The 72089-nt window shown below is 40.5% G+C and overlaps 3 protein-coding genes across 10 annotated transcripts in view; 2 read left to right on the top strand and 1 right to left on the bottom strand.

The window, feature by feature from the left end:
* The window catches only part of plxnb2a.1 (plexin b2a, tandem duplicate 1), a 118655-nt gene extending 115379 nt beyond the window's left edge, over positions 1-3276 (bottom strand). For all 4 annotated transcript variants that reach the window (XM_053688440.1, XM_053688441.1, XM_053688439.1 and 1 more), the window contains exon 1: positions 3139-3276. The gene's annotated coding sequence lies outside the window, so the exon portion shown is untranslated. The remainder of the gene's footprint in view (positions 1-3138) is intronic.
* Positions 3277-18123: 14847 nt separating this feature from the next.
* On the top strand, positions 18124-63439 carry abcc9 (ATP-binding cassette, sub-family C (CFTR/MRP), member 9). Of its 5 annotated transcripts, XM_017494749.3 has the most exons (42): positions 18124-18278; positions 18706-18935; positions 23689-23855; positions 28311-28452; positions 28612-28733; positions 28895-29061; positions 29581-29823; positions 30583-30777; positions 34125-34295; positions 35463-35618; positions 36998-37132; positions 37242-37404; positions 37501-37541; positions 37670-37818; positions 38497-38605; positions 41183-41290; positions 42187-42259; positions 42625-42730; positions 44488-44526; positions 44835-44870; positions 48653-48754; positions 48969-49053; positions 49257-49337; positions 50372-50509; positions 50805-50930; positions 51090-51189; positions 51312-51598; positions 51763-51914; positions 52178-52247; positions 52496-52653; positions 52750-52842; positions 53325-53427; positions 53531-53641; positions 54930-55050; positions 56115-56245; positions 56822-56900; positions 57956-58064; positions 58965-59068; positions 59341-59474; positions 59739-59801; positions 60359-60538; positions 60885-61024. In XM_017494749.3, exons 3-41 carry the CDS (start codon positions 23711-23713, stop codon positions 60494-60496), a joined length of 4785 nt encoding a protein of 1594 aa, XP_017350238.1. In that variant the 5' UTR covers positions 18124-18278; positions 18706-18935; positions 23689-23710; the 3' UTR covers positions 60497-60538; positions 60885-61024. The 5 variants fall into 5 exon arrangements, with proteins under 5 accessions (XP_017350238.1, XP_017350237.1, XP_053544419.1 ...); XM_017494748.3 differs by lacking the exon at positions 60359-60538 and having other exon boundaries at positions 60885-63439; XM_053688444.1 differs by lacking the exon at positions 44488-44526.
* Positions 63440-65522: 2083 nt separating this feature from the next.
* Positions 65523-69828, top strand: kcnj8 (potassium inwardly rectifying channel subfamily J member 8). Its single transcript, XM_017494662.3, has 2 exons — positions 65523-66607; positions 67557-69828. Exons 1-2 carry the CDS (start codon positions 66258-66260, stop codon positions 68455-68457), a joined length of 1251 nt encoding a protein of 416 aa, XP_017350151.1. The 5' UTR covers positions 65523-66257; the 3' UTR covers positions 68458-69828.
* Positions 69829-72089: the final 2261 nt, after the last annotated feature.

Here is a 72089-nt window from a genome sequence, read left to right as displayed (position 1 = left end):
CGCAAAAAGCACTGAATGAAACTACAGTCCTAAATGAATAATATATATTCGGGTGTGTGTACTAATCACTGTTTTGAGACGGCAATCATCAACGTTGGAGTCTCAGTCGGTTGTTAAGATACTTGTTACTGTCTTCTGTTGTGCTGCAATTTCAGTCCAAAATGTTGCACGAATGTTTAACATTCTCTATGCTAGAACAGAACAAATAGCCACTCAAACCCATAACTGTAAAATGCAGTAGCTTTTTATGACTTTCATGGAGGCATCCATGTTTGTTTTTCCCCGACTTTGCGTGCCCAACATCCTGAGGTGGAAAATATCATTACCATTGACAAGGTATCATGAAGGTAGCACAACACCCTCCCGTCCAAAATTACTTCAAACCTAAAAAGAACGAAGGTTGGTGCATGCTTTAGTTCCAAGAATGTAGTTAACCTGTTAACATTATTTGGCTCCACCTAAGCAAATGACAAATATGCAAATATTGTATAAGTAAGCATTAGAGGAACTCACAGATAGCAATCTTTCTGTATTGGCAGGAATTTTGTAGGAACACGATAACAAAACATACCAGAAATAAGATAAGAAGCCACATGAAGATATTTTCTAGGCCTTCTCTCGTGTGGTACTCTCGTGTGGTACTCTCGTGTGGTACTCTCGTGTGGTACTCTCGTGTGGTACTCTCGTGTGGTACGCCCCCCCCCCCCCCTTTCCTAATTTACTCATAATATTTGAGCTTGTTTGGCATAAAATGGAAATCCACCGTTGTTGATTAACACATTCAGTTCAAATATAAGGATGATAATGAGTAAGCCGGATGTTTTCCCTCAGCTCACCGTCTTTATTGATTACTTTTATCTAATTAACAGAGTTGGCGAAATGTAAATTGAGTTTAACACAGCCCTCAAAATCGCACAACGTAGCGTTCACTTCCATCAATGGTTAATCATTATCTCAGCCATATATAACAATTATATACCACTATGACGGGTTATATAATATGACTGTAGGACGATGGTGCAAAGTATGACAAAACGGAGGCTCTGTAAGCAGGACTACATGATACAACCTCCGAGTATTCTCCGAGATGTCGGTGCTTTCCTCCAGTGTAACACATGCATGCCTATGCACGCATGATTAGAAATGGTTTCTAGTTCCTTTCACCCAGTAGAAAGCCATATGATGTGCATTTTCAACCACGCACCATTAAGATGTACCTTACCCCTTACCCACAGCATAGTGCTCAAGGTGACTGGAACCACGTTAGGCAGTTTTATTACTTTGTAAAGGCCAGTGTATACGAGGGCACTAAAGAGAAAGGCATGGATCACATAAAAACTTTACATTTTGGAGGCAGAGCTAATAAAATCGCGCTAATCAGTCCGTACAGGATTTCGCTGAGGTTTTTTTTTGTTGTTGTTGTAATTTTGGTGGCCAAAAATGCTTGATTTTGCTGCTGCTTTTTTCCTTCAAAATTTGTGATGCAACTTGCAACTGAGTTTTTTGGGTTGTTTTTTTTTATTATTTTTTTTTTTTACAGAAACTACTTCAGTTGGTGAAATTGCAATTGCACAGTCTTTCACAGTGATGTTTATTGGCAAACGAGACCTTTTAGCTGTACTCACTTTCAGCAGACGTGAATCGAAGAGGGCTTTGGGTGAATGCGCTTTGTGATGACGTCACATGACGCGTCTTGGCCCAAATCTGCGGAAAATCTGCCGCAATTTCCAAAAGTTGCAAGCTCCTCCGAATATCGCGGCGTATCCGATCGCAAACTCACAAAATCCTGGAGGGACTGGCTATTACAGCGAATGGGAGAAATACCACAAGTGGAGATTTTGAGTGTGTAGTCTACATTTCCTTCTTGTTCTAATGGCGGTTTTCCCCAGATCAACTTCTTTACTGATTACTTTAGGCACATTAATTAAATGTAAATTGAGTAACTTGTGTACACTAAGCAGGGAGCGGAGGGGGCACAGTGGCTTAGTGGTTAGCAAGTTCGCACCTCCAGGGTTTGGGGTTTGAACCCCCGCCTCCACCCTGTGTGCACTGACCTTGCGTGTTCTCCTCATGCTTCACGGGTTTTCTCCGGGTACTCTAGTGCCTTCCCCCAGTCCAAAGGCACCACTGGCATTTCCAAATTTCCCATAGTGTGCAAATGGGTGTGTGAGTGTCTGTGGGATTGTGCCCTGTGATGGGTTGTATTGGGTTGGCACCCCCTCCAGGGTGTCCTCAACCTTGTGTGCAGATTTTCCTGGGATAGGCTCCAGGCTCCCAGAAACCCTATGTAGTATAAGCAGTATGGAAAATGGATGGATGGAGTATACAAAGTGCAGCCTATAATCCTTATGGAAGAAATGTGAATGGATGAAACAAAAATAATAAGAATAATAATAAGCAAGTTTTAGATGCAGAAATGGGGGGGGGGGGGGGGGGGGATTGTGCTTTCTGTAGATTGCTCTGTAGCACCACCTTCTTTCAGGAATTTACACAAACATCGAAAAACAGACATTTTCAAGGCAAAATGTTTCTTCTCTTTAAACGTGGAGAATGTCAGAAACATATTTAAAATGTTAACCCGTGTTCTTTTGTTTGTTTTTGCCTAGAGAGAAAACTAGAAACTATGTTTCTTCACAAAGTCTTACCTCAGTGTTGGCTTAAACCAGCCTGGTCCAGTTAGCAAAACTTATCAACACTGTAGCTTGTAGAACAGGCTGTAGTTTACTTCAAAGGAGTTAGCACTTTTATTTGAAATGAATTCACACAGAACCTGAAACTACGTCATGTTTTAGACTACAAATAATACTCCTAATCAAGTTCAGCTCCAGAAAACAGCGTTTTAACAGTCCTAGTTTCACATCTCTTCAAAATGTAGTCTAATCAATCAGTGCTGAATACAGTCAGGAAACTTGGTTATGGAAGACATGAAACCTGAACAAACAAACAAACATGTTTATTTATTTTTCTTTTCTTTTGGAGGGGGGGGTCGAATAAAGTGTGAAAATACAAAAAAAAGTGATTAGGATAGATATCAAACGCTTTTCCGTGCGTTTAAAGCTTCGTACTGGTAATGAAAACGCTACGTCCAACACTACAGTAAATAAACAAACAAACAAACAAAGTAACGCGCGTGCTCACCTTTGAAGTTCACGCGACACGCAGTGGGTCTTCAGAAACCGTAGCCCAATCCTACGCTCAAAACTGCTTCATATTATCCTTGAAAAACATTTAAATGTCCTTTTTTTTGTTCCTGGAAACACCGGGAGGAGAGGAATACAGCGCTACACGACTCCGCAGATGTAAATCCGTGGACTCTGTCTCTCTCTGAAAAACTGCCGAAGTACACCGGGGCTTTTCCGAGATCACATGACCTGGGTAACAGGTAGGGAGAAGTGACGCGGATGTGCACTGCACCTGAAAAGCTAACAAACAACAGCTTTCTCCCCAAACTGGTTTATCTGCAGCTGCAGCATCTGTAGGAGAACAGCAGCAGGGTAAGAAAACTCGCCTCTCCCCCGAGCACGGCTCTGATAGGCTGCTGAGCAGGACCGAGCTCGTTCGTGTCGGAATACAAACGCAAAACACCGAATAACGCAAATTAGCGACTGAGGACCAGCGAAAGAAAACACAAACAGACCAACAAAAAGTTAGGACTGGTTAAGAGTGAGTGGGCGTGGCTATCGGATCACTTCATTGAGTGTATAATCAAACGGAAATGACGAGTGGCTTGTTAGAATTCCTACGAGTTTTCCCATAGGGGAAGAGAAGGAAAAAACGTGTACTTCTCTCTCTCTCTCTCTCTCTCTCTCTCTCTCTCTCTCTCAAAAGCAACCCATTCCCTTCCCTTGCCTTCCTTAAGCTCATGATCACTGTTTTTGCGTCAGATTAATCCATGTTTAAAACCCTGAGGTTTTCTCAAATCTTCCTCAAGTGGCCATCATGTGTCTGAGTTAAACGAGCTGTTAAATTTGTGGTGATGTGTGTGTGTGTGTGTGTGTGTGTGTGTGTGTGTGTGTGTCTGCGTCTGTGTCTGTCATTGTCACTGTCATTGTGGGCATGCTTTTATGTCTAGATAGCTTGGCAGGAACCAAATGTCCCCACAAGGATACCAATACCTGACGGGTTGGACCTTGTGGGGACATTTGGTCGGTGTGTGTGTGTGTGTGTGTGTGTGTGTGTGTGTGAGTGAGTGAGTGAGTGAGACAGTGGGCATGTTTTTACATCTTGATAGCTTGCTGGGGACCACATGTCCCCACAAGAATACCAATATCTGACAGGTTTGATTTGGTGTGTGTGAGTGTGTGTGTGTGTGAGTGAGTGAGTGAGTGAGTGAGAGAGAGAGAGACAATGGGCAAGCTTTTATATCTTGACAGCTTGGTAGGAACCAAATGTCCCCAAAAGGATTCCTGAATACCTGACATGTTTGACCTTTGGTTAGTACCCACATGGAAAATGGCTTACTTAAAAAAATAAAAACAAAGTAAAAAACTAAGGTTCCCAAAAGACAAGGTTCACTTGGACTGTAGGTGTTAGCTTAGCATTAATTAGCTTCAGTAATGGAAGGGGGTGGTGGGGGGGATTTTTGGATAGGGGATAGCTAAAGGATTTTTGAGGGGCGAAAGTATTGTCCTTGCCCCATGGACTTACAGATGCTCTTTTTTATTTCTCTCCCCTCATTTGTTTCTCTCTATGCAGCTAGCATTTCCAACACACACGACGCACACCCATATGTGCATACGCTGTCCTTCTCAAAGCCTTCTCATTTTCTATAAAGACATGAGCAGAGGGGGGTGGCTGAAGAATAATGATGGCTGTCATGGAAAGTGAAACAGGTCTGTGCCTGTACGCTTTACATGCTGAGTATTCCATAATTGGAGCCCTTTGTTCGGGTGGAACAGCAATAATCCAGCACTTCTGTCATTCTCAATGGAGCTGTCACACTCCTATTCACCAAATCCTGAAAAATGGCTGGATGAAAGAAGACCGAACTCAACAGCTCGAACTGTTTTATATAACATGCAGGTGAAATCAATATTAATTTTCAGTTTTACAGAATATTGTTAGTCCATCAGTGATGTACTGAAAAACTGGAGAAAAAAATAATAAAAAGTAAGAAAAGAAGTAAACATGGATGTCATTGAGTGAATGGAAGGGCTAGATTTAAATTGTTTAATGTTGCCCTCTACTGTCTAAAAATATAACAACACCTAGAGTAAATAAAGTACATTAACACAAACCTCTTTGTATATTGTACTGTATATTGACCACATTTACAGTTGTACTGGTCATTGTTTTCACTATTTGCTCGTGCATGTTGTGTCCTGAGCTGGTGCCCAATGCTCACAGTGAGCCATGAGGTGAACCAGATGCACAGTCAAGAAGCACAGAGAGACGCTATGTTACGAGGCAGCAGATAAAAGGAAAAGAGGGAGGAGAAGGCTGTGAGAGGAAAATAAAGGGGCTATTTTTAGACGTGCATAATGAGCCGATTTTCTTTCTCTTTCTTTCAATGGCGAGCTAACTGGATGCTGTCAGTATGATATATTGCAGAAGATCTTTTACCTGTGCAGAAAATCATTACAGCCCTGGTTTATAAGTCTAAAAAAGTATTTTAAAAAACAAAACAAAGCCTCAGACCAGGGATACTTACGTTTTTCTGGGGTGTTAAGTTATTTTAGGGTGCATAGACGGTGCCATTTCTTTTGGCCTGGAAGTCTATGGTTCTCCAAATCAGCAGGGCTCTATGGAAAACTCTACTGTGGATACTAAACTAGCAATTAAGTTGTGAGTGTGGCTTTTTTTTTATTCTGATCCAGTCTGAAAGGGGTTTTGGTTAGTGGGCCAACAAAATTGCTGGTTTATTCTGAATGGTCGGTTTGCTGTTCAGAAGCATATAATGCCGGGGCTTTGCTGTCTGTAGTGAAAAGAGTCTTTGTCTGATACAACACTGCTGTCCACAAGTATTGGGTCAACGAGGGGCAAGGCTGATATTCTTTTGTATACTCTACAGAAAGCTCTATGGCTTGTAAAATGATGGGATCATGTCGTTTTAAGCATGTGAGATTTGTCTTTTGAATTTCTAGCAACGGTCCAGTCAAACACTGTACATAAGAAGAATATGAAGACCGGTACCCTAAGAGCACAGCATGATTTCTCTTCATTAGTGTCCTGATTTTAAGAGCTAGAAGATGAGGGATAACTGATTAACGTGCTAATCAGCAACAGAAAAAAAAATAATAATGATGTTCTAATGTTGTGGGAAAACCTGTATGACTTGTTTAAAACCTATTAAACATTTTGAGCGTGATCCGAATACAATTATTCACTTCTAAGTTCGTAGATTTGTAATAAATTCGTAATAAATTCATAAATGCTTCGGATAAAAGCGTCTGCTACATGAATAAATGTAATTTCGTGGATTTTGATAAATTGTGTTATGAAAGCATTGTCCCAGTGATCTCTCTCTCTCTCTCTCTCTCTCTCTCTCTCTCTCTCTTGTTCTCAAGGTTTGACTGTTTAAAGGATTGGATTTTTAAATGAGATTTTGTAATCTATTAAATCACAGTACGCTTACATTAGAGTTATTCCACTGAGTGGCTGAGTTTTTATAGCTGGTTGACACCAAATAATAGACTCTGTGAAGCAGAAAAAAAAATCCAATAAAAATGTTATGAATCTTTCATCAGTGTGAATATTGTCTTTTAGCTAACCTTTAGGGTCAGAATAACAGGCTACATTTCTTCATACTGAACCAATATCAAACTTTTTATATGAGCTATTAAGACTTGATACAATATTTATTATTTAGAATTAAACCCAAGCAAGTTAATATACAGTATCTCACAAAAGTGAGTACACCCCTCACATTTGTGTAAATATTTGATGATATGTTTTCATGTCATCAAACACTGAAGAAATGACACTTTGCTACAATGTAAAGTAGTGAGTGTACAGCTTGTGTAACAGTGTAAATTTGCTGTCCCCTCAAAATAACTCAACACACAGCCATTAATGTCTAAACCGCTGACAACAAAAGTGAGTACACCCCTAAGTGAAAATGTCCAAATTGGGCCCAAAGTGTCAATATTTTGTGTGGCACCATTATTTTCCAGCACTGCCTTAACCCTCTTGGGCATGGAGTTCACCAGAGCTTCACAGGTTCCACTGGAGTCCTCTTCCACTCCTCCATGACGACATCACGGAGCTGGTGGATGTTAGAGACCTTGTGCTCCTCCACCTTCCGTTTGAGGATGTCCCACAGATGCTCAATAGGCTTTAGGTCTGGAGACATGCTTGGCCAGTCCATCACCTTCACCCTCAGCTTCTTTAGCAAGGCAGTGGTGGTCTTGGAGGTGTGTTTGGGGTCGTTATCATGCTGGAATAATGCATACTGATCATGCTCTGCTTCAGTATGTCACAGTACATGTTGGCATTCATGGTTCCCTCAATGAACCGTAGCTCCCCAGTGCCTGCAGCACTCATGCAGCCCCAGAGCATGACACTCCCACCACCATGCTTGACTGTAGGCAAGACACACTTGTCTTTGTACTCCTCACCTGGTTGCCGCCACACACGCTTGACACCATCTGAACCAAATAAGTTTATCTTGGTCTCATCAGACCACAGGACATGGTTCCAGTAATCCATGTCCTTAGTCTGCTTGTCTTCAGCAAACTGTTTGCGGGCTTTCTTGTGTATCATCTTTAGAAGAGGCTTTTGGGACGACAGCCCTGCAGACCAATTTGATGCAGTGTGCGGCGTATGGTCTGAGCACTGACAGGCTGACCCCCCACCCCTTCAACCTCTGCAGCAATGCTGGCAGCACTCATACATCTATTTCCCAAAGACAACCTCTGGATATGACGCTGAGCACGTGCACTCAACTTCTTTGGTCGACCATGGCGAGGCCTGTTCTGAGTGGAACCTGTCCTGTTAAACCGCTGTATGGTCTTGGCCCCCGTGCTGCAGCTCAGTGTCAGGGTCTTGGCAATCTTCTTATAGCCTAGGCCATCTTTATGTAGAGCAACAACTCTTTTTTCAGATCCTCAGAGAGTTCTTTACCATGAGGTGTCATGTTGAACTTCCAGTGACCAGTATGAGGGAGTGTGAGAGCGATGACACCAAATTTAACACACACCTGCTCCCCGTTCACACCTGAGACCTTGTAACACTAACAAGTCACATGACACCGGGGGGAGAAAATGGCTAATTGGGCCCAATTTGGACATTTTCACTTTAAAAAAAAATGTGAGGTGTGTACTCACTTTTGTGAGATACTGTGTATATATATATATATATATATATATATATATATATATATAAATATATTAATTCATTCTACACATACACTGGCAATGGGTAGTACATCCCCTTTGCTCCGTTCTTCACTGTGTGGATTCCACAAGATGTTGGAAACATTCCTTTGAGATTTTTAATCCATGTTCACACGATTGCATCACATAATTGGTGCAGATTTTGCTCAGCTGTACATTCATTCTGCGAATTCTATTGGAATTCTATTGGATTTAGGTCTGGTGACTGGGGAGGCCATTAATGTACACTGAACTCGTTACACTTAAAGTACACTTAATGATGTGTGTTTTGTGACATGCCGCATTATCATGCTATATGTAGCCATTATAAGATGATAAATTGTGGCCATGAAGGGATGCTCAGAGAGCGCAACAGTACTCAGGCTGTGGCGTACAAACAATGTTCATTTGGTATTAATGTGCCCAGTGTGTGACGTGAAAACTTTCCCCACACCATTATACCACCTCCACCATGCTGGACTGTTGACAAAAGGCAGGTTGAATCTATGGATTCACGCAGTTAATGCAAGATTCTGACCCTACCATCTGCATGACAACATATATCAAGATAAATCGGACCAGGTGATGTTGTTCCAGTCAGTGCTCACCTTAGATTCCTTGGAACCTGATGATCTTCTGTAGCCCTCGACCTGTATCTGAATGATTTATTTATTTAATTTTTTTGCATTGTGCCTCTTCCACATGTTTGGATAATTGCATCAATGAGCAGGTGTACGGCTGAGGCTATATATCATCATACAAAATTCAGTTCCATGACAACACATTTCCCAGACCTTGAAGGCCCAGTGTCTTACACTGGACCATTCACTGTATTCACATTAACACTATACAGTATTTCACTGCTATTGCCTGCCAGGACATACTGACCAGAGGCCTGAGTCTATATTCCAAGAGAAGTTAGGAGTGCTCCGAGTCTTACATCAACATGTGAATGTGTGTGTGCCCTACAATGGACAGGTATCCCATCCAGGTTTTATTCCTGAGATATGCTGTAAATCCATGATGACTCTGACCAGGATAGTTATTGACGATGAATGCATATATACATATATAAATATAATTCAGTGCTATAATAGTACATCTATAATACCACTTGTATGTCATTAGAGTAATCTAATAGCTTTTGTTAAGCTGTAGGGTTTCAGTCTGGCACTGCTTCTATATAGAGATCTTGCTGACTAGTGATGAATATTCATTACATGAACATGGATTAGAGACTTATAGACTTATAGCCAGGGTATAATGATGCACAATACATTTGTTTTGAGTGCTCAATTACAAAATGACAATATGTGCAGTTGTAAGAGATTGATATCCATCCATCCAGTTTCCATAATGCTTATCCTACACAGGGTCGCAGGGGAGCCTGGAGCCTATCTCAGGGATAGCAAGTCACAAGGTGGACACCATAGACAGGGTGCCAACCCATTGCACACTACGGACAATTTGGAAATGCCAGTCAGCCTACAGCGCATGTCTTTGGACTGAGGTAGGAAACTGGAATACCTGGGGGAAACCCCCGAAGCTCAGGGAGAACATGCAAACCCTGCACACACAGGGCGGAAGCGGGATTCGAACCCCCATCCCTGGAGTATTACATTCTGATCGCAGTGGTGGGTTTTGAAAGTAGTGTTGCAGGTTTGGGTTTCGTATGTTAAATTGACACAGATACATATTTGCTTTCATGTTTATTATTTTAGCAGATGCTTTTATCTAAATCCAATTACAACTGAAAGTTTATACCAATCCAAGCATGTAACTGAGCAGCTGAGGGTTATGGGTTGTTGCCCAAGAGATCAGAAGTGGCTTTCTGGCAATCCAGGGACTTCTGGTATTTCAGTTTCTAATCTTAGCATCACTATTTCAGAACCGTACAGTGAGCACGAAAGTTTGCATAACCTTAGGACAAAATGAAGAGGACAACGAAATGCCATTTATGTCAACAAGAAATTTAGCGTGTTAGGTTTCCTTCTTTATCAGATAACAAAAAATGTTCAATAGTGTAATTTAGGATATTAGGACATTAATTGTGAAAGTCAATCTTTTTCGTATCTTCTTAATCCTCTGAGTTGTAGTATTTATGATATTGATAGACAGGTACAGTGGTACCTTTGATCAAAAGGTTGTGTTACTGTCTGTGTGGAGTTTTGTATGATCTCCCTGTGGGTTTTCTTCAGGTCCGCTGGTTTCCTCCCAAGACACAGAATCATGCCAGTAGGTGGATTGATGACTCTAAATTTGTCCTGCGTCCCATCCAGGGAGTATTCCCACCTCATGCCCAGTGTTCCGGGATAAGCTCTGGATCCACCATGACCCTGAAAATGAGGTTAGTGGTTAGCACGTTTGCCTCGCACCTCCGGGGTTGGGGTTCAGTTCCCACCATGTGCTTCAGTAGTTTCCTCTGCAGGTCCAAAGACATGCAGTGTAGGCTGATTGGCATCTCTAAATTGTTCGTAGTGTGTGAATGTGTGCACGATTGTGCCCTACAATGGGTTGGCACCCCATCCAGGCTTTCCCCCACCTTCTGCCCTGAGTCCCCTGGGATAGTCTCCATGCTCTCCACAAACATGCGTAGGATAAGCGGTAGGGAAAATGGATTGATGGCAGGAATCTTCTAGACAGCATTTAGAGTCCTTCTTTCACTTCATATTCCTCGCCACTAGATGTCGCTACAGCTGAGCATTTCGTTTTCTCACAGGTCCTCACAAATCAGTTTTCCTTGAGCAATGGGCTATTTTTTCCTGATGTAACCCGCCTGACCAAACTTATGGATGACTTGCTAATGAATTAAGTAGAAGTACAATGTGTTTAGGCAGAAAAATGTTCAATACACAGACTTTCCAGAACAGGGCCTGAGAACCGCTGCTACCTGATCCAGTAGTGCAGTTAAAGTGTGACTCTATATCTAACCCTGACATTTGTGCTATAAATCTGTTCCATAAAACTGTTCATCTCATGACAGCAGTGTGTGTGTGTGAGTGTGTGTGTGTGTGTGTGTATGTGTGTGTGTGTGTGTGTGTGTGTGTGTGTGAGCACACAGTAAATGTGTGCAGTCTGTGTTTATATAGAATGGTGACGCTGAATGTTTCCACATATGGTATTGATAGTGCATTCCTTGCTGTTTAATGAACTTTCATTCCTTCTTGTTTGACAGGAAGTCCAAACATTTTCCTTTTTTCTTTTCTTTTTTTTTACTTTTCCATCTCTCCTTTCTTCCATCATTCTCATTAGCTGCCTCACATTTATTATTTGACTCAAAGTCTTAGTACCTACACAGACATGTTAATAAATTAAAAGGCAGGCAGTATGTATATTCACATTTGAGGTACTGTACAAACAATGAGATCTTAGTTATCATTAGTTAATGTTGTAAGTAAATTACTTACGCTAGACGTATCATCATCTAGCCACAATTCCCCATTCTCACCTGTTTGGCAAATCAGGGGCCTCTTCTATACAAGGCTAGTTTGAGGTATTTTGGGGATTACAGTATTACATCTCACATGTTTTGTTGCCAGTCACAGCATGGTTTTGAAGCAGAATCGTTTAATAACCTTTGCTATTATACAGGTTCAGTCAGTGAAAAAATGTATATAAACACTGGAACTCAGAATAAGACTACAGAAATACAAAATTTGTATTCATTGATTATAGCTCAGTGAATATATCTTACTTAGTGGTGTTACAGAGAGGTCAGTGTGTCCCAGACTGAAACAGACTGCGTGTTTAGTGATGAACGTGGCACATGAGAGCTGCGTCTAGTTTACACAGAGACAGGAAAGCACTTTCATGTACGTGGGCACTTCACCTGGTTCGCAAAGCTTAGCACAGCCACATCAACTCATCAGAGGACTGTTTTGAATGTTTGCTGTCTGGGACATAAATACTGCTAGAACCCATTAACTGAAGACGTGTGGTCATTAATAATACATTTAGAAGAGAGCCCAGTCATTGTCTGGAACATCAGAGCTGGGTTATTTCCCACTTCTACTGGCAAAACACAAACATGTGTCCAGCACCTCTTCCGTAACTCTCAAAGAACACTCGGGCTTGTGATTCAGTGTTATATACATTCTCTAGGAGCAATAAGGTAAGGTTTCTTTAACAACATAATGACTGAGAAATTGTTGTATTTTTTTTATTAATGTTTAGAAATTTACATGTGGTTAGGATTTTTGGGACAATCCTACACTATATATACAAAGGTTTGTGGACCTGACTATCACACATATATGTGCTTGTTGAACATCCCATTCCAGATTTATTCCCCCTTTGCTGTTATAATGCGCTCCACTCTTCTGTGAAGGCTTTCCACTAGATTTTGGAGTGTGACTGTGGGGATTTGTGATCATTCAGCTACAAGAGTATTAGTGAGATCAGGTACTGAGGAGGTCTGGGGTGCAGTCGGCGTTCCAGTTCATCCCAAAGGTGTTCAATGGGGTTGAGGTCAGGGATCTGTGCAGTACACTCCAGTCTTTCTACACCAACCTTGGCACACTATGTCTTCATAGACCTCCCTTTGTGCACAGGAGCATTGTTATGCTGGATCAGATTTGGGCCATTTAGTTCCAGTGAAGGGAAACTGTATTGCTACAGCATGCAAATACATGCTATACAATTTTGTGCTTCTAACTTTGCGGCAGCAGTTCGGAGAAGAATCTCATATGGGTGCGATGGTCAAGTGTCCATATAATGTAGAAACTGTATATATACAGTTTATATATATATGCAGTGGTGGCTTGGTGGTTAAGGCTCTGGGTTACTGATCGGAAAGTCGGGGGTTCAAGCCCCAGCACTGCCAAGCTGCCACTGTTAGGCCCTTGAGCAAGGCCCTTAACCCTCTCTGCTCCAGGGGTGAAAGGGAAATATTCAAATTGAAAGCATTCAAATTGGCCTGGATCAGAAAAAGGTCAATCCAGATTAAATAACAGATCTGATTTAATGCCAGGAATAATGGAATGCTTTAAGATATAACTCATAAGTGTAACTAATGTAATACGGGGTATCCCGAAAGTCTCCATACTTGGGGGAAATTAACACTTGTTAGCAAAATGTAACTTTAGATACCAAACACCATCTACATTTCTTTGTAAACACACTGAGTCATCTCTCCCAACTTTTGCTCCCAGTTTGGCAGCAGTGTTGTGTGTGATGCGCTCGCCATGTTTCCTGTTAAAGTCCATCGCAACATCGTGACGGCTTCCCGATCCAGCCATGAACACGATCTCAATACGTTCTTCTAAGTAAGTGTTCATTTCCCCTATGTATGGAGAAATTTGGGACACCCTGTTATGAATCAGAGTGACTGAACAGACTGATCATGCTGCTAAATCTATCCAGGGAGATATGTTTGTTTTCTCAGACAAGCCCCTTAACAGCTTATATGTGTTTAATTTTCCTGAGCTAATGATGACGCATATTAGACATGTCATCTGATGGGAATCTGGAGTGTTCTCAAAGATTTTAGGTTTGAACCCTGAACCCTGCAGCCCAGTTTGGGCCTGCATGGGTATCACCACAAGCCCCTTTGACGGCTCACACATGGTCTGCTTCCTGTCTCACTGTCTGTGTCTTGGAAAGAGGAGTTCAATCTCAAGAGGGGATGTGAATGTCTGCACACACACAAATACATACGCAGAATCCCAGCTGACCCAGCGACCCTTTCCCTCCTCCAACAAGCACCCTCACTTCCTTTAATCACACACACACTTGTATACACAAAGCTCTACCATATGTCATTTGTAGTGGGAGTCCCTAGGCAATTGGTAACCTTTGACCCTTGTCCCTGTGGACTGATTCCCTCTGTGTATCTCCCATACTCAGTTTCCATCAGTTCTGCCATACTTGACTATTTCAATACTCGGTTTCTGTTAGTTTGAGCACTGGGTACACTGACACAGGGACAGAACGACTCATGCTTATGTTGTAGTTTCATACTGTACTCACATTTTGTCCCTCGCCACTTTACCGTGCTAATGTCTATTACATTGGTTAGTCGAGTACATTTACATTTAAATTTCCAGCATTTAACAGATGCCCTTATCCAGAAGTGCTTTGTTTAGTCCTCATGCTAGAACACCATCGCGATAAAATCCTGTCAGGGGGAAGTTAGTACACCAAGAAAGGAAAACAAGAAATGGAAGTCAACAGAATTTTAAATCAATTAAATAAGCGCTAATGAAGTGTTTGGTGAAGAGCTAGGTCTTTAGTTTTGCATAAAGACAGTCAGTGACGCCAAGAAGTTCAATCCACCTGGATGACAGGAAAGACAACAGTCTTGATGCGTGTCTTCCTTGTACCTCAAAAGTTATCATATACTTTCGTTCTTCTTTCTATTTCTTTGTGTCCGAACAACAAATATCCTGGAGTACCTTTATGATTAGAAATACCTCAATAGTTGCCTATCATGGCAAATTCTAAATAGAATTTTCTTCCTGCTAAATTTGTCATGTATGAGTGAGTGAGTGAATGGGTGAACGAGTGGGTGAGTGAGTGGGTAAGTGAATGAGTGAGTGGATGAATGGGTGGGTGAGTGAGTGGGTGAGTGAGTGGGTAAGTGAATGAGTGACTGAATATGTGAGTGGATGAATGGGTGAGTGAGTGGGTGAGTGAGTGGTTAAGTGAACGAGTGAGTGAATAAGTGAGTGGATGAATGGGTGAGTGAGAAAATGGGTGAGTGAGTGAGTGGGTGGGTAAGTGAATGAGTGAGTAAATGGGTGAGTGAGTGAGTGGGTAAGTGAATGAGTGAGAGAATGGGTGAGTGAGTGGGTAAGTGAATGAGTGAGTAAATGGGTGAGTGGGTAAGTGAATGAGTGAGTAAATGGGTGAATGAGTGAGTGGGTAGGTGAACGAGTGAATTAATGGGTGAGTGAGTGAGTGGGTGCGTGATTGGGTGAGCCAGTTGGTAAGTAAATGTGTGAATTAATGGGTGAGTGAGTGAGTGGGTGCGTGATCGGGTGAGCCAGTTGGTAAGTAAATGTGTGAATTAATGGGTGAGTGAGTGGGTAAGTGAGTGAGTGAGTGAATGTGTGAATGAATGGGTGAGTGAGTGAGTGGGTGAGTGAATGAGTTAGTGAGTTACACGCCAGTTCCATGAAGTGCTTCACATATAAAACTAGAAAAAAAGGGCTACAAGAAATACTGTGTAAAATGAAACAGGAACTATAATTCCCATGTCTCTGTTATTTGGCAGGGGTCATGATGAGGGCATGGGAGCACTGATTTCTCACAGTGGTAGCATGTAATAAAGGCTGACATGCTAAAATCAGAACAACAGTTATTGTTATGCCATGTCATTTAAAGCACCTTCAAATAATTAGACAAACCGGTTTTAATTTGTGTATTAATATTATTTATTTTTTAAATATTTTAATAGTTGGTGCTTTTTGTCATGCTATTTATATGTTTTTATGTGCATTAAATGCAATGTTTTTAGGTTTGTTTAGGATAGGCACATTAATCTGCTATGAAAGAGGCTTTAATAATAATAGTAATAATAATAATAAGAAGAATTAGTATGTTTATGATGATGATGATGATGATTATTATTATTACTACTGCACTATTATGTATATACAGTATAGATTTATCATCTTCTACCATTCGAGAAGATGCCAGTAGCAGCCATTGTGTAAATTTGGAGTGTAAATGGGGAAATGATGCGTCTTTTCTCGCATTCAATCTTTTATTTGATCAACATTTAATGAGACGCGCTTGCGACATTTTTTTGCAGTGTATCCTTCATCTCAGCTGTCGTCATAAAGCGACTGAGGACCAGAGCACGGAGGAAGGAGGGATAGTGGAGCAGGGATGGAGGAGGAGGAGGAGGAGAAGGAGGAGGAGGAGGAGGTGTCTTCTATGAAAAGCCTCTAGGGCCAAAACACACTCTTATTGACCATGTAAAATAAGCTTACTAGGAATCTGATTTGACAGTTACTTCCCATGATATACATTGTAATATATATATATATATATATATATATATATATATATATATATATATATATATATATATATATATATATATATGTATATGTATATGTAAACATACATAATCATACATATAAAACATACATAATGTGTGTATATAAATAAAACAATTAAGTTGAACAGGAAAAAAGTAGAATATTTGGAATAATTTATGTACATATACAGACTACTGATAAATGAAGGGGGGGCAAAGTGACTGAGTAAGGTATTGGTCCACCACAAGCCACCTGAACAGCTTCAATGTGCCTTTGTATAGATTCTGGAACTGTACTGGAGGGATGAACAGCATTCTTCCAAAAAGATATTCTCTTCAATTAGTGTTTTGATAATGGTAGTGATGAGCACCTGTCTAAAACAGTAAAATCTCCCATATGTACTCAATAGGTATATGATTTGGTGTCTGTGAAGGTAAATGACATTGTTTTCATACTTAGCAAACTAATCAGTGAGCCTTCATACCCCCAGTCTAATCAGGACAGAAATGTTTCATTGTAGAATGAAGGTGATCAGTCAGAATAACTATGTACTGATTAGCAGTAAGAGACAAGCAGACCCTATAGAGTATTTTCTAATCAAGTAAATGATATAAGTATGTACTGAGTTAAAAGAGTTGTAGTTGAAGCTCGCTGTTGGAAGACAACAACAAAAAAAAGCCTATGTCATGATTGTATGGTCCAGACTTTCTGGTCTCAGTTTTATTTGACTTTTGACATCTTTTGACATCCATAACCCCATGTCTCTTTAAGTTTTTTGACTTATGTTGAAGAGATTTTCTACAACAATCCAAACCATGCCAGCAAATGGCACAACATAAAAGAGCCATAATCCTTTAATTTTCACTCATCTGTATGTGTACTATCTAGGGATTGTATGCTTATATTATTACAACTGCAATATCTCTCACAACATGATAGAAACAAACCAGTAACTTGTTGACAGTACATCTAGAACAAGTTCACTCATTCACTTTCAGTAACCATCCATCCATTTTCCATACCGCTTAGCCTATAAAGGTCACAGGGGAGCCTGGAGCCCATCCCAGGGAACTCAGGGCACACCCTGGACGCGGTGCCAATCCATCACAGAGCACACGGAATGGACAATTTGGAATTGCCAATCACGTCTTTGGACTCGAGGAGGAAACCAGAGTGCCTGGAGGAAACCTCCGAAGCACAGGGAGAACATGCAAACTCCACACACATCATGGAGGCAGGATTCAAACCACCAACCCTGGAGGTGAAAGGCAAACGTGCCAACCACTAAGCTACCGACCCCACCCCTGTTTACATAAAACAGCAACAGCAGTCCCGCCTCATAGTCCCAGGGTCCCCAGTTTGATTTTAAGCTCGTTACTGTCTGTGTGGAGTTTCACAGGTTCTCCTCTAGTTTCCTCACACCTCAAAACCAAAACATCCTAGTAAGTGGATTAGCAGCACTAAACTATCCCTAGGTGTGAAAGAGTGTGCAGGTGTGAGTGTGTGTGCTTGGGTGCCCTGCAGTGGATTGACGCCCCAAACTCGAGGAGGAAACCAGAGTGCCTGGAGGAAACCTCCGAAGCACAGGGAGAACATGCAAACTCCACACACATCGCGGAGGCAGGATTCAAACCACCAACCCTGGAGGTGCAAGGCAAACAGTCTCGGTGTATTCAACCACCAGTAACCCACTAGTCTAGGTGTACTCCCGCATCACGCACAGCGTTCCTTGTATCGGCTCTGGATAAAGTAACCATGATCCCGAGCAGGATAAAATGGTAACTGAATGATGAATAAGTGAATGAATTACCGTTGCTATGCAGTATGAATTTCCTATACCATACTAGTGTACTGTACTAGTCTACGCACGCAAATTAAAACGTGTTGACACCAATGGCCTTCCATAGTGCATTACATTACAGAACATGGCACACCATCTGCGCCGTTTGGATTGAGAACCGTCACTGGGACAAGGTTTAATGTGAGTATTAAGGTGTAAATGAATGCACTGCATTGAATTAAAATAGACCGCATTTACAGTGAACACCTGAGGTACTAGTCAGCTATGTTTCCTTTAGCATGTTTACATTCATAAAGTGGCTTGAAGCAGCACTGGGTCAGGATTGCTCCTAAATGAGAATTACAGTCAATTTGGTCGTGTTATAGAGGACAGGGTATTTAATAAAGGTTTAATAAAGAAAATGTTCAAATCCTTTTGCATGTGGTTGCTATGTATGTATGTATATGTATGTATGTATGTATATATGCACTGTGCATGTGCTCTTCACCTGTCATTATTTAGCTACATAATGTCCATTCAGCATCATAGGGCTGCTCACCTGAGTTCATGAGCTACCTGAGAAAGATAGATTTTCCCCCCCTGTTTTTCTGTCGTTGTCTCTAAGCAGGAGGATTTGGCAGTGGAGTTAGTTTGTTGGTTTGCTCCCAGTACACTTGCTCAGTATGGAAACCCAATAGGAGGGAGTTTTTCTGTGCGCTATGGTCAGCTGAAGCACGGCGGCTAAAAATAATCATCCTGCACTGTCCTACGTGTGATTGCAATATCCACTGATCCACTGCGGTCTCCAACTCACTTCCAGCTCTGGGAATGAAACCCTGCTGAGACGACCATCTTCTAGTAAGTACTCGTTTATTTATTTGAACCTTTCTTTCTTTCTTTCTTTCTTTCATAGTCTTATATATCCACCTATAGCCAGTCTGCTCGTTTGTTGTTGTTGTTGTTGTTGTTTGAACTTGTTATATTCAACACCACACTAAGAGGCGAGTGAAGCAGCTTAGTAATTGAAAGGTCTGCCTGTTTGGAGTTGGGGTTTCTCTGTGACAGAGCACGAGAAGATTCTCTCAAGAAAACGCATACATTTTTGTTTCCAACTTTTTTTCTTTCTATCTTTGTTCTGTTCACTTGTTGAGAGTTGCCTCGGGATATTTGGCTGAGCTTGCAGCAGGCTTTAGGTCATTTCAGAATCAATGGACGTTATATCTATCTCTATCTATCTATCTATCTATCTATCTATCTATCTATCTATATATATATATATATATATATATATATATATATATATATATATATATATATCACTAATGAGAGGTTTTTTTTCTTAAGAAACTGTGTTGTCTTGATGTAGTCAAATATCAACAAAAGTAGAATATTTATATTAATTAAACCACTGAAGTGTAGGGCATGTATTGATACTACTGACTTCCATAATGATACAGTAGCCTATAACAATGCTGATACAAAACAAAACCCAGTACTATGTCTGATATTACTATTAAAACAACTACTGCTAGCACTCTGCTGTTGTTACTACCACCACTACTATTGCCACTAATAATACTACTACTATGACTACTACTACAATTATTGCTAGTAATACTATTACTACTACTACTATTACTACCACCACTACAATTACTGCTGGTAATACTACTACTACTACTACTACTATTACTACTACCACCACCATCACTACCACAATTACTGTTAGTACTACTACTATTGCTACTACTACTACTACCACCACTACAATTAATGCTAGTAATACTACTACTATTACTATCACCACCACAATTACTGCTAGTAATACTATTACTGCTACTACCACTACCACTACTATTACTACTACTATTACTACTACTACTACAATTACTACCACCACCACTACAATTACTGCTAGTAATACTAATACTGCTACTACTACTACTACTACCACCACTACAATTACTGCTAGTAATACTACTACTACTACTACTACTATTACTACTAATACAACTACTACCACTACCACTACTAATACTACTATTACTACCACCACTGCAATTACTGCTAGTAATAATACTACTACTACTACTACTATTACTACTAATACAACTACTACCACTACTACTACTACTACTACTACCACCACTTCAATTACTGCTAGTAATACTACTACTACTACTACTACTACTACTATTATTACTAATACAACTACTACCACTACTAATACTACTATTACTACCACCACTACAATTACTGCTAGTAATACTACTACTACTACTACTACTACTACTATTATTACTATTACTACCACCACTACAATTACTGCTAGTAATACTACTACTACTACTACTACTACTACTATTATTACTATTACTACCACCTCTACAATTACTGCTAGTAATACCATCACCACTACTACTACTACTACTACTACCACCACTACAATTAATGCTAGTAATACTACTACTACCACTACTATTACTACTACCACTACCACCACCACCACTACTATTACTACTACTACTACTACCACCACCACTACAATTACTGCTAGTACTACTACTACTACTACTACTACCACCACCACTACTATTACTACTACTACCACTACCACTACTATTACTACTACTACTACTACTACCACCACCACTACAATTACTGCTAGTACTACTACTACTACTACTACTACTACAACTAATGCTGCTGCTGCTACTACTACTACTGCTACTACTACCACCACCACCACCACTACTACTACTACCACCACCACTACTGATACATTTAATAATAATAAGAAGAATAAACCACATATTGTGTGACAGTCACTGTGTGAATACTAATTCTAATAGACTCATATATACACACATATATACATATATATTGTAAATGATAATAGTTTTTTGGAGCACAGCTCTATTATGTGAGGCTACTGAATAAAACTCTCCCCTTGTATGTCATGGAATTTGTTTTCAATTCACTTTCCCCACTGGGATGTCTTAAGTGGCACCATTTACTAATTTTAGGCTATGGTGTAACTCTGTAATTTTAACACCAAATTTCCAAACACTAAACTTTTGAGTGTTCCTTTCACACAAACCTGTCTAGCTGACTTTATATACTGCTGATTTTTCCTCAGTATTAAACTTTTAAAGCCCCTGGCTCTATGATTTCAAATGTAAATAAATAAATAAATAAATAAATAAATAGGCAAACTTGCGATACATACAAATCTGTCAAAAACTAATGTCACTGAATAAGCATTGAACAGCGGTAGATTCAAGACATGTATTCCTAATTAATACAATTAATTATAAGTAAATGTAGTCCTATTTTCTGCCTGATCAGAACTATGTGAACGTGTGGAGCTTATTAACCATTTAGGGTCCATTTAAGTTTTGCGGGTGAAACTCATGTATAAGTAAAGAGTATTTAAAAAATGTGTTAATTAGATTAAAAACTACTGAACTACTTACCACGTATAAACTATTACACAAAAAATAATCCATTGGTTTAGACCTGACGTCACTTCCACTAGACAGAGTCCTGCCAAAAAACTCAAATTGGCCAGAAGTCAATGACAGAAAAACAGAACGTTCTTGCTTTTGCAGTCGATGGTAAATTCACAACAGCAGCTAAATAGGAGAATGTGTTGACAGAGGCTTTAAAAGCTAAAACAATTCGACATGCTTTAAAGACCTCCATGCTCTGTATGTGCAGAAGTTTTAGTTTCTTGACAGCCATCCAGCTTGTTCATTTAGTTAGCTATTATTAAACCTTTTACTAACACTTGGTAGCAAGCTAAAACACATTTTGCAGCTAAAACATTCACTCTGTCTGCCTTGTTGCATTCAGACTAAGTCATTTAGCCTACGCCATCCATGTTAGCGCTTTGTACGTTCCCGTTTCTCGCTAACATGACAAGTTGCCAAGTTTTTCCCCCCGGTCTTATTTACTTCAAGAGAGAGAAAAAAGAGATCTTTGTGAGGGGACAACTGTTTATGACTGATCTGATAATAGGAACTAATATGTTTCCTGGACATTCTATAACACTAAACATAAGTATAAGCTGTTAAAAAAAGTGACTTTTTGTTCATAAATAAAAAAAAATTAATTCAGGGGCATGCTGTTATAGGAAAATAATCCACTTCGGAATTAGTGGCCTATTCCTATTATATTCTATGGTCACTATATAGCTGTCAGTGCATTTCATTTAACTGACCACCCTTCCATGGATTATTTTTCTGTAATAGCTCAGCCTGTCATGTGTTATTCCGTACTTAATACCATAGCATTGTATTTTAAACTGTAATAAAAGGGGAGCTAATTATTGTCATGGCAAAATATCAGATCATACAGTTGAGGTCATGCCGACATACAAGTCTTGTCCCTCCAGGATTTAGCGATTTTGTGACCGCAGAAATGATCGCGAAATCTAGCAAGCTACGCAATATTTGGAGGAGCTTGCAATTTTTCAAAATTACCACAGATTTTCCGTAGATTTGGGGTAAGGCGTGTCATCACAACGCGCGTTCAGATACAGCGTCTTCGATTCACGTTCGTCGAACATGAGTACAGCTAAAAGGTCTCATTTACCAACAAACATCACTGTGCAGAGCAATTTCATGCAATTGCAAATTTCGCCAATTCAAGTAGTTTCCGAGCAGTTCAACCTAAAAACTCTGCAAGTTGCATCGCACAGTTTGAAAAACCCGCAGCATAATGAAGCATTTTTTGGCTTCAACAGTCACAAAAAACTCAGCAAACTCCTGTACGGACTGACATACATACAATTGTTATTATTTTGTTTAAAGATCTTATTTTTTTCATTCAGTACTGCCCTTCAGAAGCAACATTTACATGTTTCCTGAAAGACAAAATACTAACAATTTACACAGATCATCCTGTTCAAAAGTTTACACCCCCCTGGCTCTTAATGTATCGTGTTGCCTTCTTGAGCATCAGTGAATGTTTGCAGCTTTTGTAATAGTCGTGTACGAGTCCCTCAGTCGTCCTCAGTGTGAAAAGACGGATCAACATCATGTAAACACTGTTGGAAAGAGGTCAAATATGCCGAAGATGCTGGAAAAGTAAAGAATGTGCAGGACCTGGAGGATCTTTCTGAAGAACAGTGGGCAGTTTAACTGCTCAGGGCAAACAAGGGCCTCGTGAACAACTCTCACAAAATATAAACACAGTCGCTGATCATCCAGGTAACGACACACGGGATTAATAATCAAGCGTGTGTAAACTTTTGAACTGGTTCGTTTGTGTAAATTCAGTTATTATTGTGTCTTGTGGACTATATGTGATCATCTGTTATGTGAAATAGCTCATTCAGGGCAGAACTAAATAAAATAATATATAAATAATCTAAATGCAATTTTTTATGATTCCTCTTATTAACATTTTTCAGATTCTGCAAGGTGTATGTAAACTTCTGACCTCAACTGTACCTATATATGAATCTAGTTACCTGGTTGTTTTTCTGCTTCAGTTCTTTCTTACACAGTAATTGTTGAATTCATCTTTTTATTTTATTTTATTGTGAAATTCCAGTGATCTGTCACATTCTGGCTAATGGCTGACACTTCTGTATTCGCTCCTTCAGGATCTTTGGCCAGCCAGGCAGTATGGCCTTGTCATTCTGCGGGAACGATCTCAATGACTCCTACAGCATCAACAAGGGAGTCCTGAATAACGGCTGCTTCGTGGATGCGCTCAACCTTGTTCCACATGTCTTCTTACTCTTCATTACCTTCCCTATCCTCTTCATTGGTATGAAAACATTGTACATTATTTATTAGGTGACTCTGCATAGAAAGTCCAGGCCATTGTATTGAGAGGATTATTATTTTCGAAAGTACATATCAGCATGTGCCGGTATGTAGTGTGGTTTATTTTGTAACGGGTTACCGTTGATGCACTTTAATAAGAACGTGCAGAAATCTTGTTGCCACCTAGTATACAACTGCCATGTGTTTCATTGGAAGATCTCACAAAAATGCATGCCAGGTGCACAATGCAGATGCTGGCATTATCATCATCATCATCATCATCATCATCTACTGTATAAACAATTGTTATGTGAATAATGTATCAAAACAAACAAACAAAAAAACCCTACTAAAGCAACAGGCTTTGGGCCAATGTATCTTAAAGTTCCTGTCAACTTATATTATTTCCACCAAAGTATCAAACGCTCCATCTCCTTGCATCTGCTCATGTTTTACCTAAACCACAGAAACTAAACTTACTTCTTACTCAGCCGTTTTTTTTTTAAATTTTATTTTATTTTAGCATTATAGTATGTAGTAATGATGAGTACTGATGAGTCTACCTCATTATTTGACATCATGTTGCCTGGAGATTTAAAGCATACTATTTATTATTCAGTAACTACAATGAAGGTCATAGAAAATGTAGGCCAGCCTGAGAATGAAGAGTAAGTGCATGAAGTTTAAGCTGCTGAGCAAGGAATGATTCAAATACAAGACTAAAATAAAAAAAAAAAAAATCTGAGCAAATATCAAGCTTGTCACCAAATGTAGCTTGATCAGTCATAAGTGAAATAAAGCTGGGGTAGATTAGTGAGCAACCTCTTTTTATCATCATGACAGAATCATAGGCTGTCATATTTTTTTTTTAAAGAAGGGTTCTCGTTCCTAAAATGTGCTAGTGAAACTTGAAACTGTGTTCAGCGAACAAGATCCAGGAAGAGAGACCGAAATAGAAATAATGTCTAAGTGTGAGAGCAAACATGTCTGTGTGTTATGCGGGTCTAATTAAGGCCAAACACTGGAGTAGTATAACCTACTTTTATCTGCGAGGATAAGTGAGTTTTCATCAGCGGCATCACTATTGGACGCATATATGAGAGAATACTATACGGGCAAAAGTTTGTGGACAGCTGACCCTCACATCCATATGTGGGTCTTCCACAAGCACACAGTTGTATAGAATGTATTTGTATGCTGTAGCGTTGCAATTTCTCTTCACTGGAACTAAGAGACTCGAACCTGTTCCAGCATCACAACGTCCCTGTGTACAAAGCGAGCTCCGTGAAGACATGGGGTGCCAAAGTTGGAGTGGAAGAACTCGAGTGTCCTGCACAGAACCCTGACCTCAACACCAGGCCTCCCAACATCAGTGCCTGATCTCACTAATGCTCTTGTATCTGAATTATCACAAGTCCCAACAGCCACGCTCCAAAATCTAGTGGAAAGCCTTCACAGAAGCGTGGAGCGCATTATAACAGCGAATGGGGGAATAAATCTGGAATGGGATGTTCAACAAGCAATTTTAAGAGCGCATGTTGAAGAACCGTAGCCTTTCTGATGACTATGTAGTACAAGTCAGAGCCCACCCACTAGACTAGCTTTGCTCGATCACAAGGCTAGCATGTCCTCCAAGACAGGTGAAGCTAGCCACCTCATCTGTTTATTTTTTTTTAACTGGTAACAGAACACACTTGGAGGAGAACGTTGACTGCCCTTCTCTGCATACAGGAGATCACGGATTGTATCGTGTCACCCTGATAAACAGGGGAGAGAATGACACCATCCCTCCTTACTAAAAAAAAAAAATAGGGCCTCCCATGTAGGGGTTTCAAACGTGCAATTTCCTGATCGTGAAGTGAGGCATCTACAATACCTGTGTAGCACTTTGAATAGCTCGCAGCCCTCAATACTTCTACCAGCTTCATTCCCCTGATATGATGTGATAAAACAGTCTCAGGGTGTTCCTAGCACACACCTCTGGGTGTAACATCAGTTAGCATCCCATCCATCCAGGGTGTCCCCTGGCCTTGCACCCCGAGTCCCCTGGGATTGGCTCCAGGATCCCCACATCACTGTGTAGGACAAGAGGTATGGAAGATGGATGGATGGATTCTCAATTTCACAGTAAGCCAATCAAATACCAGAGGTAGATAGAAACCAAATTCAATTCAATTCAATTCAATTTTATTTGTATAGCGCTTTTTACAACAGACATTGTCTCAAAGCAGCTTCACAGAAATATCAACATGGTATACAGATATTAAAGGTGTGAATTTATCCCAAATGGTGGTCAGGACATTAACATTAGTATTCTACTCACTTCTATCTTCCCCTGCAGTCTGTACAAATCCTACTGACCACATCCCACCACCCACATATGTTTTGATATTTTCTTTTTGTGTGTGTCAGCATGCACAGTGGCACTAACAACAACAGCTGCAAGCTGTGGCACCTCCAAATTTGTCTTGCACCCAATGTATTGCCGACTCCTGATAAAGTAAAGCTTTGTGTTCAAATCAGTTCGGCAACAGGTTCCTGGTTGGATAAGGTGTGATCACTAGTTTGTGTTCATTAGCTTTCTGTCAATAACAGCGTACAAACATTAGTGTTTTGAACTCTCTGATATTAATGCTGCTTCCCAGTTCACCTACTTATACTATGCACTAAAAGTATGTACTCTAAAAAATAGGATATTGTTTGTGTGGGTAGCAAACCAAACAATCTCACCGTAACCAAACTCTTCGTAGCATTTCAGCTTTTCTTCATTCATTACTCCTTGTATAGTTCATACTATTTAATTTACCATTCCCGTGATTTATTTTTTCCACATTTCATTTACACATCTCTAATGAAAACATCACAAAACTCCTCCTCCTTCATGCAAGGAGCTGTGGGCAATATCAGCTGAAAAAGTGTCCATGGATCCATCCTTCGAAAATCTACCGGAAACAGTAGCTCATCCGGGTACGTTTGGGCACACTACGGTTTGGGCTCATTTTAGCACACTACGGTTTGGGACACGCGAATTCTCATCTCGGATACTATGTATGACGGATAGCAGACGAATTGGAAGCAGCATAACTGACATGGCCTGAAATGATGTTGATACTGATGATAATTAGAAAGTTATTAAATATGCTGGGTTTTGTTTTTGCTCACCTTTGCCAGTGCTGAATTTCTACTCCCCAGTCAGAACTGCCCTTTATATACTGTACATTCACTCCACACAGTAGCCTATACCTAACTTTGCATATTGTCAATAGAAACAACAGATACTCAAGTAAATATGCAGTATCAGTATGTCTATTCTGTAACATACGTGCAGTTCCTTACTGCACATCTGATAATATTATTACGCCCTCTCTCTCAAACGCTCTTCAAACCTAAAATGGTGGAAATGCTCTTTTTTTGTTTTTAAGGCAACTCTGGGCGATTAAATCGTTTGTTGTGATTTTTTTTGTGGCAACTCACAAGCAGGGAAATTCATTCTATTCCACTGAGGGTCCAATGGAAACATTTCTTTTTGACCTGTATGTTCTTTATATCTTGTTATGAGAGATCTCAAGTCTGTTCCCTGTACAGTGTGTTAGCTTGCCGTCACGCTCCTGTCGAGAAAATAAGGCTGTTTAGCTCAGCAGATGTTGGTGATATTTGATTAATTAAACACGCAGCGTATGATGTAGAAAGCATGAGCTAGCTGGTAATGGATACAGGGTTTGGTGAAAGCCGAAGAAACTTTATTTGCTTTTCAAAACTCTAATGACGGAGTGCATGTAATCTGGATTAGGTCATCTGATCCGAAAAATGAAGTACTTGTAATCAGATTGAGGCACATTTTCCACAAAATTGGTGGATTCAGATATCCAGACAATCATATTAGTTACTTAATTTCTAGATGGATTGATTGCGTTCTTACATCATCACAGGGGGGAAAAAAGTGACATGTAACCGGATGTTTATTTTAATTGTTGTTACCGTAGCCTAAATGAATATTATGTCCTTGTATCTGCATAAAAATGTTCCTTTTTTATAATGCATGTAAAGAAGGTATGTAACATTATGTATATATATAAAAAAAAAGAGTGGAAAATGAATACTATTCACAGTAAGCTAATCAAACTCTCAATAAGATCAACACTGGTCTGTATAATTACGGATCACTTTCAAACAAAGCTCTCCTCCTCCTCCTCCGTAGTATGAAAACTAAACGAATCAGATTAGACTACAGCTCATGTGCTTCTTACATATAATAATGCATATTAGGTATTATTATATTTACTCAATAATCTAGTAGAAGTTACTAGAAAGAGGAGAGGTTTTTGTGGCGTGTGTGAATTTAAAGACCATTGTAAAACTCATTCAGGACCCCAAGGAGAAGTTAGTACATGGAATCCAGTGTAACGTCTGGTCCGGTGGAGGTTAAGCGAGTGTCTTTGTGTATTTGTATGTGCAGGTTGGGGCAGTCAGAGTTCGAAGGTGCAAATCCACCACAACACCTGGCTGCACTTCCCTGGCCATAATATCCGCTGGATTCTGACCTTCACCTTGCTTTTTGTGCACGTGTGCGAGATCTCCGAGGGAATCGTCTCCAACACGTACTCCTCCCCACCACACATACGAACAAAGACACATATACAGACTTGTAAATGGTCTTGCAATCAGACCAGAGCTTTGCTTGGTTATAGTAATTTCACTGTACCGGTAGAACAGGTTTCATATGTGTGCTTACACTGAGAATTTGTATTTCCTAATAGGGAGATGAAGTCAAATCACTTGCACCTTTTTCTACCTGCATTAATGGGCTTCATAGCAGCTACAACATCAGTGGTGTATTACCACAATATCGAAACCGCCAACTTCCCCAAATTACTCCTCGGTAAGTCACTACATCGATAGAGCTGCTGTAAATGACCAACAAGGAAAGTATCAGATTTGCAGCCACGATTATGTGTGTTTTAATGCATGTTTTCCTAACACACACATATAAACATTGTTGCACTTGAGAATACTTTTTAACATCCATAAATCAATACGCAGCGCTGTTCATCTATTGGGTGCTGGCGTTCATCACCAAAATCATCAAGCTGTGGAAGTTTGCAGAGGAAGGCGTGGGCATACAGCATCTCCGCTTCTGTATCACGGCTCTGCTCGTGGTGCTGTACGGCCTGCTTATGGCTGTGGAGATCAACGTCATACGGGTCAGGGTAGGTACTTCCTGGGTCGGAAGTTTGAAAGGTTTTACTTAAAGCAAGAAAAAAACGTTGGTCTGTGTTTATAATTGATCGGGTTAAGTGTGATGGATACGTGGAACAAGAATGGGAGCAATCGACCCAGGACCATGAATTCAACAAATGGCCAAACGTGACAATTCTTCATTTTAGCACGCTAAAAAAAAACGATGCTGTAACTGTATCTCTTTCTAGTCCCTCCCACTTTATTATTAGTTATTGGTGCGTACTACCAAATAGGTCCATTTCAGTTCCAGGTTGTAATACTACAAAAATGGAGGGGGGAGGGGGGGGTATTTATGAAAGGCCCCATATTTATTAGTCAGTAAAGACTTTTCCTGGCCTACTTGACGTTGGACTAAGTGTAATGTGGCCTGTTATCTAAAATGAGTTTGAGACCGAACTGCATAACTCAAAAATACCCACAATAAAATCTTGCAATTAAAATATTCCCATAAACGTTTGCAATGCCGTGTTTGCCACCTCTCCCTGCAGAGGTACGTGTTCTTCACTAACCCTCAGCGAGTGAAACCACCGGAGGACCTGCAGGATCTGGGTGTGCGCTTCCTCCAGCCTTTCGTTAACCTGCTCTCTAAGGCCACGTACTGGTGGATGAACCCACTGATCATGGGTGCTCACAAGAGGCCCATCGAGCTGAAGAAGATCGGCAAGCTGCCCATCGCCATGAGGGCTGTGACCAACTACCTGCATCTGCGGGACGCTTATGAAGAGCAAAGGGTGAGTCGAGATGGTTTAGGCATGTCCTAACTTTAGTAACAGTAAAGTATAAGCTGTCAATATGGACATTTTTTGGAATTTTGTATTTACTAGCAAGATCTAAATCAGTGTGCTGGCCTTAGGTAAAGCGTCTTAAAACGTAATTTATATATATATATACACATATATGATTTGTTCACCAGAACCAAGGTACGCCTGGGAGATCTTGGTATAACCCTTTCCTAATCAAATATAGGGGGTGTTTCACTCTGTGTAATCACATGACATGACTGTCAATGCCAGGCTATGTGAGTCTACTCACATGGGCCACGAAATCCCAAATAATTCGCCTTAAGAAATTTGCTAACCGCAAATAATAATGTTGAAAATTAAAAAAATTTTTTATCTTCAAAAGATGGCAGCACATTGTCCTGCTAGCTTCTTTACCGCAGCCACACACGGTATTTCCCAGAAATGAATTCCAACACACGTACAGCTTTGAGACCTGAGTGATTGCTCATATTCATCTAAATGAATTTGGACGGAAGGTTGCCAGATCACAGCTGAGTATACCATGTTGAATAAATAGTCATGCTTGTGTTGTTTCTATAAAAGGGGTCGTGTCAGTGTGGAAGTTCTTCATGTGGATTAATGTTACATAACCAAATTATCTTGACATTTTTTATAGCACAAGAATCAAAGGAGAAATTAGCGTGTAGCCGGACCTCTACGATCTCCAGAAGTTTCTATAAACATGTGTGTGTGTGTGTGTGACTACAGGAGACTGCAGAGAAGCTAGACAAGATGCCATCCATCTGGAGGTCCATGTACCGTGCGTTCGGCCGGCCCATCCTCCTCAGCAGCACCTTCCGCTACATTGCCGACCTCCTTGGTTTTGCCGGACCACTCTGCATTTCTGGAATTGTAGAGAACCTGAACCCGGAGAATAAGACTGAAGTCTTCAACATGACCACGGTGTGTTGATTTGGTATCTTTGGGCTGCATTGAAAGATTTAAGTCCAATCATTTTGTCCATATTTATGTGGATGAAGTTAAGCATATTCAGAGATGGCCTATGCATCTGCTTATGTCAGTTTATTGGCTTAGTCATTCAGATTATGCAAATTATGTACATTTACTGAGCACTTTATTAGGAACACATGTACACCTGCTCATTCATGGCAAGCAGCTTCGGGTAATGTTCACATAAACCATCAGAAATGGGGAAAAATTGTGATCTCAGTGATTTTGACAGTGTAAAAGCGAGCTACATGAAGATATGGTTTGTAAAGGTTGGAGTGGAAGAACCTGAGAGTGACATCAACCCCACTGAACCCCTTTGGGATGAACTGGAACACCGACTGCACCCCAGACCTCCTCAGTACCTGATCTCACTAATACTCTTGTAGCTGAATGATCACAAATCCACACAGTCACCCTCCAAAATCTAGTGGAAAGCCTTCACAGAACAGTGGAGCGCATTATAACAGCAAACACACGGGGGAATAAATCTGGAATGGGATGTTCAACAAGCACATACGGTACCCTCCACTAATATTGGCACCCTTGGTAAATATGAGCAAAGAAGGCTGTGAAAAATTGTCTTTAATGTTTAACCATTTGATCTTTTGTTAAATAAATTGACAAAAATACTCTGCTCTTATGGATATCGAACAATTGCAAACACAACACAGGTTTGTCCCCCCAAAAATATCCTTGTTAAATATAGGTGTGCAACAATTATTGGCACCCCTATGAATTCATATGAGAAAAATATATTTGAAGTATATTCCCATTGATATTTTACATTTTAGAAATAGAAATAGAGCTTTTTGGTAATAAACACAGAGGTGGTTTTGGTGCACACAGAGAGGTAGCCATATGGAAAAGTACCTCATGCCCACGGTTAAATATGGTGGAGGCTCTTTAATGTTTTGGGGATGTTTTTCTGCCAGAGGACCTGGACATTTTGTTAGGATACATGGCATCATGGACTCTATCAAATATCAACAGATATTAAATGAAAACCTGACTGCCTCTGCCAGAAAGATTAAAATGGGCCGTGGTTGGATCTTCCAGCAGGACAATGATCCAAAACATCATCAAAATCAACACAAAAATGGTTTACTGACCACAACATCAAGGTCCTGCCATGACCATCCCAGTCCCCTGACCTGAAACCCATAGAAACCCTGTGGGGTGAACTGAAGAGGAGAGTCCACCAGCATGGACCTCGAAATATGAAGGATCTGGAGAGATTCTGTATGGAGGAACGCTCTCAGATCCCTTACCATGTATTCTCCAACCTCATCAGGCGATATAGGAGAAGACCCAGAGCTGTTATCTTGGCAAAGCGAGCTAGCACAAAGTATTGACTAAAAGGGTGCCAATAATTGTTGCACACCTTTATTTAACAAAGATATATATATATATATATATATATATATATTATAAGTGTTTTTTTCTTAATATTATCCATTAAAATATTTGCTCTCTGAGATAAGCGATGGCTATGATGAAGATACTGTCTCCCCCAATGACCTCCATGCAGGAACAATACTATTAATTAGTTACGTGATATTTATGTATTTAATATCGCATGTATTTATAGCCCCAAAACATACATTTCTGCATGACATATTATCCTTACATCAACTTCCTGTTTTACTCAAATCAGAATAGCACTTAAGGCTGTAGTTCTGTCTGAGGACTGAATAGCGATGTGCTTAATTTCAGTACTGTAAGTGATTGTAACTCGAGTGTGAATATGGCTTTGTGTAGGTGTGTATAAGAGTGCGAGAGAGAAAATACATGAATGAACTGTAAAGAATAATAAGTGTGCAAGCCATAAGCATGAGGGATCTGCTTTCCCAGAAATACTGTTTAAAGATCATAGAAGAACTTCCTAGTTAATATACACAGATCCATAACGCATAAGCTGAGCTGAAAACCAGATTAAAACAGAAACACAAATGACTAGGAACTACATAAGCGGAACTAAAAACCACAGAAACAAGGAACCAGGGCGTATTAATATTGCTTAGAATTACAGTGGTAATACGTGCAAGACTTTTTAAGATTGAAACAGAGGGGTATATGTACAGCACACAGACTGTCTTACAAGCTGTAGACGGGTGACCGTATTGATCAGCCAGGACGGAGACGAAGAACGGGGAAAGCTAAAACAGGAAGTAGACGCAAAGGTTCCGTGACAGGACACTCCAGGTCCTGACTCTGTCACTAGATTTCTTCTTCGCGTATGATGATACAAAATCGTTATGATTGTCATCACAATTTACTTGCAAAATGTCTAAAAATGTATCGTCTGCAAAAGGCCTCAAAAATACGACACGTATCCAAAACCCAAATGAACTCAGAGACACTCCACATTCCAGCGTGTCCCTTGTGCCAGTTAGGTGCGATACAATCTTAATGAAATAACATAACGGGATGCGTCCGCCTGTATCCGTCATCTGTCCCGGCCGTTATCGCTCAGTCCGGTCCACCCTCATTCGTAGCAATTAACAAATCATATGACCTCATCGGCTGACCGTATTATCAGGAGTCTTGCCATTTGGTGTGTAGCGTCATCTGCCGCGATTCACCTCTGACATCACATCCGCACTGCTAGTAAAAGTCACAGTCACGACGCCAAGATCACAAGACCAGGCATGTTTATTTTCAATATAGAAACACCTACTGTGACATTTTCCCACCACTCCAGTTAGCATCATATCAGACAACGCCTTTATTAAGTTTATTAGACAACCGAGACACCTCTACTGATAACAGAGACGAGAGATGACATCACTGCATTTGACAGCGATGACACAGTTACTTAATGAACACCACAGTTTAGGTCATTTTCAGCGTCTGTAGGTTGAACTCGTTGAAAGGTAGCAGGCATCGAACGAGTGAGAACAGACGCGCATATCTGTGTGACCTGGAACATCCTACATTCGCATCCCACCCACTCGCACACACTCTGGTTTTTGCCAGTGATGCGGTACTGACAAAACAGCACAAAGACATGTGTTTTAAAGGGTCTCCTTAACCGAATATCTTTCCATATTTGAAGATGTGGTGCATGTCTGCGACTGTGTTTCTGGACTGCAGATTTTTCTGTCTAACACTCCCGTTAGTTCTGTGTCACTATAGAGTGTTTTGTATGTTATCATTTCAAAATCATCTGTAGTTGCTTCTTTTTTTATTATGACTTTCAGATCATCTTTTCTACAGTGAGTTTTTGGTCCATGGTGTTTTTTTTAAAAAAAAAAAATTCGTTCTTGTTTTAACCTCGTTTGTGTCTTTGTGCCTGTAAGACAGAGGATCTACCGTTTGGCGTCTACTTTATGTCCTCTGTGGAGCTGTTCAAAAAGGCTTATGTCCTGGCCGTGCTTCTCTTCCTGGCTCTGGTGCTCCAGCGTACCTTTTTACAAGCCTCCTACTACGTCACTATAGAAACAGGCATCAACCTACGAGGAGCACTGCTGGTAGGTTAAGGGTGGGTTTGGTTACACTGATATTAAGTAGAAGGACTTTAGGAATATTTAACCCTTTACTACACGGAGTTGTCATATGGCCACAATTCATTTATCTCCAATTATACAAAGCTATTATTTTCCGAGGTAACCGACAAAAGGGGGATTTAACTTTGACATAACAAAAAAACGACACATTTTCTGCAGTCACATGGCATGGTGAAGGTCATCATCGGACGGCTCTCAAAATGCGATTAATTTTTCAATATTTACGCAAAACTACTTAAAGGGAAAAAAATGAAACATTATCTAGGATAGGTTGAGATTTATTTTTATAATTTCAACAAGTTTATATATATTGAGTATTCTGTTAAAAGGGTCAAATGTAGTTGTTGCCATATGGCAACAACATGCGATAATGGAACTGTGGTATGTGCGTTCGTGAATTGAAATGGATTGAACTGAGGCCTACGCAGCAAAAAACACACTAAGCTTTCTCTGATAGTATATTTGCATCGTTTCACATTCAAAGTAAGAAAAACTGTCGTCATTTCAGAAATTTTCCAATGGCACTTTATGTTCTAAATTTTAGGTTTCAAGATTATCCGAACATTAAAAAGATACCTCAGCCAAAACATATTTGGATTCCATTTTTTTTGTATGCATTTTGAGCGAGTCAATTCACCCACATACTTTTTACAACTGTGATTTTCTAGAAGATACAGTATAACTTTTACATGCTTACTAGGTGGCAAAAAAAGAACTTATAAAACGTATAGTCTGGAAAATGCAGTAATTGGAATCTCCTCCATTTTGTGTTATTTTTGACTATATGATTCTTTAGACCATCGCACATCGTCGCCATACGGCAACAATTGACCAACTCCTCCCCCTAAAAAATGTTTTAACTTTTTGTAATTAAGTAATAACAATCCATAAAAAACATTTTTAATGTAAATGTAATAATTCATACAGTAGAGGGTTAATAGAAAAAGTGGATACAAAGTCATGCATGCTGATTGTGTCTATAGTATACGTAGACACTTTATGAGCATAAAGGATTTCATGGCTTCAGCTAAAATGTACCAGATATCTTTTGTTACGTTCAACCCAAATCTTACAGAAATTCTGAAGCGCTCTGTTACTAGAGTGCCATTGATTTTTTTTTTTTTTTTCCAGGCAATGATCTACAACAAGATCTTGCGTCTCTCCACCTCCAACATGTCTATGGGAGAGATGACCCTGGGACAGATCAATAACCTGGTGGCAATAGAGACCAACCAGCTGATGTGGTTCCTGTTTCTATGCCCTAACTTGTGGGCAATGCCTGTGCAGGTAAGGATTAAAGGAGCAGACAAGGATTAAAAGTCTTCATTTGTAAACATTAAAGAAGAGACATAGAGGCCTTTCAACCACTACAAGCTTACATTTCATTACATTGGTACTAACGATGTTTTTTAAAGGCTCGGTAACGTCTGCTTCCATAATGTCATATAATCATTAACGCAAAATTCGTTATGCCCATGTTTCGTTTTTTGTTTTTTTTGGTTAACAAATTGCTATGCCCACTTTACAGCTATTGTAATTTCCCTTCTAGTCGCAATTCCTTCACATTTTGTCAGGCATGAACAAGTCCTCTCTCACCAAGAGAAACATTCAGACAGTTTGCTATGGGCATTGGCAATATGACGTGTGATTATTCATTGTTTCCATGAGGAGGTTTCTTGTGTAAACCAGTTAAAGGTGAACGTCTTTTCTGTGGGGCTGGGAATGATTCACTTTCGGCTTTCACACGGCCTGGCTTAGTTTAATGAAATGCTGGGGTTTCCAGACACTGAAATCTATCAGAGTGATTCCATGATTGGCCTTAGAAATGGCTCGTTTTCTCCACCCCCCCCCCCCCCCCCCCCCCAACATTGAGTGTAAGGGAATGTGCATGTAAAATTTCGAAAGCATCCATTTTCAGGCAACATTCTTACTTTCTGCAAGCTTTCTTGGCTATATCTTGCTTTTACAGTGAAAAATATAGGTTGAGGGTTTTTATGCCTCCGCCACTAGGTGGTAGAGGCATTGTGTTTTCAGGTTGCCCGTGTGTCAGTCCATCTGTGCGTCATTCTGAGATTCTAGTTAGGTCCAATGTCTGAAAGGCCAGGTAACTCTGGCACAAAGTTCTACACGTTTAGCATAGACTTAGCATTAAGGACATTAAAGATATTCTAATGATTTACTTCAAATTTCTCTTTTTTTAAATGAATAATTTACTTTCGATCTATAGTTTAGGCAACAATGTTTCCTGTTCAGAGTGAGTAATATACTTGTGAGTGAGTGTAGTTGAAAAAAAAAAAACCCCAGAAGAATGAGATTGAGATTGCTTTTCTTCTTCCTGTGATCTTTAGGAAATTTGGATGATGTAGCTTCCTGTTAAACATGTGACATGTGGAAGATTGTAGATATCTCCTAGGGGTTTGTGTGTTCAGGTAACTTGGGTGCGTGAATGTTTTGTCAGTGGGTTGTGCCATCACCACCCGGACGTCGCACAAACAGCATGCACGGTTAAGATCAGTAAGTCGTCGTTGCCCGACTGTAGTGACGCTTGCCTTCAAGGTTATCGGTATTGGTTTTAACGTTTCATGAACAGAGTAACAAAGCTGATAATGACACTGGAAGTAAAAAAAAAAACACTGACTGATAATGACATTCTCATCCTCATTCAGATCATTATGGGCGTGATTCTGCTGTATTATTTGTTGGGGTCCAGCGCTATCATTGGTGCACTGGTCATTGTGCTACTGGCCCCCATTCAGTACCTCATCGCCACCAAGCTGGCCGACACACAGAAAAGCACACTGGTAACTCTTCTTGTTCGTTCTGTTCACCTCTGTCGTGTTGCATGCTTGTACTGAAGCATACTGATAAAATCATTGGAGTATTTGAACATCAGAATCCGCTCTCTGTTAGGACTACTCGACAGACCGTCTGAAAAAGACCACAGAGATCCTGAAAGGCATAAAGCTGCTGAAGCTCTATGCCTGGGAGAACATTTTCTGTGATAGCGTGCTGGAAACCAGGAACAAGGAACTCACCAGCCTCAGGACGTTCGCATTTTACACGTCCATGTCCAGTAAGCATGTACTGAAATGTCATTCTGTTGACAATATGGGAAAAGTTTTTGTTTGTGCCAAACAGAAAGCCAGTCTTTCTTATTTTCTCCTTTTAGTCTTTATGAATGCAGCCATCCCCATTGCTGCGGTGTTAGTGGTAAGACAGCAACCATGATATCCATATAGTGTATCTCTCTACTCACATGATATCCGTATAATCTTCATATTATCTTATTAAGGGAATCGTTTGAATGACTTAAAAGCGTGAAATATGTTTTCTTTCAGACCTTCGTTACTCACGCATACATCAGCGAACCTGAAAATAGGCTGAGTCCAGCCAGGGCATTCGCCTCTCTGGCTCTCTTCCACATCCTGGTCACACCACTCTTCCTGCTTTCCACCGTAGTGCGCTTTGCAGTTAAGGCCCTGGTCAGGTACATATTCCATTGCACAACAGTGTTTATAAACTCCCTATAGACGTTAGACTCATTTGAAACTATTTCCAAGTCTCTTTGAAATTGTAGTAGTCTGCCTGCAAACAGTGGCTGATTTCACCCCAGAGCTTCACAGCTATTCTGTAAAACCAAAAGCTAGAGATAAGGACCTTGGAGTAACCCTTGATGCTGCTCTGCCGTTTCACATCATGTGTCATCTCTAAAATTGTATACTAACTATTTGAGAAACTTGAAATTTGAGACTAGCAGAAATAAGACGCGTATTAACCCTACTTAATGCTGAGAAAGTAGTTCATTCTTTCATAACCTCTAGACTGAACTGTTGCTCAGCTGAGGCAGGCCTGCTGTCGGAAATGTCATCTGGTGGAAGATGATGTTTCTTAAAATCACCCCGAAACTCTGGAACAGCATTTCAGCGCACATAAGAAACCCTAGCTGTATAGATGGTTTTAATTCCAGATTAAAACATACTTATCCGATTGCATTTATTACACTGATGTAACTGAATATACTTGGAATTATTTGCAGTAGTTTTCACACATGTATAGTTCATTCATTAATGGTTCTAGACTGTTGAATAAATGTACCTTATCATGAATACATCTTACCTTTAATCTTTTGACCTCACTGATGGTACAAATTGCTTGTTTCCTAAAGTGTTCAAAAGCTTGGCGAGTTTCTGCAGAGCGAAGAGATCGGTGATGATAGCTGGAGAAACGGAGACATGGCGGTGGTTTATGACAACTACAAGAAATCCACTGGGGGTGTAAGTACACACACATACTCCCTCATGGATGGATTGTATGGATTGTATGGATAGTATGGCAAACACTTGGCCAAACCAACATTTTGCCCTCATGTTTGCGGCTAGCAGGATATACTGTACATTCACTGTCCACTTTATTGTATCCCTGCACATTCATTCAGTCATTCATTCACAATTATCCAATCAGCCAATCATGTGGCAGCAGAGCCGATGTAACAAAATCGTGCAGATACAGGTCCAGAGCTTCAGTTAATGTTCGCATCACATCAGGATGGGGAAAAATCTCAGTGACTTTGAGCATGGTACGAATGCTGGTTTGAGTATTTCAGAAACTGCCGACCTCCTGGGATTTTCATGAACAGTAGTCTGTAATGTTTACACAGAATGGTGCAAAAAAAAATACAATTCGGTGAGCTACAGTTCTGCGGGCGGAAATGCCTTGTTGACAATAAAGGTCAGTGGAGAACAGCCAGACTGATTTGAGCTCAAAGGACAGCTGCAGTAATGGGAATAACTTTTCAACCATGGTGAGCAGAAAAGCATCTCAGAATACATAAGGTAAAGACCACGTTCAGTTTAGCCTAGAACAGGAATCTGTGGCTACAGGTGGCACAGGCTCACTGAGACTAGTAAGTTGAAGGTAGGAGAAAGTTTTCCTGGTCTTTTTTTAGTACTCAAACTCTGGCTACAACAGTTCTGCCACGGTGAAAGTCACTGCCATAACATCCTGATGTTTAATGTGAACATAAACTGGTCAGGTGTACAGCTGTTCCTGTTAAAGTGGTCAGTGAATGTATCTCCTATATTTGCAATGCGTGTCATTTTATTCAGGTTGTTAGCCTCACTATTGGCAATGGAAAGAATTCAAGAATGTCCCGCATAATGAAGGGCCGCTGTTCTGATCATTTGGAAGAAATTTTTGTAACTTATGAACAAATCTGATATACAGTATATACTAGTTAATATACTGTAGCTTGTTTCATTTCAATCACAGTATTAGCTGCAGTGGCGTGTATCTCCCGAGACCCGAGTTGTAAGGGGAGACTGTCAGGGTGTGACTCTTGAACTGACTGAGAACCCATAAACATGCTAAAGAAGTCTCCAGACTCATCTGTTCTGTGAGAAAGGAGACGCTCTGACATGTGCTCCCAGAGAAGGGAAGGGGGTCAGAGAGAGAGAAAAAGCAGGGAGATATGAGAGGGTGGGGGCAAGAAAGAGAATTCATGAAGTCAATTTATTCTAAGAAAATTTAAATATATATATATATATATATATATATATATATATATATATATTTGTTTTGTTTTTTTTGTTTTTTTTTAAAGCCTCAGGTGCACCATTTATTGACAGTTAGTTTCTATGCCAACATAATAGTATTGAGTTTTCTGTCTTAATGCTTGAAACAGAGGAATGAATCTTGAGTGCACTCCTCAGGGTCCTAGGTCCTCTCTTGTGGACTCTCCTCTTCAGGAGTCAAATACTAAAGACCTACCTCTTCGCCAAGCACTTTATTAATCTATTTAAACATTTCATCCTTGTCTTGTTTTCTTTTTATAATGTGCTATCCTCGTGAGTAGGGTTTTCAGCCTGAATGTCCTCTTAATCCCTACGGAACTAGCATGAGGATATGTTTTTGATTGAGACTACAAAACACTTAAGATAAGATCAGACAAGATAAGATCAGATAAGATAACATCAGATATGATGTGCCTTTATTGATCCCCTTTTGGGGAAATTCGAAATTTTTCCTTGTTCTTCACGATGCCATGTGTACAAGGTTCCCAGGGCCCCATAACATGGGACATGTGCTTTTTTTCTGTATAACTACCCTAGTTCGTTTGTTATATATATTTTTTTATTATTTTTATTTGAGAAACTCAACCTGAGTGTTTGTTGCTAAAAAGCTCTATTTATCTGACCATAGAACCCAGTTCCAGTCAAAGTTCTCATATCATCTAGTAAACTCCAGGCACTTGCATTTGTGGTTAGATAAAAGAACGTGCTTCTTCTGGAACATCTTCCAAATAGTTTGTTGGCATGGAACTGGTCTCTAATTGTAGATCTGGGGACTTTGTGACCTCAAAACACTACCATTTTTTTTTTGTGCAAATTTCCAAGCGTGATCCTTAGTGAAATCTAAACATCTTCATTTTACCCTGACAGTGGATATGCGCATTTTCAGGCATGTAGCTATTTTTTATAACTTTTTTTTTGCCGGTCTTTTCTAAGGGCGAAAATAATTCTGGGATTGACTGTAGATGCTAAAAGATCTTTAAAAACAGTATAGGTCTGTCTTTTAAAAAAAAAAAAAAAAAAAAAAAACAGGCCTAAATCATGGAAAATTGTGTTTCAGCTCTCTAGTATTTATTTATATTAGCAAATTAAGCATGCTTTTGGCTTGTATGTTTAACATACCCTGAATTTTTCATATTGTTCCATGCCTGAATTGCTTATGTTCAAATTATATATTTAAAAATAAATATATAAATTATATTATTATATAAAATGTTCACATTTTCTCTCTCTCTCTCGCTTTCTCTCTCTCTCTCTCTCTCTCTCTCTCTCGTGTCCCTGCAGACAAAGGTGATAAATAGGAAGCAGCCGCTACATTATCAAATGGATAACTACGATCAGCCCATGCGCAGGCAGCTGCGCCCCAGGGAGACCGAGGATGTCGCCGTGAAGGTCAGGGATCACCAGCCTCCACAGAGCCCCATCAGCTCAGATTCTCAGGCCCTTCTCACACACTCACAGAGCACATCCTGCTACTGAATTACGAGAGCGCTCCGCAGGGTCTGCTTGTTCTCATCTCAGCTGCTTTTAACCTCTGTCCCATGTACGTGTCACGTCTGACACGTACACGGTTCAACAGGGACGTACGTTCCTCACATTTAGACAAACTATTTTGTAGCATAACATCACCCAGTAAAATGAAACTTTAAAAGCGAAAGTGAAAAGATAACAAAAGGAGAAAAAAATTAATTAATTATATGACAAACATGAACCTACTCTGACATACTTGAGCTGAATTCGGGTTTGGTTCGATTTTCTTTATAACCACAGCCAGAGAGATGTCTGAAATTCTCGTGAGAAGAACTTAATAGTCATTTGTGTTGTCGTTTGTTTTATTTTGTTGTTCTTCTGGCTTAGGGTCCCTGTAGGGTCCATTTCCTTGAAGCCTCCCTGTAGGCCAAACTAGCCTCGTAACTAATGAACTCAATAACAACAAATCCACATAATGCACTGGACCTGACTCTCTGACCCATGTCACATCCGCTCACTTCTCCTCCTTCTCTCCCATTCTCGAGTGCCTCTCCCAGCTGCTTTCGATTGTCCGTTTTGCCCTTTTCCCACTGACTCTGAGGCCTGCTGCGGATTTGACCTACGCACGGCTTTCTTTCTTTTTTTTTTTTGATGGATAGGAACATTATTGTCATTGTAAATAAACATTATGTTCCCAAAAAACATCTAACATAGTGAGGTAGATTGCATGAAGGGAGATGGGTTAAATTCTATTTTTGTTTACAGTTAAAAAAAAAATTTAAAAATCAGCTGACGTGTTGTGGTTTCGTTTTTTTCAGGTGAGCAACGGATACTTCACATGGGGGAACAATATGTCAACCCTGTCTGACATCAACATCTGCATTCCTTCAGGTAATATAACCCACAGTGCTCGGGGAAAGAAAGCATCTCTGGTTAAGTGTTCGGTTTATCAGTTATGACCCCCAAAGCTAGTGTCTAAAAAAATATTTTTTGTTTACTTCAAAAACTGTTTGACGTAATATACTGTTAGTTAGCCTTCCCTTTGGCCCATACTCGCCAAATGTCCAGATGCCTCCAATTATACATTCATATCCTTACATAATTATTAATATTTCATAATAGATTATGAAAATTAATAACATATTATTATATATTACTCAAAAATGTCTGCATGTGAAGTGACGTTTGATAATGGAAAGCTTGTTTATTACATTTCCTGATGTCCCACTGGATTGCGTTACGCTTGGCCTCTGCAGGTCAGATGACCATGATTGTGGGCCAGGTGGGTTGTGGGAAATCCTCGCTGCTGTTAGCCATGCTGGGCGAGATGCAGACTCAGAGTGGGAAAGTCTATTGGAGCAAGTAAGAGAATCTTAAAAGTCGAATTAGCTATGTAATTATTGTGATATTAAGAAATGTATGTCTTCATATCCAATGCTAATCAAAGCTATTATTTGTGGAAACAAACATTTCACGCATCCATTTTTTTCACTGTGTACACCACACACAGTGTGTGTGTGTGTGTGTGTGTGTGTGTGTGTGTGTGTAATGAGTGCGTATTGGTGTGTGTGTGCTGCATCTTTATCTTTGTGCTATTGAAGATGGGTAGAAAGCATTTTTGCTTTTTTCTTGCATGGATTTTATGTGTGTTTGTGTATTTCCTGTGCTGTTTGTCTAAACATAAGAGCTTAGCACGTCGTCTCAACTGTACAGGTGCATCTCAGAAAATTTGAGTATCTTGGAAAAGCTCGTTTTTTTACCGTAATTTAGTGGAGAGGAACAGAATCCAGGTCGCTTGAAGTCCAGTGTGAAGTTTCCACAGTCAGTGATGATTTGAGGTGCCATGTCATGTTGGTCCATCGGGTTTTCTCAATTCGAGCGTCGGTGCAGCGTCTACCAGGAGATTTTAGAGCACTTCCTGCTTCTATCTGCTGAGGAGCTTTATGGAGATGCTGATTTCCTTTTCCAGCAGGACTCGGCACCTGCCCACAGTGCCAAAACTTCTAGTAACTGGTTTACTGACCGTGAAATTACTGTGCTTGATTGTCCAGACGACTCCACTGACCCGAACCCCATAGAGAATCTATGAGAGACACCAGACCCGACAATACAGACGAGCTAAAGGCTGCTATCAAAGCAACCTGGGCTTCCAGAACACCTCAGCAGTGCCACAGGCTCCATGCCTCCATGCCACAGTGCATTGATGCAGTAATTCATGCAAAAGGATTAAAGCCCTGACCGAGAATCAGTGCATAAATGAACATACTTTTCAGAAGGTCGATATTTCTGTATTATAAATTCTTCATTCGAATATTTTGAGATACTGTTTTTTTTTTTTTTTATTTCCATGAGCTGTAAGCTGTAATCATCGAGATTAAAACAAAAAAAAAGTCTTCAAATATTTAACTTTATGTGTAATGAATCTACAATATATGAAAGTTCTACTTTTTGAATTAAATTACAGGGGGAAAAAATGAACTTTTCCACGATATTCAAAAAAAATTTTTAGATGCACCTGTATGTATTTATACAGACCCATCGTGCTTGTTACTAACACTGTTGGTGTTCTCTTTTGTTTCTTGTTACTGGTAAGAATGCTCATGCCTCCATCTTTCAGTCCATACTGGAGATGGTCTCTGATTAGCATTTGCCAAGTTCAACAGTGTGACACAAAGTCTGTAAGTTCGCCATGTGCTCTTCTTGTGCTGCATTTACATCATCTAACAGCCTGTTTTAGGTACTGCAAAAAGTCTCATATATGATCTCATATAATAATTAAAAATCATTTACGATGCCCTTAGAACATCTGAACACATTGTTCACTTAGTAGAATGTTTTGATTCAGATTAGAGTCAGGCTATGCTTAATTTCTGTTTCTCATGCTCTGCTGTCCTTGCAAACACTGATTATTTGATGATGCGATGTTTCTTTCTCTGAAGACAATGACAGCACTCTCCACATACAGCTAAAAATACCACTATAGTCATGATGGATCAGAAGGAAGCGGAGAGTGTCATTGTCCTTGCAGAGGTTTCTGTGTCCCGTTGGGCTGCCAACTATCTCTCTTCACGTGTGTTCTGTCTTTCTGTGTGTCCTCTTTCAATGCTACACTCAATCAGGCTTCCTGATTGTGAGGTGTTCCATGATGGCTGCATAAGGTATTCCATAAAAAGATGTGAGCTCACATACAGAGTTTGCCGATTATCCTTCCCAAGCTTACAGTCGTTACTGTCACCGTGCAGATGATTTGAAGACTTTTTTTTTTTTTGTCTTTGTATGTGTCCTTATGGGAAGTGATGCTTGCTTTAAGAATAATCAGTAAAACGAGATCAGCTAAAAGTCTTCCGAGGCTTTTCCGATAAGAGAGCATGACGATGTGTGAACGTGGTATTTTTTTCAATTTCTAACTCGAGCTTCTAATTTCTCCTAATGACTCACAAAATGATGTTTTGACCCCTATCAACAGCGAGTATGACACAGATTTATCCTACGAAGAACGGAGGTATTTATTTGTATAACCGAAGTGCAGTGGTCCATCCATCCATCTATCCATCCGTGTATCTAACCGTCCATTCTTTGATGTACGTGTGGTGGTGTACATAAAATGTTGGGAGTCTTTGATACAAGTCTTGAACCCGAACAAGGTTTTTATTGATAATAATTGAGCACACTTAATATCTTGTATAAGATAAATTGCTAGGGTTATAATGAATGGTTATTTTGTACTGTATACACTAACCTGTATTCACATGGCTGCGGGATTGCCATTTTGATTAATTGCAAAAATGTCTTAGTTCACCATAAAAGAAATGTCTGCTTCAGAAAGTCTGTTTTTCACACACGCTTTGCAATTCAGAAAACCAAACTTAACCTAAAACAAATAGTGCTGATTATACAGGGCTTTACTAAGAATCTTTACCATGGAATTCTCTGTTTGATTTCACCAGTGCAGTTTATGCACCTGGATAACTTATTCTTAAGCATCTTCACACTCTTGGTGAGACTACAACAAAGTCATGTTTTGACTGTATGATGTAGTATTTTGCTATAAAAAATACCATCATCAAGAGCCATCTCTCCCTTTATCCTTCCCACCTTGTGCACATGTTACAGCTTTTTACTACAGTTAGAGCTACAACTAGCCCGTCCTCCAAAGCTGGCGATAGACTCATATTAACTTCTTAAATTGTTCAGTCAGCTACTTACTTCTCCATTGTTAATGAGGGTGGTGTTACTCGTGTGAAGCACCACAGTCTTGTCATATTGCCACTAGTGGGCAGGCATTTCAATTCAAAGTTCTACCCTTCAGACTCTCTAGCACCGAGGATATTCACAAGATACATGCAGGATTCTGCCGTATCTGGATGATTGCCTCATGTGTGCTCCCTCCAAGGAACAGGTCATCTGATACACCCACCCTCACAGACCAAGCACACAATGCTTGGTCTCTCTCTCTCTCAGAATGCTAGCCACTTTTTGTCATCCCAATGTGTTTAGCCTTAGCAATATGTGCTGTACTGCTAAGGCTTGGGTTATTAACCATAACTGAAGCAGTTGTTCTCTTAAGATGGCTGTAGTTAAGGAACTTCCAAAAAAAAAGAGTTATCAGCCTACAGTTAAGCCCCAAATACAACAGATAGAAATGCTTCCATGTCTCAATGAGAGAGGCATCAGCCTTAACTCTTTGGAAGAACAAGACTTCTGAAAGGGGTCTACCTGGGAACAGTACCCCATGGGAGGGAGTTAATCACTATAGACACATCCATCACTGATTGGGGTGCAGTGTGGGGTCGCAGAGGCACGGGAGGCATATGGAGCCCCAGTATGAGGATGGGACACAAATTAGTTGGAACTGCAGGCGGTCTATCTAGCCCTCAGATTTTTCTTACAAGTTTTAAGGCTCTTCCATGTGCTGATGGTCAGGTATATCAACTACCAAGTATATCAACTTTCTTTTGGTTTGAAAAATGCACAGGTGGGCTCACACAAGATTAGCCAGAGGAGCAAATCATTTGCCAGGAAGGAACAATATCACAGCAGATGCACTGTCAAAGCAGTACATTCACCCAGGGTAATTGGATCTACATCCAGATGTGGTGTTTCCAGATTTGGAAGAGGTTTAGCAGGGCAAAATGTATGGAAGGACAGTCCATTAGTTTAGGATCCACAACCATTGATTCTGCCAATATTACACAGCATCTGACAATCAGGCAACACAGTCCTGCCTATGTTTCTGATATGGCCAGCTAAACCATAGTTTCCTCTTACCTGCAAGGAGCCAGTGTGGGTTCAGGCGTTCATTCTAGCCAAATAGGAGGATAGTTGTTTGGAGACAGAGATTAAACAAGTGGAAACAGGTGTGAGTCCTGCTTGGTTGGAATGAAAGCTTGCAGCCATGCCAGCCCTTTGTGGATAAGATTGAAGACCCCTAATCCACTGTCTCAGATTTAATGATTTGGCACCCTTGGCCAGGGCACCTATGGGTATGGCCTCTCAGACCAAAGTGCAGGCAAAAGACTCTGACCCAGACTCTGGTGCGCACACTCCATTGTAGAGATCCAGTGGATCAGTGGATCATCCCGTGCCTAAACATTTGTCGTTTCTGCAAGAACTCCTAGACAAATGTAAATATTCAGCTATGTTGGTATACTGTATGTATGTGTATGTAGCAGCTATTGCTGCGCACAGTAGTGTTATGAATGGTATTTCGCCAGATGCTAATAAACTTATCGCAACTTTTCTGAATGGAGCAAAATGCTTTTGTCCACTGCACTCCCCCAAGAGTCCATCATGGGACTTAGCCCTTGTGTTATACTCCCTGAGGCCCTCCCCTTATCAGTCCATACAGGATGTTGAAATGGAAATGGAATTCTCTGAAGAGTGCGTTTTTCCTGCCAATCACTTTAGCAAGAAGAGTAGGAGAGCATAAGTCCACCCTGCATTTGGTGGTTGCCAGGCAATGCAGGAGTAATCCTGTGGCCAAACCCAGGGTGTTTGTCTAAGGTCATATCCACAGCAGCGTTACACAGAGGACGACCTTATGAATGAACCTTGCAATGACTGGACTATGGCAATTCCATCATCAGATGATCCTTCCATCTGTTATGCCAGAAAGACATGGAGTCCTTCCTGTTTAAATAAAAACTGGCCCACTGGTGTTGGATTCTATAAGACCAATATTGCCCCTTGAAGTGCAGTTATCATATCTAAGTACCCTTCCAGTAAGTCTTAGGGTGACATATTGGTTTTCAGGTGATTGAACACTCTGGTGGTAAGGATATGAAATAGTAACACGTTTCTCTGTCACTTAGAACTACACAGAAACAGCAGAAATTCTGCAAGAAGATTCTAGGGACAGATGGCCATTGATGACGATATTATTTTATAGCAAAATACCACTCATACAATAATCATATAATCTGGTACGGTCTAACCATGTGTGTGCATGCGCACAAGAAGGTATAGAGGTGTTTAAACACCGCCTCTGGTGGTTATTCAGTGTTCTTTGAGCCAGAGTTACATGTGTAACTAGTGTTACTGCCCATGGGTCTCACCAGAACGAGTCATCTTGCGCAATTCTTTGGTTGCTCATGCAGCTCCTCTAAGTTCAGTGTTATTTTAACTGTCTTTAATGTCCTTAACAAAACTTTGCTTGTGTAGTGTATTACAATTTCCATTATCTTTCTTGCACTGCATCTTTCAAATGTTTTTCCTTGCTTAATGAAACGCATGGGTTAAAAAAACAACACTTATTTCCCACTATTTCATCGACAGCTCTTTAATTAATTTATTAAAGCTATTGATGTTTTGATTGGTTGTTGCAGACCTAAAGTTTTGCAAGCTATAATATATGAAGAGACAAAGCCTTTGATATAAAATAAAACGTTAAATGCTACTTATAAAACACAAAAAGACTCGTTTTTTTTTTTCTATACTCATACTTACTCTTGACATGGCATCTGAGAGTTATTTAGCACACTTGAAACAGTTATAGGAGGGCAGTGAGTGTTTTAAATGGTTCATGTAGAATATTTCATGAATTTTCTTTTTGTAAATCATCCTGAATATTGTGCTGTCTACACAGAATCTAATTATCTAAACATAATGCAAACAAGCAATGGTCTACTTCTTCAGTCATTGTCATTGACGTGACTCCCTGCATTTTTTTAATCACCATTAATTTGTGGATTTCTTCATTTTCTTAACCCTTGGTGTGTTGTGATCAGTATTGCTTTATAATAGAGCCACTGTTCACGTTTATGTAATCTTTGTCTCTCCTCACAGTAAGAACAGGTACTCTGTGGCATACGCAGCTCAGAAGTCTTGGCTGCTAAACGCTACTGTAGAGGAGAACATCACATTTGGTAGTCCTTTCAACAAGCAGAGGTGAGAGCTGCCTCATTAAAAAACATGGGTAGTTATTGAGTAACATTTCAATGGAATCCAATGCACTTGAAATGACATTGTTGACAGTCTCTATTTATTTTGACTCCATATCGTGTTGGCCAAGTCATGGTCATGTTAAAGTATCCTGTGCATTTGTTTAAAAACTTTTTGGTTAGTAGAAATCTAATTACTTTCTTCTGTTTTGTTGTTACAGATACAAGACTGTGATCGATGCTTGCTCACTGCAGCCAGATATTGATCTCCTTCCCTTCGGGGACCAGACTGAAATTGGAGAAAGGGTAAGCGACAAAGCTGACAAAGATGAGTTATGTCTCTAAGTTCAGTTCATTTTCACTTCATGACTTCGGGTGCTGTAGCAGTGCTAGCCGGATCACGGGGTGTTAATAAATACCATTGCAAAGACTAGCATATCAAAAAATAAAGAACAAACAATCTCTTATTTAATTGTTGAAAATATCTGTTTGTGTGTGATGCTGTTCAGGGAATAAATCTCAGTGGAGGTCAGAGACAGAGGATCTGTGTGGCCAGAGCTCTGTATCAGGACACCAACATTGTTTTTCTGGTAAGAAATCAGATACATTTGTGAGATCTTGCTAAGGATTTGATAAGAAATTTTACATTCAGAACTACTATTATGAATATATTAGTAATATATTATTGAGACCATATTACACATATGTGTGGTGGTCTGGGAAAACCCATCGGATGTCGCTGTGGCTGAATTTTGGCGAGCATACAACAAAAAACACACAAAAAAACCTCGAAAAATCGATTTTGACCAAAATCGGATTTTTCTGGCGATAACGTACTTTAACTACTAATCTTCCTACAAAAAGCACATTGCGGGGTTGGCGGTTAAGGCTCTGGGTTACTGATCGGAAGGTCGGGGGTTCAAACACTGGTGCAGCCAAGCTGCCACTGTTGGGCCCTGGAGCAAGGCCCTTAACCCCCTCTGCTGCAGGGGCGCTGCATCATGGCTGACCCTGCACTTGCACCCCAACTTCCAGGTATGCCTTGAGTTGACTCCTTACCCAATAATGAGTCTTTATGGGACACCTATACATTATAACACAGTGGGGTATGCAAAGAAATGAATTTCACTGTGCTATAATGTATAGGTGACCAATAAAGACTCATTATTGGATAAGGAGTCATATCAGTTGAACACATATGGTGGTACAAATATTCAGTCTGCCTAAAGATGCCTAAAACATTGCTAGCAATGTGTGATTTTCTCGCAGAGTAAGTGTCAAGCTTTGTCAAATAATTGGATTTGGCTGCTGTAATGAGTTGGACAAAAGCCTAATAAATACAATTTTCAATCAGATACTGGCTGTCGAAATGTCTTTCCAGATGTCTTCCCAACCCACCCTATAATAACCATAGTCCTTTAATTCAGCATCCTAATTATATCAGTATCAGTATCCAGATAACACATCTGTAATGACATAAAGTAATAAAATATACTAAACAACGCATTGTGCTTTGGAATTGTTATTGAATCGAAAGCACTAGCACATGCTGCACACTCTCAATGTTTTTCTCTCATATAACCTGAGAAACAGTGTCGGAAATATGTGTCTTGTCCCCCTGTAGGATGACCCATTTTCTGCTCTGGACATCCATCTAAGTGACCATCTGATGCAGGAGGGCATTCTCAAGTTCTTGCAGGACGATAAGCGCACTATGGTCCTAGTTACACACAAACTGCAGTACCTCATTCATGCAGACTGGGTCAGTAGCTTGTGGAAAATATTATTCAAAGTCTTGAAAACTTGCTTGAAACTATGATCCTGCTCAGGTTCTACTGGGTCAGTAGCAAAGTTAAATTAAATGAGAAGGAACCAATATCTATCGAAGCATTTCCAAGAAAAACCTGCATCTTGAGTCATATTAACTTCAGTCCTGGGTTATAGTTATGTTGGCACAATTTTTTATTTTTTATTATTTTATTTTTTTTTACACCCTTTATTCATTAAGGTATTTCCCTGGGCTGTTTATGAATTTTTGTTGCTTTTCTGCTTGTCAGATCATAGCAATGAAGGATGGCTCTGTGTTGAGAGAGGGGACACTGAAGGACATCCAGACACATGATGTGGAGCTCTACGAGCACTGGAAGACTCTCATGAACAGGCAGGACCAGGAGCTGGAGAAGGTCAGCCTACTTCACTCATATCCCACACACCCATTTAAACTGACACCCAGCATCTTTATTTTGCTGCTTTTCCATTAGCACGGACAGAAAGTGCAGGTAAAATGCTTTTTACTGCTGGTGGGCTTTCCAAGATGTAACGTCACTGTTGATATATTCCAGGACACCGATTTTGAGAGTCAGACTACTCTCGAGAGGAAAACACTCAGAAGAGCCTTCTATTCAAGAGAAGCCAAGAATCAAATTGATGATGAAGATGAAGGTCACCCCCTCCCCCCTCCCCCCACCTTACGTTTGTTCAAAAGCTACATATTTTCAAAACGCTCTTTCCCGACCCAAACATTTCTCCTCACACGCTTTATTCGTTTGAATTGCTTTTCACAGAAGAGCAAGAGGAGGAAGATGAGGACGACAACATGTCTACTACCACCAGCCGGCGTTTAAAAATCCCATGGAGGGTTTGCTGGTGTTATTTCTCCTCTGGTGGCTTTCTCTTGGTTTTCATGATGGTCGCCTCCAAGCTGGCCAAGCACTCGGTCATGGTGGCCATTGATTACTGGCTGGCAGCATGGACCTCCTCAAGCCCAAATAATAGCAGTGATTTCATCACCAACCTGGATGCCAATGCCACCAACTCCACTCAGGAGTACACGGCCATGCAAAGTGCTCAGGTGAGGTGAACAACATGAATCAAGTGATTGGGTTCAATAAGGAGAAAGTTATTCAAATTAAAGGGCACCTTTACATATGCATGTTTATGTCCTACATTAAACGCATTATTTTGATTTGTTAGGATTTTGTGTGTGCAATTTGTGTGCTGTTTATGTTCCCACAGTATCAAGATTATGTGCCAGTGTTCATTATTCTCTGTGGAGCAGGGATAGTCCTCTGTCTTATCACTTCTCTGACTGTTGAGTTTTTGGGTCTTGCTGCTGCCACTAATCTGCACCATAACTTACTCAACAAGATCATCCATGCACCTCTTCGGTACACCCACTTACATATATACACATGTTTAGGTGCTACTTCATCTAGAATCATTTGTTTGTTTGTTTAATTTTTTTTATTACGAGACAACAGATGGTCACTTGAAACGTGCATGTGTTAAACTGAGACGAGGGTTAGCTACCTATTGATAAGGTTACTATAGAACGGAGTATGCATTTCTACCCTGAGAATAATAATACAGAAGACCACTATAATAATATGTTTCCATCTAACAATAATAATCATATTTCTGTCTTTGTCAGATTCTTTGACGTTACCCCACTTGGTCAAATTCTCAACCGTTTCTCTGCAGATACCAACATTATCGATCAGGTGAGAAACAACCAGCAGCTCTTTCATTTATTTATTTGTTTATTGTCGTCCTAATCATTCGGCCTTTCAAACACATTAATGCTCTGCTGAAGTCTGAGGACTTGTCACACGGAGATGTCACTATATGATTTAGCTCAAAGAGTGTACCTGTTTGATTATGCGGTGACATGCAGAAATGCAACATGTTAGTGCTAAGCTTCATTTCTTGCCCTCTGAGTGTGTCTCACTCACCCCTGCTCTCCCTGCAGCACATTCCTCCAACACTGGAGTCTCTCACTCGATCCACTCTTCTCTGTCTCTCGGCCATTGGCGTCATCGCTTTCGTTACACCGGCTTTCCTTATCGCCCTGGTGCCCCTCGCGGTGGCCTTCTACTTCATCCAGAAGTATTTCCGGGTTGCATCAAAGTGAGTTTTGATCCAAAAAGTCAGAAGTCAGTGTTTAGCTTTCGCACCGTTTTTACCTTCCATTTTCTGTTGCTTTCTACTTCTCATCTGCCACAGAGATCTGCAGGACCTAGATGACTCCACTCAGCTTCCTTTGCTCTGCCATTTTTCTGAGACTGCAGAAGGCCTCACCACCATTCGAGCGTTCAGGTCAGTGCTCTGGGCGATAAAATATATATATCCACCTCCGCCCTCTATTAAACGTCATCTGTTTGCCCTTTCTTGTGACGATACCAAAGCCATTTGTCAATCAGAGCAACAATAACCGTGAGGTTCTTAGAAGGGGGTAGATAACCCTTTCTTATAGGAAGCACGTGATAGCCCTCAACCCTCCCTAGCTGGTAGCGGTCATGTCATAGTGGAGAGCCGGCTAGTGGGTAGGAATTTGATGGTGAACAAATTGGGAATAAAATGGGGGAAAAAATTTATTGGTATGTCTGTTTCATACCACTATCCATAGGTATCACTTCTAACATTTTCACCATAAGTGTTTATAGTCTTAAGTTAACACTACATTCTAGAAACTTAAAGGATACCTCTCAGTTTTGCCAGCTTTCAAGCCAGAGTTAAGCGTTTGATGAGGAAAAGTTCCCAATAGTTCTGTTTCAAGCAGCTAATTGTTCTTACCTCAGGCACGAGGCACGCTTCAGGCAGAGAATGCTGGAGCTGACTGACACCAACAACATAGCATACCTCTTCCTCTCTGCTGCCAACCGGTGGCTAGAAGTCAGAACAGTAAGTACAGCTCAATAGTGCTAGTATTGAGAATCTTATCTTATTGAGAAGCCCTGTGACTTAATAAGAAATTCTGAAAGTTTTTTTTTCTTCTTCCTCTCAGGATTATTTGGGTGCTGTTATTGTCCTAACAGCTGCAGTAGCTGCCATCTGGATGTCTTCTTATGGAGTCCAGCCTGGTCTGGTTGGACTGGGTCTAACATATGCTCTAACAGTGAGACACAATTTTTATTTTTAATATTAACTTGTGTCGTTTTATTTGTGATTTTATTCCAGGACTAAAATACAAAGTGTTCTGATTATAACGCAGGTTATAATTGAATACATTTTTAGAACTGTTTTATGTCGAAGAAGTGTTGAGTATTACGATTAGGCAACAGCAACATAGGCATCAAAACCGCACTTCAGTGAACAGCCATGCGCAGGCTACAAATGACATTTCCGGCTACATTGTTAAAGATTAAAAATGAAATCGGTGCGATAAGCATGCCAGATCTGTTTATCACATAACATTATTTAAGGATGTACCAGTTTTTACAACGCACTCGACCTGGCTCAGTTGAAATCACTGACTCTGGAACCGAGAGCCCTACTTATAGCACAGTGACCAGCGTCTGTCTACAGCAGCAGCTGGGAGGTTTCACCATATTCAACTCTGGCCTCAGTGGCATCCAACAGCTAGCATGCACTGCTGATCTGACTCGAAACTAGCTGAGTGGGATTGGATAGTGACGTGCAACCTGCAGCACCAAATACACTCTTCCACACAACAGTAGCCACAACAGAATTAAATATGCTATAGTTCAAGGATTTTATTTACATTAAAGAACAACAACAATGAATGCAGGAGTGGACGATGTCTTTAGAAACTAACTTCTTTAGAAACAGGTGGCGGTGGGATTAAAAAAAGAAAAAAGTCCTCTACAGTTAAGCGTAAAAGTGATATGATGGAAAAGTGGTATGAAAGCAATAACTTTCCATTCAAGTTTTATATATATATATATATATATATATATATATATATATATATATATGCAAAATAATATTTCAGCATAAAATGGGCTTCATCTAGTCTGAAAAACGTCCAGACCAACCAAATATAGCCAAATCTAGCCTGCTTTCTTTACCATCTGTCTTGCTACTGTTTAGTAAAATGGCGCACTTATATAACGCTTTTATCCAAAGCGCTTTACACTGTGTCTCATTCACCCATTCACACACACACACACCAATGGTAGCAGAGCTGCCATGCAAGGCGCTAATTTGCCAACTTGGGGTTCAGTGTCTTGCCCAAGGACACTTCAGCATGTGGAGTCACGTGGGCCGGGAATCGAACCGCCAACCCTACGATTAGCGGACAACCCGCTCTACCACCTGAGCCACAGCCGCCCAGTATTATATGCGTCGTGTTTATACGTATTAGTAGTGTGTATCTCAACTAGTCTACACGATCCTTAGTGAGTTTATCACACAGTTCTTATTTCTTATTGTGTTGTGAACAGGTGACTAATTATCTGAACTGGGTAGTGAGGAACCTGGCAGATCTGGAGGTTCAGATGGCAGCAGTGAAGAAGGTTAATAGCTTCCTGAGCACAGAGTCCGAGAACTACGAGGGTTCCATAGGTAAAACCGTCTTAATATGAACAGTGTGATCCAAGAAAGGGATCGAAGGTATGACCAGATTGTGAGAAGAATTTCATCGTATCAACGTGGGAACTAAATAAACCAGTTCAGCATTGCTGTGTCTGTTATAAGAACTAGCTCAAAATAAAGGTTCAAATTAAAGATCACTTACGTCTAGTAGCACATAAAAGGCAAATGCTGACTCGTAATCTAAATAAATAAATAAATAAATAGTACAGTATGAGAATTGTTGCCTAATTCTGGATGTGGAACAAGGCATCCTGACCCCAGCCACAGAAAACCCCAGATTTCCTGTTTCCTGTTGTATTATCAGCATGTGGGAATGTGTGAAACATTTCCCAATCAGGCAATTTCCAGTTGACATATGCCGTTTACTCTGCCTTCGCTGCGAATGTAAACATTCGACTCTGGGGAGGGACGGAGGGTTGAGTCGGGAGGGCAAGGAGGGAGAGGCGAGAGGGAGACGCTACAGCAGGAACATGTCTGGATCTCCAGCGATAGCCCATTAGACTGCCAAAGAACGTCCTTGTCTATCCACGTCCCCCGCCTCCTCAATGACGCAATGGAAAAACGACAGACTCGATAGCAGCGAAAGAGACTAAACTCTGGAATTTGGGCCCAGAGATAGCTCGAGTTTGCGTTATTCCAGAGAACATTGCGAAACCTTACCTAGAACGACGCTGTTAAAGTAAGCAGTCTGAACAGTTGTAAGAGGTTTTTATCTACGTTCAGATACAGCTCTTAGCTGGAATGTGGAATTCATTCATGCACGCCGACCCTTTTTTGGGTCAACGTGCACGAGTCTTTGTGTGCTCCACCATATCTTGTTGTAAGCAGACTGTTCAAAGAAAAGCCTTGACATCAGTTAAATGTATTAAAACATTTACATGAGCAATTTTAGGCATTATTATTAACACAGGTATCTACTCACTATACATTTAACCCTAAATACAATACCATAAAGACTAGAACGTCTTTTAAGGAACGATGGGGCAGGTGTTAACTCACAAGGCTCTGTCCATGCGTCCTCTTTTTGGCCACAGATGTCTCGCAGGTTCCAGAGGACTGGCCTCAGCATGGTGAAATTAAAATCCAGGACTTGTGTGTGAGATATGACCCCATGCTGAAACCTGCTCTTAAACATGTCAATGCTTTCATCAACCCTGGCGAGAAGGTACGTTGGTTTGGATTCATGACAAGATCTCACGATTCACATTTAAGGCTTAAGCTTAATCTACAAATCTTACATTGGTGGTTGAACAAATATTGTTTTTATTGAAACAACTATAGGCACCTGAAATGAATTCTTAGGTATAATGAAATGTTGCGAATGAAAGGTTCCAGGTTCAGTTGACATTAACGTGACATGATAATGAAACGAGCTCCACTTCATCACCCAGCTGGTGGTTTTGTCACTACAGTGTTTATTTTCTCACGTCTTTGCCATCTGAAGGTTCACCTTTTTCATAAGGCTCATCACTTTGATCAATCCCGTGCCTCGTTTATACAATATATCTTTGAGCCGTGCATATAACGCTTACACTGTTGACATTTTCTGATGTGCGGGCAATAGGCAAGAATATTATTTACACAAAGACCCTTCTGGTTTATAACAGCAGTCTGGAAAATGAAAGAGTGTGGCTGTATAAAGATGGTCACATTTATTTTGTCTATCTCTCTCTCTCTCTCTCTCTCTCTCTCTCTCTCTCTCTCTCTCTCTCTCTCTCTGTCGCTCTTTCTTTCTCCCAAGGTGGGCATTTGTGGGAGGACAGGCAGTGGAAAGTCCTCGCTGTCTCTGGCCTTTTTCAACATGGTGGACGTTTTTGAAGGTGAAGCCTCCTCGTATTTCTTCCCTAGTGCCTTACAGTAGTGCTTTCTTCCGAGGGGAACTGAAGTGCACTGTCATTTCGAGTATGACGTAATTCTTTCACTAAAAGGGATGAGATTTGAGGGCTGAGAGCGACTAAGATTCCTCAATGAAAGTGCTTTCATCTCCCGAGGAAAGAAAACAAAACGATAGCATTCAGGATTCGTTTAAGTTGCTGTTACTTCTTCTTTAGACTTCAGAACGATTCTTTAAGCAACTCCAGAAACATTTCAGCTACTCTTGTTTATACTGCGCCGGTTATGGTTTCCATCACGTTGACAAGCAACAACGATGCCACGTCGAGGGATTAGCTTTTAGAGCGCTCGGGCACTTCAGATGAGCATCGTTGAGACTTTTAGACATTACCTCCAGTCCATGTCATATCCTCATCCGATTGATGTTTTTTGTTCTGCGAAGCAGCCGCACTTTAAGCCGAATGAGATTACTCAGCCTAGGAGCAACATAAATAAATTTTAAACGTGGGAATACTTCATGCAATTCAGTGTTCAGTCATCAAAGTTCACGTGCTCATTGAGTAGGCTCGTGGTGCATTATCGAAGTAGTTTGGATGCTTTTCAGCAGGTCGGCGAGTTAAGACTTATAATGCAGCCAAATCCAAAAATACACACGCGCAATCAATTTTTGAGCATGACCAGCGCTCAATGAAATGTCTTAAACTTGAGATTGAATAAGCACACACTCAAAGCGTGTCCATATAAAGCTAAAATGAGAAGTGTGAATGATTTCCAACTTTCCACTGCAGAAATTGGACTCTGCAGAAGCAGAATGATGATTCAGTATTATCTCTCCAGATTCTGGTCATCATGATTAAACACACCCTGAACATGTCCTGAGTAGCTCTGAGTAGCAACATGGACTGTTTTTCCTTCTCATTTTATTTCCAAACAGTATTCTCATGGACTATCTACACATCTAAGTACACATTGTATCCAAGTTCATAGGTTAAAAAGGTTTTTGTGTTTATTTCTTTTCTTTCTTTTTTTTTCTTTTTATCAGGAAAGATCATTATTGATGGCATTGATATCTGCAAGCTGCCTCTGCAGACTCTGAGATCCCGGTTGTCTATCATTCTTCAGGATCCAGTGCTGTTCAGTGGCTCCATCCGGTATGAACACACACACACACACACACATACACACCACACCACACATACATACAGAGATTTACACACTTCATTCTCCCTTTCCGCTTCTCCCTGAAGGAGTCAGCTATGGATCAGTTCAACTCAAACAGACCAAAAATAATAAACACCGACTTCCTCGTCGTTTAAGGAGAAAGGTTTAGAGACCTTGTGCTAAAAAGTTTTCGTTTTTTTAAAAAAAGCCAAAGATGAAGAATAAACATATATTCCTTATGTGTCAAGCAGAGAGAATCTAAGTTTTAGGATTTCCATGCCAGACCTCTTCAGCGGTACTGATTACTACTTTAGATTTACTTTTGACAAGGACGTTAGTTTGGAATCTTTTTTTTCTCCGTCGAACTGAAATCTGCACATAATCATTCTCATCAACAGGCTTGTTTTATGGACACGCAGACCAAACCAAGCATCGTGTTCGTTTAAGGTCGTTTAGGGACGCCCGAACTGTCTCACTATCTTACGTTCTGTCGTTGGTTTCATATGAAAAGCCATGGTGATGGTTTATACGAGGCAGAGCTAACAGCACCGATAGTCCCTGGAGGTTCGGTGTTAATATAGCATAGGCCCGGTTTGGATTGCAGTGATGAGCCCAGCATGCCATGGCAAGCCTTTCGTAAGGCATTCAGTGGGAAATGCAGTTCAGTGATAAAGAGAGTAATGTGTGGTAGAAAGAGTTTTCCCTAGTGCTCTTCATGATCAGGAGGTCAGTGGAGTGAAGCCAGGCTCATTGCCATTGCCTCTTATGGTCATGTGCCTCTTTCCAGCACTGTAGATGCATACTGCTGTTTTTTTTCCCTTGTATGAGTGGGTGTATAGTGTGTTTGCTCATCCTTGTGCGTGTGTGTGTGTGTGTGTGTGTCTCCTCAGTTTTAACCTGGACCCAGAATGCACCTGTACTGATGACAGGCTTTGGGAGGCTCTAGAAATTGCCCAGCTCAAGAATATGGTCAAAGCACTCCCAGGAGGACTTGGTATGACAATAAAGCTTATGAGAGGGACTCTGAAATGTCTAGAATATTTACTTGAATTGAACTGACCCTTCTCAGTAGGAGTAAAAAGTGGATTTAAAATGGAAAGTTGCTACACTATACATGGTTTAATGATGTTCTAATATCTTATTATTAGCCTATAAATATACTCGGTTTTATTACACGCATATTAATAGTCCTTGTGGTGATAGATACTCTGCTTTGGCAGCCACGGTGCTATCGTACAGTACAGTCTAATCTTAAACTCTGTACAGATGCGGTGGTAACCGAAGGAGGAGAGAACTTCAGCGTGGGCCAGCGGCAGCTCTTCTGCCTCGCCAGAGCCTTTGTTCGTAAGAGCAGCATCCTGATCATGGATGAGGCCACGGCATCCATCGACATGGCAACGGTAAAAAAAAAAAAAAAAAAAATTGAATCCTCCCTGCTCTGTTTCTTTTAATCCATTGAGCCAAACAGACAAATCTAGACTGCCAGTAAAGTCTGTTTTTATAGGTCCAATTAAAAGGAGCGTACATTTGTTCTTTGGCTTTGGAGTGCAGGGTTTAACAGACATAAAATTTCCCACTGAGTGTTCTTCATCAAACAGTTTACACGGAGTCATCACGTTTTCAGCTGGCACTCACAGACCTTCTGCGTATGCTTCCTTTCACAGGAGAACATTTTACAGAAGGTCGTGATGACGGCGTTTGCTGACCGCACCGTCGTCACCATAGCAGTAAGTCCGCTCTATATTAATCACACCTATAGCTGCAGTGTAGGGGGCGTGGCCACGGACATCTTCGAGTTGTAATTAGAAAAGGACAAGGCCACTGGTCCATCTCAGAACACATCACAATTACAAAGAGTCAGAGATGTACGGCAGGCTGGCGTGATCCATTACAGCCGATAAAATAAAATCTCCTCCGTGGTTCGAACAGGTGGTTCGAGTCATGTAAACAACCGGGTGATGGTAGTAAGTTCTCTCACCATGCCTTGATGATACTTGAGACCAGGTGTAATTATTTTTTTTTTTAATGTAATACCAAGGTGTTTGAGCCAATCAATTATAGGAATGAAATCCATGAAATATTTTAAAAGATGAAACAAAAAGAATATAGGAATACCCATGTATGTGGAACGGGTCTTTTCGCGCTATTTCCGTTACTTTCCTTGCTGCCGTTTTACTATCCTCATCCACTGTCTCATTCTCTTTCTCCCTGTATGTCTCTCTCTCTCTCTCATCTCCCTCCTGTTGCTTTCTCTTCTTTCCCTTTCCGTCTTTCTGTGGCACAGCATCTGGTCTCCTCCATAGTGGAGGCGGAGCAGGTGCTGGTCTTTACCTCTGGGATTCTGGTGGAGTGCGACAGCGCTGCGAACCTGTTAGCGCAGGAGGACAGCCTGTTCAGCACCCTAGTGCGCACACACAAGTAGCCCCACCACTGGCTATGCCCACAGCCCCGCCCCAGCACCCTGGTTGGTAATCATGTGACTTTTCTGTGTGCCATTTCAGTATCAACCCTTCTGAAATCCCTGACTAACTCCAAGCCCCTTCGGATCAGTGTTTCACTGGATTATTCGTTCGTACGGTCCAGGGGCCAAAAATCACGTGGGGTAATCTTGCGCTGTATTTGTCAGCACCTCCACGTGATCTACAGCTCCAGTGTTTTGACGATATACAGAAACATCTTCCCAGCAACAGATTTTTACTCTTATGGACATTAATGTGCTCATAACAGCATGCGAGTGTTTATATTTACATATGTATATTTGCACATGCTCATGTGTGTGCGTGTGTGCATGTGTGTGTGTTCGTCCACAGCACCGGGTTCACACGATCCTGACGGCCGATGTTGTGATCGTGATGAAGAGAGGGAACATACTCGAGTATGGGAAACCAGAGGCGCTGATGGAGCAGGAGGACGGCATGTTCGCCTCCTTCGTCAAAGCAGACATGTAGACGCACTATCCATCAGTACACACCTCCACACACACACACACACACACACACACTCACACACTGCTGACGTAGAAGGAAGGAAGGAAGGAAGGAGTTATTTCTCATTTTATAAACAGGCAGATTTTCCAGTCCGCCTGTGCCTTTGACCTTTTAGCAATTTTACATTATATAACTGCAGTATTGTTTCATGCTTCTTCCTTTTTTTTTTTTCTTTTTTTTTTTTACATTAAGTTGATGATATACTATATGTGTGTGTTAATGTGAGAAATAGCAGCTATATATATATACTGTTTTAACTGGTACTAACACTGTACGCAGTTGTCAGCACACTTGAGAGCTGACGCATCCTGTCTGTCTAATGTGCATTGCTGAATTTTACTCTGGATAATAAAGGGAGACTTTTCGCCCCACAGAGGCAGAAATTACTATGCAAAACTAATTTTTTTGTGTGTGTGTATCAAGACATTATATCCTATATCATTTTCCTGTAACAAGCAGGACCTGCATTATGGCCTGTTGTAATGAATTAAGAATGTGAATAAGATCTTGTGCTTCCTGGGGACAGCCAGACCACAGAAAATATTTTATTTACAATATAGAGCTGTATGTTAGTGAGAGTTTTTTTTTTTTCCTTTCTATTACTACACCTGTAGTTGTATATTTGTATTTGTGTTCACTTCTCTTCGCTTTTTATTCTCTCTTGCGTCTATGTTCCAAAACGTACAGCGAGTGATTTTTAGCTGAGATCTTTCTTTCTGTAGGATAGCGAGTGTATACAGGGTGGCTGGACTTTATGATATTATAAGCCTGAAGGTGGCCTGAGCGCTGAGTGATTTTAGATATGTACATTTTGGATAGAAATTCTTTTTAAACACATATTTCCCCCCCCCGAGATCAGATAAGGATCCGACGTTCTCGGAGTGGTACGGCTATGACTTTTAGTTTTTATTATTATTATTATTATTATTATTTTAGTCACGTCATATACACTGCTACTCACTGCATCTTTTCTGACTGCGACTCATCATATGCAAAGTGCACTTGGGGGAGATGCTCTCTTCCCTCTTCCGTATACGCAAGCTCCTCTCCCGAGAGTAATGCCAATCCCGATCCCAGCCACGGACTCTTCGGAGTTACGAAAAAAAAACAAAAAACAGGCCATTGGTGTAACTCTGGAAGGTAGCTCAGAGCAGGACTCCACTTAACACCTAGTCACAATGCCATCCTAACATCTTTAGCCCAGCTGCGTCACACCGATTCACACCTCCGTACTCCAACAACCGTCCTGTGACCTTAACCCCATAAACCTTGTGCAGATTTTTTTATACAGTTTGCACAATATTCAGTAAGTACTATAGCTTACTGGGGCACTATTGGGAAACTAATAGGAAATGTGTGTAGGACTATGTCTGGACTCTTTGACCGTTCGTCCAGGGTTTTAACAGGTTTTATGACATCATAAGCGTGAATAACCACAGAGGTTTAAATGTCAGACGTTTTCCCACCACTCGGTAGAACTGATGAGCAGTGAACTTCTTCATGATTAGAACAAGTCCAGCTGTTCTGCTTTATTCCCACTAGACCTAAACTTCACATTCAACTCTTTCCTAGTCTTTTTTTTTTCTTATTTGTTTGTTGTTGTTTTTATTTTATTTTATTTTATCATCATTGCTGACAAAACTGATCTAGCCAAGGGGTCTATGTAACATGATCCGTTTGACTACCACGGTTTCTCCCTGAATTCTAACAGGGACTGCTATGATGATAATGAGTCTTTATTAAAAACGTATAAATTAGAGCACAGTGAAATTCTTTTCTTCGTATACCCCAGCATGTCAGGAAGCTGGGGTCAAAGCCATGATGCAGCACCCCTGAAGCAGAGAGGGTTAAGGGCCTTGCTCATGGGCCCAACAGTGGCAGCTCGGCAGTGCTGGGGCTTGAACCCTCAACCTTTTGATCAATAACCCAAAGCCACCACTGCCCCTAGCTATGTTGCTATGTTTGATCAAATGAAATTTTATAGCACTTCTCTGGATCCTTTTACAGCCAACAGAGTTTTTATAGGGCAGTGTTTCTTCTTCATAAAGCAAAATCACCCCCCGCTTTAATATTTATCATACAGTGGTACTGTATGCCAGAGTCTGCAAAGACACTGAACTCTCAAAGCGTCCAATCAATACTGCTTTCACCAAGGATGTTAGCCTTACTCATGAGTGTTTCTACGTATTTTCATATGATGCATCACGTTGTGCAGAATCGCAGCGTTAAATACAATATTTCTTACAAGCATTTTGTGCTGAATTGTCTTAAAATGTACATATGTAATTACTGTTAGCAGCATAAACATTTAACCTTATACTGTGTGCCTGTGGTTTTTTGTTGCTGTTTTTTTACAATTGAATAAAAGCTGCAGTGAAGTCATTGTATATTTGTGTCATTTCCTAACTTTGTGAAATCTGAAAGCGGAGTACAGAGAAATCAGAGCAAGTTAATTCAATTAACCAGTTTATTCAGATTCAAAAAAACTGAAAGGGACCTAAGATTCTTGAATCATACTTTAAACAAACATTATGCTAATTATAGTGTTGCAAGACGGTGCGTTTTTAACAAGTGGGCGTTTCCATGATTATGGTGCCATTTTAGTCCTTGTAACTCTGGAATCAACACGGAATCTAGAAAAACAAGCATTTATAATAAGCCGAAAGGGGTTAGCTTAAACTTAATCTCATGCAGCAATCTCTCTCTATATATATCTTTTTATTTTTACAAGGTTTCATGGCTGACAGTAGCTGCCATTTTGCTCTTAAATGAGTAACTGGATTGAAGGTTTTTAGCATAGAATTAGCAAAAACACACATGTTTAACTAGCATGCATGCTAATGAGGACAAGGCAAACACAACACATTGTATCACGTCAATCTTTTTTTGGAAATGTATCAAAAATTAAACCACATTGCATTTTAGAAATGTTTTTCCTCGTTTATATATATATATATATATATATATATATATATATATATATATATATATATATATATATATATATATATATATATATTCAGAACTTTGTAGTTGACCTACATTCAGGAAATTTTCCATGTTTATTCCCTATTTACAGAGGAATTTCCCAAGATGTTGATTTGTTAAATGGACGTTAGATTTTATTGGATAAAATATTTTTTCATATCAGTGCGTGGTATTTTCTTGATTAAACGATAAATAAATAATTTACCAAAAAAACTTTTAGGTTTTTCTCTAAAGAGTGTCGTCACTGTGAAATAAATATATTAGCTACCAGCATCAAAAGACTACATATTAATTAGAGAAAGCCTTGTTTGCATAAATAAATGTAGATTTTTATTATTATTATTATTATTTTTAAAGGTCCAGTACAAAAACAAATACTTCTTGCAGGAATGTCAGCGATTAATAGAAATGTCTTTTTTTTTTTTAAATGTCTATAGTGTTTTGCCTTAAGGATATTCTAATGATTTATGCTTCTATTTATTTTTTTTTTATTTTCAACCTATATTAGTAACTTTCAAAATGTCCTTGTCCAAGAGAAAAAAATAACGAGAGAACTTACTTTTCTTCTTCCCATAGTTTTCAAGAAATGTGAATGAAGCAACTTCCTGTTGAACATGTGACCTGTGGAATATTCTAAATATTCCAGAGGGGTGAATGTGTTTAAAGGGTAACAGGGTTGAATGAATGTTATGGGACTGAAATATACATTTTTATAACCTATAATAGATGACTTGCAAAGCATGTTTCAAGTATGACATGTTAAATGGATTCACACATTATTTTATATATATATAAATAAATGCTTATTGTGTGTGTATATTATATATATATATATATATATATATATATATATATATATATATATATATATATATACAATATTTCTAATATACTATAATAATAAATCATATGTCTGAAGTGTTTTTTAAGCTGAAGTGTTGTTATATATCTGGAGCCAGGATAAACTAGTTACTGAAGATGAATGAATTCTCAGGAGTCCTCTAGTCGGTTACTTGGTTTACTTGTCCTCTAGTTGGGGACCGCCAGGGGGCGCCCGGGGGGCCTCAACAATTTGGTGGGAAAAATGAATAAATGTATGTTTTCTCTCACTCTCAGACACACACACGCATGTTCGCCTCGGCATGTTCGCCTCCTTCGTCAAAGCAGACATGTAGACGCACTATCCATCAGTACACACCTCCACACACACACACACACACACACACACACACACACACACACACACACTCAATTCCTAATGTGAAGATGTAAGATGTAATTATTAATAAAAAAAAAGGGAGGGGGGGGGATATATTCAGAAGTCTGTATTTTAAATTTGTTTTAAAGACATCTTGCAAAAGGAGGGCCTCGGTCAAATGTTAATGCCATTTGGGGGGCCTTGCCCTGGAAAAGTTTGGGAACCACTGCTCTAGCACCTTTATAAGGAGACACAATTAGAAAACACTGGAGTAAAATGCACAAGCCTAGGAAAGGCAAGAGTGCCTTATGTCGCCCCCTGCAGGCCACATTTAGAAGTGATTTACATTGCAACTTTTCTGTCACCTATTGAAACAACGCAATAACTTTGGTCCTTTTTTTGTATAAGTGGAATTGTACAACGCTGACATTTTGGATACTAGTCCTCACTGTGTAATTACAGGAGAAATGCATATGCATATATGCATGTTGTTTGTTGTTGTTGTTGTTGTTGTTGTTTTTTCCACAAAGTTTGGGGAGGATTTTGCAGGGTATAATCGGGCATTTACAGTCGTTACAGGATAAGAGAGCGCTGAATCTGTTTGCTGTGTTGCTGTAGAGGCTTTCGCGGAGTACGCGGGGCAGTGACCGCCCCTGAGATGTACGTCAACTGGAGCTGGACTTGGAGCAGCAGCTTCTCTGGAGTGTGTGTGGCGAGCAGTGAAACTTTTTGCACGCATCCCCTTTAGCGTCTCAAAAACAACAACAACAACAAAGAAAAAAAACGTTTCGGTGCGTAGCTTTCGGACAGATGCAAAACATTACAACACATCTGCCGGGTTAAACAGCTGGGCTGTAAGACAACGGCGTGCTAGAGCGCGCGCGCTGGTTAGAGCTGTGCGTGTGCGCGTGTGTGTTTCTAGTTTCTTCCTTTCTTTTCTTTTCTTTTTTTTTTCCTGAATTGAATGCACGGATATCGCCTGTTCGTGGGCGGTAACGTGCAGAATAGCGATGCTGGCGAGAAAAAGTATCATTCCCGAGGAGTTCGCGCTACCCGCGCTGGCCTCGCGCGCCCCACGGAAGCCGGTGTTCAGGGACCGCGTGAACAAGGCGCGCTTCATTGCCAAGAGCGGCGCGTGCAACCTGGCGCACAAGAACATCCGCGAGCAGGGCCGCTTCCTGCAGGACGTCTTCACCACGCTCGTGGACCTCAAGTGGCGCTTCACGCTTGTCATCTTCACCATGACCTTCCTGTGCAGCTGGCTGCTGTTCGCCATGGCCTGGTGGCTCGTTGCGTTCGGGCACGGAGACCTGGATCCCACGCGCCAGGCCGGCATCGAGCAGTGCGTCACCAACGTCAAGTAAGTCCAAGTGCTCGAGATACGAGCCTCCTCACCAACACGCCAAACCTCATGCACATAATAGCCTACACGTTACTCTTACTGCAACCTCCTAATACAAACTAACACACTTCCAACTTTTATTTGTTGTGCGTTGGCAGAGTGCATGCTCAAGGAAACATCTAGATAGTTTCAGATAAGCTAGATTTAAAAATAAAACAAAATAAAATAGACTTGAAAACACTTCAAGTGCAAGCCCTAGGGTTCTTCAGTTCTCTGGGAGGAAGCCTTTCATAGCTCCAAGTACAGTAAATACCTTTTTGTAAACTAATAAGGCGAATTAAGGATGAATCGTTTTGTAATGCTTTTAACACAAGCTGTGTGTCGTCATAATTAAGCCAAATCTGAGCACATGGCAAACTAAATATAGTCTGGGAGAAACGATTATTCGTCTTTAATGATTTTACTATAATAATAATAATAATAATAATAATAATAATAATAATAATAATAAGACTTCCAGTCTTTTTGAATTCGTTAATAAGTTTGGTGACGGTGTCGTGTGTGATGTGCTCGCCATGTTTCATGTTAAAGTCCATCGCAACCTTGCGACAGCTTCCCCGATCCAACCACGAGAACCGTTTCTGATTTTTGGGAAAGGTGTTCGTAAAGGCTATCTGAATTTTTTATTTATTTTATTTAAAAAAAAAAACATTTTGGAAAATATTTTACAAGACATTTTGCTATAAATTGTTAATTCCGTTTATGTTGAGGCTTTTGGGACGCTGTGTAGTTCAGGAGGCCCACAACTAAGGCACAGACTGAAACCTGTGTGGGCCTATGATTTTCAGATCACTCCTAACTGTGAATGGAACTCTTTTAAACCATACTTGATTCTTGAAGAAGAAAAAAAAACAAAACAAAACAAAAAAAAAACCCTCCTAAATTATGAGCATCTTTCCCTTCCCAGGTCCTTCACTTCAGCCTTCCTGTTCTCCATCGAGGTGCAGGTGACTATAGGCTTCGGTGGCCGGATGATCACTGAGCAGTGTCCGACAGCCATTACGGTGCTGATCCTGCAGAACATTGCCGGGCTCATCATCAATGCCGTCATGCTGGGCTGCATCTTCATGAAGACGGCGCAGTCACACAGACGTGCTGAGACGCTCATCTTCAGCCGGCAGGCTTGCATCGCCGTGCGCAACAGCCGTCTGTGCTTCATGATCCGCGTGGGTGACTTGCGCAAGAGCATGATCATCAATGCGGCTGTGCGCCTCCAGGTGGTGCGCAAGACCACCACGCCTGAGGGAGAGGTCATCCCTATACACCAGATCGACATCCAGAGTGAGAGCGCCGGGGCCAGCAACAGTATTTTCCTCCTTGCACCACTAATCATTTGCCATGTCATTGATAAAGACAGTCCACTCTATGACCTGTCAGCCATGGAGTTGCAGTGCAGTGACCTGGAAGTGATTGTCATCCTTGAGGGTGTTGTGGAGACCACAGGTATCACCACACAGGCACGCACTTCTTACGTGACTGAGGAGATCCAGTGGGGCCACCGCTTCGTCCCCATCGTGACTGAAGAGGAGGGGGTTTACTCTGTGGACTACTCCAAGTTTGGGAATACAGTGAAGGTGGCGACGCCGCGCTGCAGCGCCCGTGAGCTCGACGAGAAGCCGTCCATCCTCATACAGACCATGCAGAAGAGCGAGCTGTCGCACCAGAACTCTCTGCGCAAGAGGAACTCGATGCGCCGCAACAACTCCATGCGCAAGAGCAACTCCATGCAGCGCAACAACCTGTCACTAGCTGTACCCAAAGTGCAGTTCTTCACACCTGAAGGGGGGCAGAATGTCGCTGTCACATGACACGCACGAGACCATCATCTGGATTATAAAAGGTTCAGGGATGCTCTATTCCTGTCTTGCTCCATTAGACCTCTTCCTGTTGCTCTGTCGAACTCTACCGCTTCTGCTGTAAAGCGGCAGCAAGTGCTGATCTGCTTTCTTCCTTTCCTGTTTTGCACGAATGAATTTAAAAAACACTTATTAAAAAACAACATAACGTTTGAGAGTGAGAAAGAGGAATGCGTTGTGTCTCGTACTACACGGCTATTTCTTTTCATAAGAGCACTATTTCACTGTCCTGTATTATTGTACTGTTGTATTGGAACCTGTAATATTGTCACTGAGCTTGTACACACTTTATTTGAGAAATGTAATTCATGTTCTGTGTAGAAATTAGAAATTTAATTTGAAATGTTCAATAAAGCAGTTTGCCCTGCTTGTTGATTTCAATTCACGATAATGTATTTTCTACTTTTAACTGCTTTATCTTCTGATTTAGCTTGCATATTAGTGTTGATTAGCAATTTTTTTTTTGTCCCTTGCCATTTTGAACAACAATCATTTTAAACATTTAAAAAATAAAAACACAATAGACTGAAAGATTTTGTTCTGCCGCTAGGGGGCGATGTTGCATCAACCTTCATCTCAGCCCACTATACACTATATGGCCAAAAGTTTGTAGACACCTGACCATCACACGTATATGTGTTACCACAAAGTGGGATGTACCCGATAGTATAATGTCTTTTCCATGACATAGGTAGAAATTACTGTACGTTTCAGACAGAAGCAGGAACAGTACTGCTACATAAATGTTGTTTGAAAAGCCTCTGGTTCAAACGCTGTTTAACTTGTGGTCTCTCAGGTTACAGTTGTGAACAGGTAGATGCTTAATCGCCAATGTATTTGTTAAAGAGATATGATATCAATTATGACTGTTTCAGCTTTATGATGATGCTTGAAATACAGTTTTGTTAGTTATGTTAGAACTCGGTTGTAGCTACAGGATTTGAGGTTTGAATCCCGCCTCTGCCCTGTGCATGCAGAGTTTGCTGTGATGTGGGGGGTTTCCTCCGGGTACTCCGGTTTCCTCCCCCGGTCCAAAGATATGTAACCTGATTGGTAATTTCCAAATCCTTAGTATACGATTGTGCCCTGCGATGAGTTGGCATCCTGTCCAGGGTGTCCCGCTTTTTGTGCCACGAGTTCTTTAGGATAGACTCCAGGCTCCCCTGACACCCTGTGTATGATAAGCGGTATGGAAAATGGATGGATGATTAAAAAAAGGATGTAATGGCGATGTTCCAATGCAGGCAAACGTGCCTGTGATCTAATTGTTATCCTCATGTGTGACAGTTTGAACAGCAAAAAAAATAAATAAAATAAAAATCACGTGGATTTTGACATTTTTAATTCCTCTTTGGGCCAGTGTCTATATAAATGTACAAATGCAACTGCAGTGTGAACAGATGGGAATTCATTCAACTTATATTCATCATACACATTTGCAGGATTTGTGTACATTAGCTAGTATTAACCTAGAAACAAGCTCCTTACTCTCATTGGCTTGCGGTGGCAGCTTATGTGAGTTGCATTAAAAATGAATATAAACACAGCTTTAACATAATTTCACAGGTATTCAATCCGATCAAATGAATGAAGCATTAACCAAAGGGGCGTGCGAAATGGGTCGCAGAAAAAGCAACTTAATCCTTTACAGTGTTCAGATGAAATGAAAGGAGAACAGCATGCACGAAAGGGTGAGAGGAATCACGATAAAGACGCGATCAACAACATCTTGTTTCTTTTAAAGGCTGGATTGTATGTGCTTTTCACAATATATTTGCACCTGGGTGAGGTTTATTATTTCTTATTGCTCTGGCTTGATTCAGATTCAATAAAACTTCAGAGTTACTGGCCAGATTCATTAGGGTTTATAACTATTGCACCCTGGTGTCTCGATTTGTTTACCGAATGCCAAACTGAACTGCATTCAAGAATAAAATGTAAAAAGAGGAAACTGCTGACTTAATTCATTATGGAAATAGAGCTGTAGTCCTTCTGAAAACTAGGAACAATGATTTTAATGTTTGAACTCCTCTCAGAATTATATCATACTGCACCCCAGGACTGTGTAATTTTATTTCTCCTTAGGAATTTTAAGAGAAACGTCTGTGTCAGATGGGATACCTAAACGAAACACGAGTGACAATCACCAGTATATTGCAAAGTCTTCAAGCATAATAAAAGGCAACCTTTGAGCAATACATTCTTCCCCTAGGGAAGAATCCTTTTCTTCACATGTTCCTTGTTAGGACGTTAGGGTCAGAGTGCATGCGTAGTCCTCATAGGGACCCCTTGATCAGAGTGGGGCACGGTAGAAATCTCAACAGTAGCCCTGAGATTTGAACTCATAACCTTTACAGCATTGTATGGCATTTAAACCGAAAGAAAAACACTTTAAAAAAAAACAAACAAAAAAAACACTATGACAGTGCTACTTGTGTTACCTGCTTTGTTTGTTCTTAAATGTGTGAAATAGTTAAAATAAAGAAAACACTGTAAGTAGCACAGGATATCTACAGTAACCATGGCCACTCGCTAATGCATACAAACAAACAAAAAATGCTTCACAAATTTCAGTTAAATATAAAAACAGAAAAATAGAAAATACATCCAAAATGTAAAAAAAGAAAAAAAAAGAAGAAGAAGAAAATAATATCATATGTTATATACAGCAGGGGAAGAACATAGATAAGCGATTAAAAAAAAAAACTTGAACAAGAAGCTCACAGTCTGGAGTCAGAAGCCAGATCATTTGATTTTCCTCCATTACTAAGCCACTCCTTCCTGCACTTAAGAGGGACAAGATGGAATGGATTACCATTAAGAGGCGAGCTACCGTCATTTGGACGACCTTAGCAGACACCAAAGTGCGCTGCAGCTTTCTGCGTTTGGCCCAGACTTCCTCTACCTCCTCCCTTCGATCTGCATTCAACTACATTCGAGAGAAACCCCTTGCATATTCCTTAAGGAGGACGTTAAATCAGGCCTCCCCGTTCCTAAACGTGAGTAGCTTCGTTCTAATGACTTCAAGGTTTGTGGAGCAAAAGACAGGTATTGGAATAGTTGACCTCATCCTTCCCCACGTCTTTCTCTATTTAAAATGAAATGAGGAGCGGGTTACTTTGGGTGGAGGTGCTTAGACCCTGGCCCATCTTAAACAATTTACACGTCAGACTAACACCTCAGGATGAAGTGTATACAGTCAAGGGTGTGATCTATTGTTCTCTCTCTCTCTCTCTCTCTCTCTCTCTCTCTCTCTCTCTCTCTCTCTCTCTCTCTCTATATATATATATATATATATATATATATATATATATATATATATATATATATATAATGGACAGAAGTAAATGTAATTGTTCTGTTGCTCTTTGGTGCAATGGACTGGCGTCCCATCCAGGGGTCACACCTCATTCCCAGTGCTCCCAGGCTAGGGTCTGGATCGACCCTGACCGAGATCAAGCGGTTACTCAAAGTGAGTGAATGAGTGTTGCTCCTGATTGGAAGGTCATGAGTTCAAATCCTGGCACTGCCAACCTGCCACTGTTGGGCCCTTGAGCAAGGCCCTTAACCCTCAGCTGTTCAGA

Source organism: Ictalurus punctatus, chromosome 19 (assembly GCF_001660625.3).
Source record: "Ictalurus punctatus breed USDA103 chromosome 19, Coco_2.0, whole genome shotgun sequence".
NCBI lineage: Eukaryota > Metazoa > Chordata > Actinopteri > Siluriformes > Ictaluridae > Ictalurus > Ictalurus punctatus.
The sequence above is the reverse complement of the archived record's forward strand: the minus strand, read 5'-3'. Positions and strand labels throughout refer to the sequence as shown.

What these genes read in the sequence shown, in the direction of transcription:
- kcnj8 (XM_017494662.3), top strand. Translation starts at nt 66,258, where the DNA reads ATGCTGGCGAGAAAAAGTATCATTCCCGAGGAGTTCGCGCTACCCGCG. An exon ending in CAGTGCGTCACCAACGTCAA is followed by an intron (nt 66,608 to 67,556) that starts GTAAGTCCAAGT and finishes TTCCCTTCCCAG; the next exon opens with GTCCTTCACTTCAGCCTTCC.
- abcc9 (XM_017494748.3), top strand. Translation starts at nt 23,711, where the DNA reads ATGGCCTTGTCATTCTGCGGGAACGATCTCAATGACTCCTACAGCATC. An exon ending in AGACTGAAATTGGAGAAAGG is followed by an intron (nt 49,054 to 49,256) that starts GTAAGCGACAAA and finishes GATGCTGTTCAG; the next exon opens with GGAATAAATCTCAGTGGAGG. An exon ending in TATTTCCGGGTTGCATCAAA is followed by an intron (nt 52,654 to 52,749) that starts GTGAGTTTTGAT and finishes CATCTGCCACAG; the next exon opens with AGATCTGCAGGACCTAGATG.